Genomic DNA, 72,089 nt, shown 5'->3' on the forward strand with positions numbered 1-72,089 from the left:
AGTGGGCCTAGATCTTGGACTGGTTCCTTTTTCTGGGCTTTGGAGTGTAATGGATCTTAGCAATTATCCCTATTTACTCCTTTATTGCTCATACTTTTTGACCTGTCATGAATGAAGAACCAAAATTAAGCCCGAATCACAATAAATACAAAAATATCAAATAAACGTGGACTATGAATGCATTATGTTTAATTAGGGAAATTAACATAGAATTTTCCTTAAATTCTTTATAAATCGGGCATTAGAAACAACTTTCTAGTCCCTAATCAATAATCCAATGGTGTTTAATCACTCCATCATCAATGACTTACATGGCATCGCCCAATAGCATATGAAACATCAAATGGAGTCACTCAACACATGCTCAAACATGTCAACCCAATTAACTTGGGTATCACATTAACTAAAACTGATGCATGACGGGACAACCGGGCTTGGATGAAAGGAAATTTCAACAGTTCAAATGGATAATGACTAGGATGGGACTGGATTGGTTGGACAGCAATGTATGGTGGCTGGATTCTTACAAATAAGAAAATAAAACTAAATAGAAGGAGAAAGAGTAGAAGAAGATAGAGATAGATCCCTTACCTAGTGTAGATACATGTAGGTTTCACTTAAGAAGCATTCACACTACGTGGATTTAGGAGTCACCACCTTAAACATAGTTTTCTTAGGTTCATTTTTTTTTATGTTTTGCTTCTTTTTTTTTCATCTTGAAAGTGGCTCCAACTAGTCTTAAGTAAGAAGGTTCGGTTGAAGGATGGAGAAGGTGTTAGGAACCTCATCCTCCCCACCAAGGTATCAGTTACCTAGTCTTGGCTAGATATGAAGACTCTAGGTTATTTTTGAAAAGCAATTGGGATTAGTGATGTAATGATGAATGCATGAATGTAGGATGCATGAGACTTTAAGTATGTATATATGCGTAATGTAGATGGAATGTTCCCACTAATTAGGATTTTTTATGTTTGCTTAGAGTTGAGAACGACAATCCATAAGGATGAAACCATTTTGATTTTAATGATGCATGCAAGCTTGATGTTCCCAAAGTTTAGGTTTGTTTTTGTTGGTAATTAGATCTAGAAAATACTTCATGGATTCTTGCATGGCTTTACCATTTTTATGCTTAAATCTATGTGATGAATGACATGAGTTGTGTGTGTATCATGCCAAATATAATCAAATGATGTATAACATGAGTTGTGTGTGTATCATGCCAAATATAATCAAATGATGTATATGTCAATGCTCCAATGGAGCTTATTATGAACCTACAATGATGGGGATCACCTCATGAAGAGGGTATACTACCAATATTTGTCATGGTGAATGCTTATACTACATGATTTGTTTGTTCTAAAAATTTTCCTAGAGTGTCCTACTTACTCTTTCACTTGGGTTCTCATGTGGAAGTTTAATTCCAAGCAAATAGTCTCAAGCTACACAAGTAAATATAGGCTTTTAAACTAAGGCTCTAGTGCTAAAAAAAAAATATTTTGAAACGGGTAGAAGTCGGAGAGGAGGAATACAAATAAAAAGAAATATACTTAAATGTGGTTCTCACCTTTGTCGATCTTCTTCTTCTTCCTCCTCTTGAGCTTACAAGACTTGGCCTTGAAATGGGTAGAGAGTATACCTGGGCAGGATCTTGAGGTCTTAGAAGCTCTTGAGAAAAGAATTGAACAGAATTTTGGGAGGGAGTACACTTGATTCTCAAACCTTGGGAGGCTTGTCTATTTATAGGCAATTCTAGATCCTTGAGGATATAATAATCCACATATTACAACTTCAACTTAATTACAAAAATTCTTAGGTGTTCGACCTTGAAAACCCTTCAACAAAGAGGTTTTTTATGGTCGATTAGACTCCTATGAGTCTTACCAATCAAGATGATCAACTAAGAAGAATGTAATTCTCCTCAAGATTTCTAGAGAATTCTTTAGGATATTTTTTTTTTTTACACGTCTCAAGTTGGAATAATTTTCAATGAAAATGAAGTAAGATGATCAAAAATTATCCTCAAGTTTTAAGGCTCAATTACTCTCTCAAAGGATATCGACAACTAGGGTTAAGTTCTAGAGAATTCTCTTGATGGGCAAAGAGGTCAAAGTCCTTGAAGTGAGCTTGAATTTCAATAATTACCTTGAGGAGGGTAAAGAATTATCGTTAAACAAATGTTCAATTTGATTCAGAACAAAACGGTAATTGACCCTTAATATTTTCTCTAGAAAAATGTTAAGGCAAATGGGCTTCAAGCCCTTGAGAACTCAACTAATTACAACATTATCTTGGACAAGTTTAGGAGTTTATTTGCAAATAAATAAATAAAACCCTTAAGACAAAAAGATAAATGAGTTTGTTTGAGTGGTTAAGATGTAAAAACACCTTTAACAATGATTATTAGAGGATTCTTGGGCCTAAGAAGTTTGTAGGTTCCGTCCATGGGGCAAGGACTTGTGCAAACTTTGAACTGGTCCCTCTCTTTGAAGGACGACTCAGGTCAAAAAAACACTTCTAGAACAGATTAGGCTAAATCTAGGCCGAATGGATCCCACTTTGTTTTGTTATAAAGTTTCTCACTTTCTCTTTAAGGTCTTCCACTCTGCCTGGCAAGCTTTTGAAAATGCCTCTAGAACTGCCCAAGAAATTTCAAGTGGTTTACACCTAAAATCAAGTCCTAAGGAGTTATGGGATTCCCACCATGGAGAGTTCTCTTAGAAAAATTTATAAATTTTTATTCCAAAAACTCATAATAATTAAAATCTGAAATAATGTCTTTCAACTATTTATACTAAACTCAAAATTCTAATCTAATCTCACTCATCAATTAATATAAAAAATCTAATGGTTATGAATAAAACTTAAATATAATAAAATAAAATAAAATACCATCTCCCATAATTGTATCTCCCTTAAATTTTCATCTTATAAAAATTCATTTAAAAAAATTATAAAATTACCAACTTGCCCCCAAAACATTTATACTATGACCATGGACTAAGAAAATATAAAGATAAGTCATTACTAACCCTAATCACTAAAAAAATAAAACATAAATCTAACTAATGACCTAATGGAAAAGACCCATGATCTTAGATGTCCTCATTAGAAATCCATGACTAATAAAATTATTACTTTAAATCTGAAAACTTCAACTCATCACAAAATCTTGTATTTATTCAATGAAATTTGTAAACTTCACTAATTCATTAGTTCCAATGGAAACCTATACTAAATCATCAAAATATAAATTTTAGTCATTATTTTTCCAAAATACAACTAGTACAAAGTGTGCTCAAATAAAAATAAAGATCATTGCTTGTCAGTTGTAATAAGACCTGAAACCAAAAACATCAAGACATGTAAAGTACATTAAATGTAAAATTGCCCCAAAACTTGTGGTTCAATTCCATAGTTAAAACATCAATTTATAGGTTTGAGTACCAATTCTCAAAATTTCGTTGAAAATGGAGGTCAACTACCCAAATTTTGACAAGTTGTAGGGATGTTTTCGACTTTCAAATTCTGAGTTCAACCCTCAACAATCAGAAAAGAAAAAAAAATTTATGATTTTTAATACTCTAAAATTCTAATTTTCCTTCTAATTTTATTCATATATCTCTCGTGTACTTACAGATACAACAAAAAATATGCAAAAACAGCCATATAAAACTCATGCACTTACGCTAAAATAAGATTTTCATCTATGCCTTGGATATAAAAAAAATTCTGCATACCCTCCATGGAGATGTCTCAATGGTAAAACTAGCGATAAAGGTTTGCACCCTCTGAACTGTCTCCTAAGTATTAATCTATTGCACGTTGAAAAACTTTTGTATCCCAAAAGGGTGTGAAGAAACCTTACGTTATCAAAATAATTAAAAATTCTGCATACCTACTTTTTTTTTTATCATGTCCATTGCTTTCAGCACATTCTCCATTGTACTATGAATTTTTTTTTGTAGAAATCATAAAATTGAATGGTTAAAGCATTGCGAATATAATGTCAACGAGAATAGTCGTCCTCAAATCCTTTTCAAATTAAATCAAAATAAGGTTCGCTGTGTGATCAGCAGTAATTTGGTTTAGAACTCTTTATTTTGTTAGTTACCTCTAGAAATTGCTTCAAGCAAAATTGATCAAATTCTGCATCTTCTTTGTTCTTTAACGAAATTTCAATCAAAATGACCAAGCTTTATTTGGTTTCACTACCAGTTTCATATATGAACTATGAAATACAATCTTCAACTTTATGCATGCCTGGAACTAACAATAAACCCTCGACGAGTATTTGTGGTACCACTTATGTTTTCATAGCGATGACAAGACATTTTTCTACAAGTGTTTTTGCTAAAAGTTAAAGATGAATGCATTTAAGTCATTTTTCTTTAATCTATTAGAGAAGACTGACGTCAAAGGAGGCGTGTCGCCAGCTTGAAAACACAATTTATCTCAAATATTCAACAAAATGTGGAGGTATGTCTAAATCACCCTGTTTTATACAGATATGCAAAGGCAGGGTAGAGGTTGTGATCTTGGTTTTTTTTTTTTTTTTTGATAGGTATAGGATTAGTGGTTAGCAAAATGAAATTGGGTTCAAGGGGTTATGATCTTGGTATTACCACAGAATTTTTACAACCCCTTCAGTTGAAACCTTCAGTGTTGCCAAAAAAAACTACTATCTTTTTCTTGTTGTAAGAAAGGAAAGCTCCTGCAGTTAGGAAGATAATAGACCCCAGCCATCTATATTAAACTAGAGACAAATTATTTTACAATTTACAATACATATAGGACCTTCGGTGGCCTCATCAATAATAGAATCACAGAGCGAACGCTACGTAAACACCCCCCCCCCCCCCCCCCCCCCCAAAAAAAAAAAAAAGAAGGAATCATAATTTGGCACAATTAAGAGTTAGAAGATCAACTGCTCTATTTGCCTCCCTAAAATCAAAATTCAAGTGAGATTTCAAAGTTTAACTTCAAGGCCTTTACTAGGACTAGAGGATAAAACATTCCCAGCCACTTTCTGCTGCCATTGACGAGTTGGTAACAATATTAAACCCCCTTTGTGATCCCCTTCTCTACTGCCACTTCCAATGATAGCTCAGAACTAAGATGTTAAAGGGAGTGCAACCCCTCATTCCTGGTGAGTGTAAACCATATACAAAGAATTATCAGTCAAGGGTACAAGTAAGCATTTGTCTATACTAACAGATTATAAAAATCCAAGAACACTGAGAAAACACTGATGGAACGAGAGAAAAAAAATTGTATGTAAGGTAATCAACAAATAGAGAGAGAACGAGAGATGCAACCATCTAATTCTTTGCAAGGATATGTGATAATGTAGTATTTCCAAAAAAAAATTAGATGTGATAATGTCATAAAGGGTGAACGGTATTGTGGTTCTCCAACTCAAAATCAATGAAGACTAAAAGGTTCCAAAACAAAGACCACTGATGAGTAACACAAGTCATCGGAGCATCCTTCATGAAGCTTAGCTAAAGAACACAGCATCTACAACAACAAATGCTCAAAGGAAATATCATACTCCTGGCAATAATTTTTTCCAAAAGGTTCATTTGGTCTTTGAGGCACTATTTATAAAATGTTGCAGCACCCTAAAGTGAGACAGAAATTTAACAGGAGGAATCTATGTGGCAGAACTCTGAAGCAAACCCATGTTTTTGAACTCCCCGAAAACTAGGAATTCCCTCCTCATCTATCAAAATTAACTCAGCGTGTGGGACTCTTGAGAACTATGGCAGTCCAGCTGCCAGAGAAGAATCAAAGGGAATCCTGGATAGAGTCGTGTAGCCATTATCTTGGTTTGCAATACCAAAGAAATTTCCAGCTTAGGCTGGTTCTTGGTGGCAAGCCAAATATCAGAAACCATCGGTTGTTGGAATGGGGATGCTTTTCTTAAGAATGAAGCTGAAAACTGTTCAGGGCTTGGAGAGGAAATTAGGACATGATATTATTATAATATTTAAGGTTAGTTTGGTAAATTTAGTTTGTCTTTTATTTAAGTTTATAAGGATTGAAAATTTAGGAAAGAGAAAATTACAAAAATTAGGTTATTTATTTGGTATTTTAGTTTTATTAGGATTCTTAAATTTATTTTCTATATAAAATTGTAAAAAGAAAAAAAAAAACCTAATTAAATTAATATTTGTCAAAAAGGTAACAATATTTTCGAAATTATTAAAGAGGAACCCAAAACACCACTTGAAGTGGCATTTTTAAGAATTACAAAATTACCCCCAAAAAATGCTTGGAGTGGCATTTTTTAAAAATTACTAGATTACCCCCTAAAAAAACACCACTTGGAGGGGCGTATTTTAGTGTCTATCACCTTCCTCCCCTCCCCTTCCTCTTCCCCTTCTTCCTTCCTCCTCCTCGCTAGACCTCATTGAGAAAAGGTAATATCTTCCCCCTTTTTCTTCTCTAGTAAAGATCAAGATATTAAATTATTTGTCACATACCAATTAATAAATGAAATGTTAAATCAAGATCTAATCAAGATCTTGATCTTGATTAGATTAGTTCTTGATCGATCTTGATTAAATCTTGATCTTGACTAGAGAAGAAAAAGGAGGGAGAGATTACCTTTTCTTGGTGAGGCCTAGGAAGAAGGAGGAGGAAGAGGAAGAGGAAGAGGAAAAGGAAGGAGAAGGAAAGGAAGACGACATTAAAAAACGCCACTTGAGGTTCCTGTTGATAATTTCAAAAAAATTGTTACCTTCTTGACAAACATTAATTTAATTAGGTTTTTCTTATAATTTCCCCTTCTTTATATATAAATTGTATTAAGATTTTTTACAACGAAGAGAGCTTATGAATAAAGAATGTTTCTTTCAATGGAGTGAGTTCTCCATCATTCTTGTTGTGATTCAAAGAAACCCTTGGTATGATTACAAGATTCTATCCCTTCTCTTTTTCTTCTAATCTTTTTTACCTTCTTAACTTTCTTGATTCTTGAATTCTTGAAACCTACAAACCTCAACCCTTAATCATTTTCATATCCCCTTACCCTACAAATCTAAACCTTAACCCTTTCAAAATGTTGCAATTAAACCCCACAACAAAATCCTTGGGGTTTACCCTAGAACTTTTAAGGTAACCCTATTGTAGCCCAAAACCTTAACTCAATCCCAAATCTGATTCCCTAACCTCCCCCATATTTCTTCTTTTAACCTTATCTTCCTGCATCAATATGTATATGTTTCCCATCTCTTCAAAGGAATCTTCAATATCCCCATAAACTTTAACTTCTCTTCAGTACAAGAAACACCATCGATGAAGAGTCTACTTGATTATTTTCTCCATCTTCTAGTGGCTAGCAAATGAATATTTACTTTTTTACATGCATTTCGGAATATGAATACTTGATTGTTATAGTTTGATTAATATGACACACTTAAACTCGTAAAGCAAAGGTTCGAAATGTGAGTCTTTAGCACAATGAATGAATTGGTTTTTTTCCATATATTGATCTACTACATGTCCACTCACCTAAGCATTCATCTGAAGAAATTATTCTTGTTAACCAAGCACATTGCAACAACATCCCCCCCCTGAGGTTGATAGGCTTGCCGACACTTATCTCAATGCCTATGATAGAGTTAAGATGCATCAAAGAAAAAAATCGACAGTATTGATAGAGTCAACTCTGTTTGACAAAGTCAACTATGTTTAACGAAGTCAACTCGACCCAAGCTTTGACCAGTCCACAAAACCTAGTCCAACTTCTCTTAGGACTCAATGAAACTCTTCCTTTCATTGAGTTTCTATTTTTTAAGGTGCTTAAGTAGTCCTAGTTAGTTTCTATTTCAATTTCAATTTTAGAAAGTTTCTTTTCCTAGTTAGTTTCTAATTTGTTTTATATTTAAAATTTGTTTTTATTCTTTAGGTTATAAGTAGAAATCCTTTTAGATGTCCAAATTGAGTTCCAACAAGATTAGAAGGTTAGTAATATGTTATAAATGGATTAAGAAGTTACTTTTTAGTATTTTAGAAGGTTTCTAAGATGTTATGGAGTTATCTATATAAGGAGCTCCAATAAAAAAATTCAGTAAAGTAAGTTTTTTTTAAGATTGATTAATAAAAGAAAAGATTTTTCTTTCCTTTCTTTGTTTTTTTAGCATAAGAATCCAATATTGATTCTTAATTTTAATGTTTGCGATTAATTTTCATTAATTTCAAACCTAGATTGAAGTTTCTGGTCTGTTTTACTCAACATAGAGATTTTTAATTACTCTTAATTCTTGGGATTTCACCCTAGAACCAAATTTTCAACATAAACTCCAGGTTTGTGTGTTTTACCCTACATCACCCCACCTTCCCAATGCATTCACCGACCCATTAAAATTCAAAAGCAAAGAACATTTATTCAAATAAGGGCATGGCATGGCTAAAGTGGCTACAACAGAAATATAAACAAAAGCAGAAAAATAAAAAGCACAACAGACAAAGAAAATACAATGCAAAACTGCACCACTCTATTGCAAACTCGGTCTCATCTCCCAATAAAATCATCAAAAAGACCCCTTTCACTTCCTCCAAAACCTTGCTCCACAGGAGGGGGGGGGGGGGGGGGGGCGAGATAGAGATGATGATCTCCCCACTCTGACTATACTTATCTTCAAATGCCCGCTCATTCCTTTCATTCCAAATCCCCCAGCAAATAGCAAAAGGGATGATACTGCAAAGTTTTCTCTTGAAAGTAGGGAAATCAAGGCCAAGCTGGGACCAACCCCACATCACCGCTCAAATGGACTTAGGGAAGCAAAACAAGATGCCAAAAAGAACACGAAAGTAAGACCAAATTTCAAAAGCTAGGCCACAATGCAAAAGAGCACATGATCCACCAACTCCCTATTATTCTTCCATCTCTAACAAAAATTAGCAAAAACGATGCCCTTCCTAATCACGCCATCCATAGTTAAGATCTTGTTCAACGTAATATCCCAAATGAAAAAAAAAAAATCTTTGACAGGACTTTTGCGCCCCATACAGCCATGAAAGGAGATCTTATTGGTCAGCATCAGATAAAGCATGATAAAAGAACTGAACCGAGAATACTACTTTCCTCTCCAACCCCCAAACTCTCGTCCTCAATTGCAAAGTGAATCTTCGTCAATTCCAAGGTGTTAGCTAAGCTCGCCATGGTATCCGCTTCCCAATCATTGAACAGTCTCCTAAAACCAAACCCAATCCACACCATGCGCTTTAAATGAATGATAAAATCTAAAATAGGGCTTCTTTTTTCAAGGATAAAAGAAACAGAAACCAAGAATTGATCCTTGAGAGAGGAGGACCCACGCCAACAATCATCCCAAAATTTAATATTGGAGCCATTTCCATCCTTGAACCTCACCTTTTCCTGAAAGAAATGTCGCATTTTCTGAATACCTTTCCACACACCGCAACCATAGGAGGAAAGCACTCACCCACTTTCTCAACCAAATGATATCTCCCCAAGCTTTGCCACAATAACCCTCCACCATAAACTTAAACGATCACACCCAAACCTCCACAACCACTTCCCATCAGCCCTGATTTATCTGACTAAAATCACAAAAACCCCAACCACCACTCTTCTTCGGATGAAAAATACACTTCCAATTCACTAAGTGAACTTCTAGCTACCCTTCTTATCATGCCAAAGAAGTCTCCAAAGAGTTTCCTAGTCTCAACTCCACACTCCTAGGAATCGAGAACAACAATAGAAAATACATTGAAAGGCCAGCAAGAATGCCTTTGATTAAGGTCATCCTACCACCTTTCGATAGAGAGTTTCCTACCCACATTTTCCAACATTGGATCCCAAATAGTTTTAATATTATATTGCAGCCCCAAAGCATTTTATTCACGGATTCCCCTTTTTCTAGGGGAATACAACAACATATGGCTGAAGGACAAGCACTTAGTTGAGGTTTGCACCTACAAAGTTGGACCTCAAGCATGTTATCATTGAGGAAGAATCCCATCTTGTTTTAAGTGCTTTCTCAGCAAGTCATCATGCTCATGGACACTATGGAAATTTCTCTAGGCAAACATGGAGTTTCGACTTAGATTCGCACTGCAGACAAGAATCCAATTTTATGATGACTAACTGGCGAGGGACCCCGTTACTAGTAAGCATTTAGGATAGAACTGCATGGTGGACTTCAGATTTTCTCATCCAGCATTAAGGATGTGTTGACCTATGATACCTGGTCCGTTAGTCAGCTCGGCTCAAATTTTGGCTCGCAGCTTGCCACCAGAAAGAACCCAATTCATAAAGTAAGAAAATATAATTTGTCTCATTTCGCTTAGGTTCACTTTTTTTTACTATGCATGCAAGATTAGTGGCTAATAATTAGTAGTTTAAGGCGGGTTTTGAACTCAAGTCGGGGTATCAACAGTTTGCAAAGTTATATAGAAAGAAGGTACGCATAATTATCCAAATTCTAAACACAGAGAAATAAAAAAATGAAACTAAAATATATAAAGGTTTGGGGTTGGCTAAAAAAATTATGTTCCTCCATTCCACTAGGTTCAAATCCAACTTTTTTTTATTGAGAATAAAAAAATGAAACTAAAATATATAAAGGTTTGGGGTTGGCTAAAAAAATTATGTTCCTCCATTCCACTAGGTTCAAATCCAACTTTTTTTTATTGAGAATGAGTTCATATCTACTTTCATTATCTCCATCCTTGTTCTTTTGGGTCTTCAGCTCACTCTTTTAGGACATTCAACTTGAATATTTCTTCCGAATAGGGTTGTAATTAGCCTCGTTGAACATGTTCAACAAAGTATCACATCTAAAAACCATTGCATCATCATGTCAAGTCATACTAATCAAACTATAACCATCAAGTATCAAATTCCAAAAAGCATACAAAATGTAAATTTTCATTTAGTGGCGATAAGATGATGAAAATAAATAATCAGACCCTTCATCGATGAAGACTCTTGTACTGGACAAAACATACTAATAAGTTTCTTCACAGCATGAAAATAATATTTTTCTTGCCCAAGCCAATAGGTTTCTTCCATAATATAGAAATTCACACCACAAAATCCCTGCAATACATCTAGCTACAAGGACACTTGAAAACTACAAAAGTTGGTTATTTTTACAGTATCATGACAAGCGTTGGAATAGCATTTCCCTCAGTTGCAATTTTCAACAAATCATCCCCATTCAACAAGATCAAAAGTCTTCAATTCATTCAATCAACAAAATAAGATAAAATCCCATAGTTGATTTCAAGCATTCAAGTATTGTGCTCTTTTCCATTTGAAAGACTATTATCCCAAAGGTTTGGCCATACTCATTTAAGAATGGAACGTGCTGAAATTCTTTTTAAAGTCTAACAAGGTAATCCAGCTCACCAAAAAATTGATTAGCAAACAAACAAACAAAAACTCATCACCAACTACCTGAACTTCTATATAATCACAAGATAGTTGGTGTGTTTTATACCTCTAAACTAAACCATCAGCCTCAATTTGACTTTGAAAACACAATCAAAATTAATAGATTACCCCCACTATGATGTTCTAATGCATCTTAGGTTCATTTTTCAAGTGCACTAAATTCTTCCCTTCCTACCCCCCCCCCCCCCCCAAAAAAAAAAAGGTTGGCCAAGTAATATGTGACCTGGGATACCAAGTAGACTTGATTCAAGTTCTGAACAAATCTTTTCCCTCCATTTCAATCTATCCAGAGCCAAGTCTTTCGTTACTAAAAGTGAGTTTATATCTACTTCCACTATCTCCATCCACATACTTTTGGTCTTCATTTCACTCCTTTGGGACCTTCAACTTGAATATTTCTTCTAACTAGGGCTGTAATCAACCTTTGTTGAAGATGCTCAAACCATCTCAATTGACAATCTCTTAGTTTATTGCATATTGGAGCTAATCCTACATTTTCTCGAATGCGTAATTTTATCTTTCTAGTCTTTCCACTCATGTTTAAACATTCTCATCTCTACTACTCTCAATCTATTAACATGATGTTTCTCGATTGCCCACATTAAACTCCATAAAAGCATAGCTAGTCTTACTACCATATTATAAAATTCTTTTTAATTTGATCGGTATGCATCTATCACGTAGCACTCTAGAAGCAGAACTCCTCTTTAAATATCCAACTCTAATTCTATGGACAACAACTTCCTCAATATTTCCATCCTAATGTACAGTAGACGCAAGATATCAAAAGTGCTTGCTCTGACGTGTTTCTACACCAGCAATTTCTACTAGACATTCCTCATTTTGGTGTCGATACTAAATTTATGTTCTACATACCCGGTCTTGGTTCTACTTATTCTAAAGCCCTTGGACTCCAATCTCTCTCTTCATATTTCTAGTTTATGTTACTCCCTCTCTAATCTCATCAACTAATACAACACCATCAATGAATAACATACACCAAAATAATATGTGAATGATAAATATTAAGATGAAAATTACTCAAAAAAGGGGATAGAAACAAGGACTTACCAGGCAGGAAACAGCCATCTTGAACATATGTATTGACCCCAGATGATCAAAATGATAGAGATGGCCCATTTAGAAAACAACAATCCAAATCCGTCAAACGCCTCGAAGGGATATCTCCAATTCCTCCATCCTCTTAGCCAGGTCATGTTTTCCACAGTTCTTCAATCCATCAGTGACCATATCAAAGCTTTGTGCTCTAGGTGACAAATTCAACTCAGTCATCTCCACCAAATAATTGGCAGCCTCAATAAATCTCCCACCTCGACCACACATTTTTATCAACATTGTATACACGGGCCTGTTTGGTGGATGCCCCTGAACCTTTATATCACTAAAAAAGCTAAATGCATCATCAAATCGACCCATCCTACAAAGTGCTTTAAGAATCGGAGCATACAAACTTGGGAATGGCTTGTGCCCATCTTCAATTGAACAATGAAGAAGCCTAAATGCTTCGTCAATCCTACCCAACTTCGAAACATTAGGGATCATGATCTTGTAAGTGGAAATATCAGGAGTAAGTCCCAATTTGCAGACATCGTGGAGAAGATCGATGCAGAAATCGACCTCTTCAAGCTTACAAATAGCTTCCAATAGAGAATTAAAAGTTGATATATCAGGCAAAAACCCTTCTTTAGTCATCTTCCTTACCAATCCCTTGGCTGATTCAAAGTAACCCGCATTGAGCAAACCATCGATCAAAAGATCACGACCACGTACCGGAGGATTAAAACCCTTTTGACTCATCTCCTCCAGAAACTCCTGAGCTTCTCTAAGCTTCCCAGCCGAACACCATCCATTAACAAGAATCGAAAAAGTCCTCTTATCAGGAACACCTCCTTTTCGAATCATCCGCCGAATCAAAGCATAAGCCCCTTGGAAATTCTTGACCTCACAAAGTGCAAAAAGCAAAGAATTGTAAACGTGTGTAGTCTGTGGGCAATTGAAGTTCTTCATTCGATTGAAAACCTCAACAGCACGATCGACAAACCCGTTCTGTCCATAGGACTCGATAATCATTGAGAAGGTCTCTGGGGTTAGAGCGAAAACTTGTTTCTTCATCTGCTCTGCAACTTTCCACATTGTCTCCCAATTGCGAGTACGACCTAGGGTTTTGATAAGTTCTTCGAACTCCAATGTCGTAGGTTCGTATCGAGGTTGGTTTCGAGCCCAATTGAAGAATCTGAAGGACTCGATTCCAGATTTACCGCAACTTCGAAGAACTCTGTAGACAAGTTCAGATGTAACGTTGATTTGCATCTTTTGTAGGGTTCGCTCCAAGTAGAAATCTCGACGAACGATGTTAGAAATGTGGTGAATCGCAGCGAAGTAGTCGTCATTGGAGATTCCTCCTCGACTAGTGATGATTTCTTCATGGTTGTTAGATTTGTAGGGTTTGGATGTTAGGGTTTTGAGAGATCGAAGAGAGAGGATTGTTGAGTGAATCGGAGAGGAGTATATTGGGTTTTGCTGTGCTCTTCTTGAGGAGAGACGACGAAGAAGAAGAATGACCGAAGATGCAGAGAGGACCATTTGAGCTCTTAAGAGTAGGAAAATTTTCAGGATACAATCTATATTTTGAAAAAAAAAACCATCCGAACCGCTGATCCAACCGGGTTCGACCGGATTTGTAATAAAATCGATTTGGCTAGTGAACCACCGGTTTTTGTAAGTGTTGTTAATGAAAATACTTTACCGCCTAGGTCCAACTATGATCCAAACAGCTGCTTTTTTTTTTTTTTTTTTTTAAACATGTTTAAAACGTGTCTTGCATCTTTCTCAATTAAAAAACATTAATGAGAAGAAAAAAAACACCGTTTTTTCCTAATTTTTCCATTTGTTTTCACATGATTAAAAAAAAATATTAAACAATTTCTTACTTTTTCCACATGTAATGTAAGTACAGTTGTAATGTCCTATTTATATTTATATTTATATTTATATTTATATTTATAATTAGAAAATAGATGTTCCATAGTCATTCTCTGGAAGGCAACTGAAGGCCATATCAAATGAATAATGATTCTATGTGGACTTCCCATTTTAACTGGACTTAGATCCTCAAAATCTCTTTTGACTTCTCATTCAACTAACTTTACCTCAAATTGTATTGCAGTGTCATCATCCTGTGTTGTTGGTTTATGATTTGTTATTAGGATCGTGTATTAATATTAAAATAAAATAAAAAGGGATCTCATGAGGTAAGAGCTCTTGGCTTTATTCCCAACAAACCATTATCATCTCTAACCGTTGCACTTTATCTTACACAAGTTGAAACAAAACAAAAAATGAATTAAAATGGAAATTAAACTCATATTCATCTCAGTAGTAGTCTTTCAAGTTTTTTAGATGGAGCCAATCAAATTCTCCTCTATATATATATATATATATATATATATATATATATATATATATATATATATATAATAACTAAATAAGTTCCCAAAATCTTTTTGTAATGGTTTTCAAATCTTTTATAGATGGATTCATCGTCGTCGTCGTCGTCATCATCATATTCTCCTCTCCTTTGATAATAACATACCCTCCTCATCTCCAACCACCACCTCCTCCACATCATCGTCACCCACCATATTCTTTATACACCGTCTCTTTACCACCACCACCTCTCTTTATCTTCATTCCCACATCATACATAATTTTCTCCATCAAACCCAAGAATGAGATAAAAGAGTTGAGGGAGCAGATTGATTCCTGGATTCAATAATCTTCCTCATTATGGGTTTGATGATGAGACTAAAAGAGTGTGTGTTTGCTCCCGTGGAGTGGAGTTCGCAACATTATTGAGCTTGTTGCAATATAATTTGCTCCACTCACCTCATTGGATGAGGGATGAAATACCCACTAAAAAGGATGTTAAAAGAGTTGTCATTTCTTAGCAACTCCCATAGAGCTGCAAACTCTCACAGTGACCTACTCTCTCTTTTCAAACACTTCAAATCAAACCTCATAAAATGGATAGGGGATTCAGGGTGGTTAGTATATTGTTTTTTTTTTTTTGGAAGAAACCCAAAAACATCATCCATATAATCACCAAAAGTTTACCAGTACTAAAAACTGAGTTAAAAACACTACCCATGATTTTGAAAAGCATCCATAGTTCAAGAAGGGGGAAAGGGGGGCACAAACCATAATTCTCACATTTGACCAAGAAGGGCTCCAAGAGATGCATTATCATTAAGTAAATTGGGGAAAAGGGGGGCAATCCAGATAAAGTATCATCAATCCATCCATCCATCCACACTGCCTTACATGCAAATACGTCTCAGTTGCATCATTTGGACAAACCAACCAATCCCAAATTTCCCAGAATCATCTATTTATATTTCGCCCAATTGCTTAATTTACACAATCAATACTTTTTTACCTTTTTTTTTTTCTTTTTTCTCTATCTGTCGTATGGGAACTCAACATCATTCTCTATTACCTTGAAGGGCTGTGGATGTCTGCCTGAGCAATATATATTCCACATCTTGAAATATGATCTCTCCAGATTCCTAACCTGAAAAAATTTTGTACAAGAAAACAAAACCAATTAGACAAAATATGATGTGATGGGCCAGTGACTTTTCACCAGCATTGCTTTGAATCATGTTAACCAAGTTTGGATTCACCAATTAGTTTAATTTGGATAAATCCAAAAAAAATTTCGGATATTATTTTTTTTGACAAATTTTTCGGATATTATACAAATAATGTTTTTTTGGTTTCTTCCCAATGACCCAGAATCAACGTCCCTAAAAACTCAATCTTGTTCTCAAGATTTGTGGGGTGGGTGATCAGCTGTTCTCTAATTAGGAGAATTCATCAAGAGTATTTTTCTTCCTTTTTTTTTTTTATTTCAGAGAGAAATTTGTGACTGCAAATTAACTTACCCAACGTGAAGTATCAAACAATGGGCAGGTTAAACGAACTGCCTTGAGTTTATTAGTCAGAGCCTGGAGCTTTGGACGATTCTCTGCCAATGACACTGCCTTCTCCTCATATTCTTTCATACTTTTGGGCACACAAGGGGGCAAAGGCAAAGCAAACAGATGATGAATAATCAGATCTTTGTTGTGAGTGGAATAATCCAAGAACATGTGAATAATAGGTGAATTAAAAGGTGTACCTGGTGGGCACCACACACTCATGGTGTTTGATATAGGCTGTCAATGGATTGGATAGTGGCCGACTTGGTATTAATCCAATAAAGATCGGATCGGGCTAAAACCGATATTATATACAAAATCTAAATGAACTTTATATATCTCAACAAATATAAAATATAATTATGTACTTTCTAACATATTATTGGATGGGGATCTTGTCGGAATCCAAAACATTGATCCAGACCTGATGTTATCAGATCAGATTTCGGGTCTGATCCGATCCACTGACAATCCTAATTTGAGATTCTGTGCTGCCACACCTCGTGCCTGAGCACTAAGAAGTGTGGAGTGATTTCCACCAACCCATGATGAGCACAGAACGACCATCAAGAGAAATCACAAAACCACAAGATTCATTACCTGCTAACTATCATTTCCTCGCCAACTCCAGTAGCCAGACAAAGTGAACCTGCCACTCTGGTCGCCATCTTTTCGAGTGGCAGTGTTACCATTGGCAAACCAGCCCATAGCACATCTGTGCCAGTTGTGTGGGCATTGCATAATGGCCTACTCACAGAAAACAGGGAGAAAAAAAATAATCTAATTGCCTTTGTTAGATATGAAACAGAAATAAGGAAACCCTAATAAATGCTAACAGTAAACTTACGTGTCAAGGAATAGATCTGCTAAAGCACTACGTCTTATGTGTTCATTTTTCATGGCAACATCAGTGAAAATAATTTGGTCGGGCTGCACCCCATTCGCAGCAGCATCTGGACATGCCAGAACCAATTGGTGAGATGAAATGAATCATTGCATCCATTGTAAATATTGTTCGTGAATACTATAATATATAATTGGGGTCTACAACTAGCTTGATTATAACAGAAAATATTATTACAGATAATATACATACATGCACGAAGTCTCGTCTCGCCTGCAGCTGGGAACCTGAGAAGCCAAAGTGCGCTATTGGGGACACGCTTAAGAATATTGCACCTGAGAGGGATTGCACATTGACAACACTGGTGAGACATGTAAATGCCATGATCCTCATATAACAAGTTATATTTGAGTTGAGGTTGAGATTACCAAGTGTTGAAGATTTCAGGATCCATCTTGTATAGCTGATTGAAGCATGCAAATATGAATTTGTCTTCAGGTAATCCATAGTCTGAACGCTTGTGACGGCAAATTGGATCCAGTACATCACGATTTTTCTGAGAATAGAGTTTAGATGTTGAATCAAATTTGGATGTAAAATCACAATGGAGAAGGATTCATATAATTGGTAAGTGAGAATCAAATAGATTATTAATAACTGAGTTATTAAAATAAGAATTGCATCAACATAATTAAAATTTAAAAATATAAATAGCCCAGCAACTCCCTTCAACCTTGAAATTAAGTTTTAATTATCAATATACAAACACAATTACCAATCTTTAGAATTTGCTATCATGTGCATGCATATTTAGTCATTGACGTTAGATGGTGTCATGTTATTTAATAGAAAGAAAAAAAACCCCACTAGTTTTCTTTTTGTTTGCATTTAAAGTTTAGAGGGAAAAAATGCAGACACAAGAGTAATTGAATTAATTACCCAGAAAATATGCCCCATATTCTTTTTGGAGGGCTAAAAAAATAATGAGAGAAACCCCAACTCCCTATTATTCAAGTTTCTTATGAAACACATACTCCATGAGAGACCATGCTCGTCAAGCATGGCCCAGCAACACCAAAAAAGATGCCCCCTTACCATGGTATCAGAGCATGGCCCACTATGATACTATGTTGACTACCATTTACCCCAAAAGACCAATCTGATGGGGAAGACGCAAATATGAATCTAAGAGGGTCATGGGTCGAATTGGGGCACAATACGTGAGCACGTGACACCTGGGAGCGGAGGCGGATAACACAACACTCGGACTTCCACACCCATAAGGGTGGAAAATTCCCTCGAAGAGACTCGAACCTGTGACTTGTACGAACCTAGCACTCTAATACCATGTTAACAAATCATGACGCAACTATGAATATAAGAGGGTCACGGGTTGAACTAGGGCATGACACATGAGCATGTGACACCCGGGAGCGGAGGCGGATAATACAACACTCAACATTATCTAAAAATCAGAGCAAACACAAAGGGATCGATCACCAGCCTTCCAGGGCAATCTAACACACCACATCCTCCCTGAGACAAACTCTATCACCCTTTCCAACTGTAAACACATGGCACCTCTTGAACTCAGTAGTCACTTTTAGATAGTAAACTTGCACAGAATCCTCGGAATCTTTTCTAAACAGATTAAGTTTGAAGATTCTTAACACTATTTTAATGAATAATACGATTCAAATTATAGATCATAGGATTCTTACATAGATAAATAATGATATAATGATTAGTGACATTGTGGAAGGAATTCTAAGCAACATAGTACATTTCAATATTAAGAAACACTCACCTGTTTATAATCATTTACAAAGTAGCAATGAGGAAGATGGACAAGCTTCTCAGAGTAAATATGTGAGTAGCATGTAGGTGAAACAAACTGCAGCCAAAGAAGCCAAGTATTAGGCCAAACATAAAATCAGATGCTTTCCGAAAGATTGAGAAGGAAAAAGATGTTGCTACTCACCTCATCAGTGACCAAATAATCTATGTAAGTTGCTCCTGTTGTTCCAGGGAATCCCATGTACGAAACCTGAATGGGTGCTGGCTGCATTGCAAATATCTCATTCCGCGCACCCTGCAGAATTAGGGAAAAGGTCACAAACTCAGGTATAAACATTGCAAAATGAGTAACAGAATATACTTTTTGGATCAGAAAATTTATTTTTAACAGGTTTTAAATGTAAAGGGGTTGTTGATCCAAGATCTATGGAACTACCATGCAGCCTTTACTACCTCACCAAGGTGCCAGATTAATGGCTCAAAAGTTTTGCCAAAAAAAAAACAGCATTGATCATCATTTCAAAAACCGGGCAGAATAATAGGAAGAGCAATAAATCAAGAAGATACCTTGGTATATCCATTGAGATTGACTAAGATCTGTATATTATCCTCATTAATCAGTCTGGCGATCACATCAGATGACATAGCTGAGACATCCACAAAGTGCTCAGCTTCAGACAGGATACGCTGTCTCCATTCAGTGCCGTCATTCTGACTTAAGGCATAACAGAACACCTGCATACACAATTTGAAAATTACCCTTCGAAAAGAGAGTAAGATAAATATATTAATTAAAATGAAATAGGTGATTCTGGATTCACAAACCTCAACATTTTCTCTGTTGTGCATGCCAAATACTGATCCCATAAGATGTGATAGAGGGTGATTACCAAAGTCACTGCTCACATATCTGGACAGACCACATAAATTTTTCTATTGAGATAATGAAAAGATATGCCCCAGCAACCCCCTCCGCCCAAAATACAGAACCCATAAGAAGAAAGGAAAACTGTAAGGCAAGAATGGGTAGAATTTGGATGTCCATGCTTACCCGACTCTTAGTCGCCCATTTCTACCATCACTTTTTATAGGTATTGGAGAGGGGTGACTAAAGGAAGGAAGCCCATAACGGGATGCAATCAAAGAGCAGTGTGCGGCATATTTACAACTGCAAGAACAAGACAAATCATAAATAGAAAGCATCAGCTTAATCCTAGTAACATCCCACATTTCAATAACATATAAACATTACCTAATTTCCAATGCAAGCTTAGGATCAATGGGATATGCAATTGCATGAAAAGGTTGCACACTCGGGAGGACTGACATCTGGAAATGAAGATAATTAGCTGTCAACATCAATTCTACTAACAAAAATCAATTGGTAAACTAATACGAGAATCTAGAAAGAAGGCAAAATGCAGAATGGTTGGAAACCTTTATCTGCCTCCTTAGAATCCCCTCAACTTCAGCAAACTTGCTTTCCCGGTCATCCCAATTGCAGACACACTGAAGAACAATCAAGAAATAATATGAATCACCACCAAATGAATTCAAATCGGTATTTAAAAAACGTGCAAGTTGTGGCCTTCCTAGTTGACCTGGCATGACCTAATACTAGTGAAGTCTAGACAGGCTCCTTGAAACTTGAATGCCTTGATTTGGGCAGCATGAATTGCAAAAAAATCCATCTCAACGGTGACAGAAAATGTTTATCCAGAGCTAGTACATTGGATTTAGGATGGTTAATCATAATCTTTGTATACTGGATTGAGATCATTTCCCTACCATCTTATGACTATCTATATATATTGATCAATTATAACTACATATATTTCAAAATTAAAATCCTTCAACTATGGCATAGGAAACTTGGTCAACTTCACTCGGGTAAGAGTACAGTGTCCATGCCTACAGTGTCCATGCCATGCATAGCTCAGTCCTATATCTGAATATCTAATGTCTGAAACTCAAAAGCATTCAAAAGAGTGGATTCAAAAGGAAAAGCCTGACCCTGCTCAAACCAAGAACCGAACCAAACCGATTGCTTTGGGGTGGTTTGGTTCAGTTTGGAACAAGTTGTGGTTCAATTCTGGGCTGAGAAAATGGAATAAGTCAATTTGGTTCGGTACTCAGTTCAAGGCTTGTATAGAACCAAACCAAGCACAGAACCCTTAATGATTTACTACTTTTTAGGGATTAGGACAAAGATTAATGATTTTTTTATGGATAGATGGGTGATTGTTTTTCATGGATATATTAATGTTCATTTTCTTAAAAATATGTTGTTTCCAAGGAGGTCTACAATATATTGGCAACCCATAGAACCTAACTGAACCAAACCAACCTTAGTCTGGTTTGGTTCAGTTCAATGGGTCGTACATGGGTTGATATCCCTTGCCCCGAGCGGGATACAGGTCAGATACAGATCCATTTCTATATCCACCTAAAATCAAATTATATATTACTTTGTAAGTTATATTTTTCAAGATATCTTTCATCAACCAACAAGTGTTGGGCATAGTGGTTGAGACCTCTTTCCAAAAAGGAAGAGGTCATGAGTACAAGACACCTTTTGGCCACCTTCAACGATTTTCCTTGAAATAACCTTCAATGGATCGAAATTATCCAATCCAAATTAATTACTTCGGTCGGAACGGATCTGGATACGTGTTCAGTGAAAGCAAATGGATCGGATAAGATTTTAGCTAGTAGGGTCCGATCGGATCTGGATTCATATAAAAACTCCGATATGGATATACTCATATCCGACCCGTTTTAAGCCCTATCATTACCACCACCACCATCACCAAACCCATATTTCAAAGTTTGGGGGACAGCTATTCACATACACAATTTCTGAATGGAGAAAAAATTGGTTATATCCATGTAATGCCCTTGTCTGTGTGTGAATTATTGAATTCCTCATATCCTATTATATAATGGGGATGGTTCATGGGACAATAATTGTTATAAAATCTATGACAACGATTTTTTTCTTATATGGTTTAGAAGTTTCGGAATGAGCTGATTTTTGGTAAGGATGATCTCCTCACCATAGAGATCCTCATCACCAAAATCAGCTCATTGCAAAACTTCTAACCCCATCAAAGGTGGTTGACAAAAAAATTGACAGTCCACGATTCCTAAACTTGTAAATTGGGGTTAGAAATTTTGGAATGGGCTGATTTTTGGTGAAGATGATCTCTATACCAAAAATAAGCCCATTCCGAAACTTCTAACCCATACAAGACAAGAACCAGTGTCATAGATCTTGTCACAATTATTGTCCCATGAACTGCCCCCTTATATGAATCAATATATAACTTATTATTAATTGGAAAAGATTTATTTACTTCTATAATATTTAAATATACAACTTGAATCTACAAATCTTGTTTACAGGTTTGGCGAATCCGGCAACTTGTAGGACCAGGACGGCACAATGCAATGGCAAGCCAAACCTAGATGTCTTGACCTTGACATTTTGAGACACAATCGGACATTGAACCATAATTGTAATAAATCTAAGGAGATGCCTTCCAGTAGAGCCAAAGAAAATTTATCACAATTTTCTTTAAAATTAAAAACTGAACAATCACATTATGCATTTCACTATACCTGTAAGGTGTGAAGAAGGTTACAAGTTGCTTCTGGAAAATCAGGACGTAGAATCAATGCTTGCTTATAGCTTTTTATAGCCGCCTCCACATGCCCACTGCAAATCATCCAAATACATGACATTCATGCAACATAAATGACCATAAGAACACACTTTTGATTGTTCAATGACAGTAATCTTCCAAATTTTGTATAAGGCAGACAATACGATATACCTGTCCTTGTACGCTGAAGCCAGATTGGCATGAGCTTCAGCCATAGTTGGCCGAACAGTAACAGCTCGTATGTAGTCCTGAATTGCCTCACTAACTCTACCAATCTCCTTGAATGTGTTTCCCCTATTGACAAGCACGTCAGCAGCCAAAGGATCTATGCGCAGAACTTCGTTGTAGCAAGATATAGCATCAGCAAAATTTCCCTGTAGTCAAAAACAAAAAATGGCAAAAAAACAAAATTAGGTACGAATAGACCTTAGGAGCTTCCAGACACAATCAATTATTGTTGGAAAACGGAGCATTTCTTACTAATGATAAAAGAAAAGAGAAGCCGCGTGCCAATACCTGCTGTTTATATATAATAGCTAAATTACTGAAAGGAGCAGATAGTCCCGTTGTTACAGCCAATGTTGCCTTGTAACATGTAGCAGCAGCACTAAGCATGTTCCTGCACATTCAGAATCAAAGTGAAGCCTTACAAATCTATAAAACATCATCAAGATCATTCATAATAAATGTAGGGACATGTATAGAGAGTATACCATTCCATATATATATTTCCAAGGTTTGTAAGGGCCTGTGGGTGGTTAGGTTGGAACGCAAGGCATGACTTCATACAACAAGAGAAATAAGGTCAGAATAATCAAATGCAAACTTGCAGAAGGATCAATGGAATTATAATACAAGGGAAGGGAAATTACACGATAGCAATGGATCGCTTCTTCAACTCTACCAGAATCTTTCAGGGCGTTACCCTTTTCATTGCAAAACAAATCCCAAGTAAGTTTCAATGTTTCATCGTTAGGGAAAAGCTAGGGCTGTCAAATCAAATTAACATCACTACTAAAATAGAGGACCAACCAAATTGTTGTACGCCTCCAAGAATCCTGAATCACAAGCAATGGCTTGCTTGTAATGGAGAATTGCCAGATCCAGCTGATTTGTCTCATAATATATACTAGCCAGATTGCCTGCAACAGTATATTATTAAAATGTATCACTGAATACATAACTTTTTTTGGTAAGTAAAAAAATTTATTTATTTAAGAAAGGCAGTCAAAATCCTCAAAATACAAACAACACAGCACTTCGAACATAGTGACTCTCATCTAAAATCAAAATCCTCAAAATACACTCCCTTGAACTCTAGAGCTACTTTGCACTGAAAAAACAAACACCCTAAAATTTTCACAACCATCACACTCCACCCCTTGGAATACTCTCCTGTTCATCTCCCTACAAGATTCCCAGCAGATGGCAAAAGGAAGAATGGCCGAAAGATATCCCTTTCTACCCAAGAACAAATTCTGAAGCCAAGCTTGGAAAAGAGACTTGGTTGACTTCGGAAAAAAAAATTGGTTGACTTGGGAAAAAAAAAAAAAACCCAACAGATTTGAAATAGAGAGAAAATGGGACCAGAGCCTGCGCTAGTGAAAGGGCAATGAACCAAAATATGATCCACTGATTTTTCATTTGCCTTGCACAATAAACAGATAATTGGCATAAAAAACCCTCTGTTTATCAAGTGGTCTAAGGTGAGAAATTTATCAGACACAACTAACCAGATGAAAAAAGGCTCTTTTGAAGGAACCTTAGACCACGCAAATTGAAGCAACTGGGAAGGACCGGGGTGATTGAGGCACGAGCTGACCAGACACTGAAAACATAACTTAAAACTAAGATATGAAACTCTTTCTAGTCTCTAAGAAACCATCCACCGTAAGGTTCAACAACAATTTTTTTATTAAAAAAAAAAAGAAGCCTCGTTGCAAAAAATTTGGGGCCACCAAAAAAGCCATCCACAATAAGGTTCCCAAAAATTAAAAAGCAAGTTATGCTGCAAATCTTATTGTCTAAGAAAACCATCTTCACTAAGTAGGGTTACAAACAGGTTTGATCAGTCCACTAATAACCTGCTCGTGTCAGCTCTAATTATAATTCAACCCTTCTAATTGAATCCCAGACCAAAATATACATTTTTAACATAGGTAAAGGTTAGATTCAGGACATCCCAAAACTCAACATGTTTGAACCTCTATTTGTCCAGGGACGTAATTGAATCATGTAGACCCACAACCCATTTTGATTGTATCTAACTCGAAGTAGGTCCACATGAGTTTTAGGGGTTGTTTGGGAATGTAAATCAATGGAAGTCATCGGCAGACGTGACATAACCCATTAGGACTACGTTTAGTTAACGTGGAACTCACTTTTTCAGCTACCCATCAATTAGACTCTCCTCTAGTGCATGCGAAATGTGTAGCCTTTTTTTTATTAGATAGGAAGCGAGCAATGGCAAAGCCCTAGTTCAGTACCTCTCTAGCATTGATGATTAAAATAAAATATTCAAACAGTCCTTCGAGGTTCACAATTTGAGTTATGTATAGACACCATTTTCTGCCTCTTTATCATCCATTTATAGCCTCCGAATTTTGCACAAACAATAATTCTCACTAGTGTTGTTATCGATCTTTGCACATGCAAACCATCTAAATTGTGTTTCCTTTATAATAACTCCTATTGAAGTTATTCCTATATCCATTTGAATGTACTCATTTCTGATTCTAGCTTCTTAACCTTAACACGTTCATCTTAGCATATGCATTTCCACTATGCTTATTATATGAAAATATTGCTCCTTGTTACTCAATAGTCATCTCCGTAAAGCCAAGCTGAACTCAAACTTAACTGTAAAAAAATTCCAAGCACAACCAGTCTAGAGTTACCATGATTAAAAAAGAAACTCTTTCAAGCACAACGAAACACGTCAAAAAGAAACGCAACTCAACCAGTTCTGGAAGTCTGTTAGCTATAATGCATGAATAAACATGAACTCATAATAGTACTTACCAAAAGCCACTGCATAGTCTGGTCGTGCCTGAAGAGCGCGCTGATAACACAAAATAGCCTCTTGAGACATTCCCAAAGCCTGGAAAACACAAAAGAAATATCTGTCTCTACAGATACCAGTCTTGGCATTTGTTCCTACTGAAACTTACTGGCAGAATACATGATAGCATACCTTATAAACATTTCCCAAGTTTAGATAGGCATCAGCAAATGTTGGTTTAAGCTTAACTGCTTCCTGAAAATAAATGCAATTCATCAGAACTAAAAGAAATCGCAATTGATATAGATAGAGGACCACTCCAACAAAAGTTCATCAAAGGTGTAAACAAGTAAAAGAAAATAATAGTTCATACAAAAACTGCAACTTAACAGGCACAAAAACCAAACAATTATAGCCAAAAGTGCGGGAAATGACCGCACAAAGAAATAGGATCAAGAATCATATACCTTGTAATACTGAAGTGCTCTATTAAGATCACCCGCCTCCATGAATAGACCAGCAAGATTTGACCATGCAATAGCAAATGTTGGTTGAATACGAATAGCTTCAAGATAGCAATTGTATGCCTGCAAAAAGCAAAAACATTAAGACAGGCTGGGATGTAGGAGCCACAACAAGAATAACAAATCAAAACATATATGTGGCAGCACCCCAGCGTGAACCTGAATAAGGAGTATTCAACTGCAAATCTGGGAGAAGTCAATATTACTGCTATTTCAAGTCACTAAATTCACCAACAAAAGAGAAAAACAAAGTGCACAAAGATCCAAGTATAAAAGAAATCCTTTTTTTTTTTTTTGGGATAAATGACAGAAGAAGAAATCCTTTAAGTGAATATATCAAACAATTTGGGGGATAAAGTTAGCCCATAGGTACTCGGTGGAAAGAACCGCACAGAGGTCCTTCAAAAACCAATGAGGTACTATGCCGACACATCATGAATCGTGTGTATGGAATGGATGTCAGATATAACTCAAATACCAAAATGTTAAACATGCATGGAATTACATTAAAAATTAGAAGAAAATAAAATTATTGTTTTAGAAAATATCATTTTCAAGTACACATCTGCGTTTCATAATTCTTATATTTGGGATTCGAGCAAAAGTCTGCACCTGCACCCATACCCATTAGCTTACCCACAATAGATATGGGAGATGCAAACCAACTCTAGAGATGAAAGAAGACAACCCCAGGATAGCTGTAACAGTGATATTTGATATGAGGTGATTAGTGATTACTATAATAATAAATAAATGAAAACATGAACAATACACTTCATGAGAATGAATAGTCATATCACATTAACATGCAAGCTGTGAATGTATGAAATAGCATACAGACAACATCTAGGCTCTCGACTAAGACTAGTGAGCACAAGATACTCGAAAAACAATTGATTGCACTACGTGTTTTGAGTTGTAACTTACTTCTTGCACCAAACCTTGTGCTTTCATCAGATTTCCAAGGTTGCTATGAGCATCAACCTATGCCAATTATGGATAATACCATGTCAATATCATCTCAGAAATATAGATGCCAATAAGAAAAAGATAAAAGGAAAGAAGGATTCACCAGGCGGGGATTCAAAGCTAGAGCCTGCCGACAACATTGAGCTGCCTCGTTACGTCTTCCTTTCCGCATGTAAGCACTAGCTAAGTTTGACCATGCATCACAAAAATTGGGGCGAAGCTGCAAAAAAGTACAAAATAAAAAGATCATGTAAATATGATATGGCTTGCAGAGAAATAGAGTGGAAAGAAAAAGGGTTCTCCCCATCTTCTTAGATTTATTTTAGCAGGCACATGGCATCCCTCACATTTTCGGTTTTGATGACTAGTTTGTCAAGAAAAAAAAATTATGAAATCAAAGCAATAGAAAACAAAACAAAAAACATAATGTGTCCAAGGATATCAAGAACTACAAAGGTGAAAACATCCACATCCAATACAACCATCCCTCCTGAATGGGACATCAGAACAACACCCCTTAGGTATTATTATCAGAGGAGAAGGAAACCATCAGTTTCCTTGTGGATCGGTAATGGCTACAGAGATGACTTGAAGACCCTGTGTGCAAATCAATTGAAGACTACAGTTTAACGGGTCGGACCGCCCAACGGGCATACATTCAAAACCCAAACCCGTCCCTATAATAAAATGGGCTTAGCTTGGCCCGATAACTAAATGAACTAAATTACAAAACTCAGTCTGTGACGGGCCGGATCGGGTCGAAACCAGGCCCATTGACAGCCCTACCTAGGAAACTGTCTGGTGTCTACAGCCCACCAAGGGATTGGTGCAAACATTGGAGGGACTGGCTAATGGAGTAAGTCGCAGTGCATGTATCATAACATTAACATAGAGGTAAATATAATGTGCCTAATTATGACCAACCAATGATATACTTCACATGTAATCTTGTACAATTGAAAGATCACAAACAGAAATTTTGGAAAGAACCAGGTAAGCCGGTCTCTAAGACTAAGTTAATTCATAAATGCCAGTCATGAGCTGTTAGCCTAGAGTAAACCATGAACATAGAACAATCAAACCAAAACAGATGAACCAGATGCACTGATGAATACGTAGAACAATTACTAAGAAAATTGAAAAACTAGAATGCTTGTTATGTATCTTGGCACCACGTGCTTATTCAGGTACTCTTCCAAATAATTCTGACTTCCCATTCCAATTATCTTTAGGCTTTGGCATAATCCCGCAAGCAGCCAACTCCCAAAAATATTACATATCCTGAATTCAAAATTGTCTAATACTCTAATTTGGCGTTACATATGCAACAAGAAAAAAATTACTAGAAGAACATTCCAAGTTCCAAAAGACTTTCCCTTAAAATATTTAATAGTAAGAGTGATTACATATTGACCAATCAACAAATAAATAAATAAATCGATTTCCTTCTCATATAAACATACTAACCTCAATAGCAACCAAATAATAGCGGATTGCAAGATCAATATTGCCTTTCTCCTGTATCGGGAAAAACAACAAGTGAACCCCATTAGAACCTAGAAAGGTTAACCGCTTCAGGGACTACATCGTTCATAGATCCTAATATAACAACTGCAGTAGTTTTTACCTTCCAAGCATTTGCCATGTTTCCATAACACTCAGCGAAATGAGGTTCAATTCGAAGAGCTTCTTCATTCTTTGCAATGCACATATCAAAATCGTGCAACTGGAGAAGCATTGCAAGTAGGTAGCATATTAAATGTTAGACCAACTTAAATCAGAATGGAAAAACTAAAAATCAGCCAGTCGCCAATGTAGTGGAATAAGCAAAATAGGAGAAGATAACACAAAAATGTATCATAGAGATCTACGAGAGAGCTGATCAGCAAAAAAGGACGATAAAAGAAATTTATAATGATCAAATCGGAAGAACTAACATAGTTCTAACTTCTAAGAGTACAACAAAACCACTAAAAAATCAACCTGATAGTGAATTGCACCCAGAAGGAGAAGATTATCAGTGCGCCGTGGGTTTCTCTCATATACAGCACTGCTGTGCTCTAGTGCCTGTTTATAGTTTCCAGCCTTGTATTTCTGATGTGCAAGGGCCAATAGCATATCTTCATTAACTACAGCATAGAAAAGAACTGCCTTTCAGCTAAGGAGTTTTAGAAGTTGGTATTTATTAAATCAACCTTACTTAAGAAACCATCAAAAGCACTAAGAACTCTGAAAAGCCTAAAGTTACATGTTGACCAATCTATTTGCCCAAGAAGACAGCAGTACTTTGCCCACAGCCATTCAACAAATCTGATCCATCTAATTGTAAGCATCATTTATGTCATACAAAGAAGTCTAATTGATGCTAAAAGGATGCATCATCTCACAAACTATTACAAGGTAATGGGTGGTGGAACCAAACATGATGACCCATCCACCACAAAATGAAATATATATATATAAACATAGCATTATCTGGACTTAGATTTTTGTTTTCTGTCATACCATGACTACAGATACAAAGACACCAGTCACAACATGATTAATGAAGAACCAGGGTGACATTTCCCCCTGTTTGATAAGTACAGTGGCAGATCATATAACTTTGCTAAGCATTGACATGATAAATGAACTGAAAATCCTTTAAAAAGTTATCATCCTTTTCACCGTTTTGAAAAGAAAAGTTTGCACACTTAAACCTCACATTTGTGTCCTGCTCTGTTTTTTTTTATAGGTAAAGATGATTTGATCAAAAAGAATGGAGGTCGAGGATACCAACCGAAAGCCACAAGGAAAACAAACCTACCAAAAAGCGGATACCACCGCAAACAACATCACAAAAGACTACCCCGTATCTAGATTACAAACCCTCTCCCACCTTACAAGGAAATCCTCAAAAAAAATACCCCTAAACTATTTAAACCTTTTACACCAAAAGAACAACAAGGCTAGAATCACCACGACCACATCTTGCAAGACCTTTTCTTTATCATCAAACACACGGCGGTTCCTTTGCTTCCAAATGCTCCAACTTATCGCGCAAGGTAATAATTCCCAAGTGTGTCCCGCTCTTAAATCGAGGTATATTGAAAAACATCCTTAATTTCTCTCCAAGGCATGCCCCCCAACCCTATCTTCCACCTTGAGTCACTCTAGGAACTTTTAATTTTATTTATTGTAGGGACGACACCTATATATCAAAGAATGTTGGTCTTAGTGTTTTTATAAGGCAGCATTAAGACTAGCTACTCAATGACACTGAATTTTTGGGCAATCAAGAAGTAATATGGCAATAGATTGAGCTCATAGTCACCAAAGTCACCAACTTTTTCAAAAAAAACGTGTTTTAAGTCGCGGTTTTAAAGACTAGCGATTAAATCACGACTTTTTGAAAAATTTGTGATCTAAAGACAAAAAAATGTGATTTTTTTTTTGCAGCGCAAGCTATTTTAAAAGGGTATTTTCAAAGATGATTTATTCTTAACTTTAAAATAGGATTTGATGATATAAATGATAACATCATTTAGTAGAAAAAATATATATTATCTTAACCCTATTTCGATTTTTTCGCTTTTTCGACTTTTTCCCTTGGCGACTTATTCCTGAACCCCGACTTGGTGACTATGATTGAGCTAAGCAAAGGTGAGGATGCTAAGATGAATGAGTGCAAAAAAACTAAAAAAGATAAAATTAGAAATGAACGGATTCGTAAAAATGTAGCAGCCCCAATAAATGATCCAAAATTGGTCACATGCAACAAATGCCTATAATTGCCCTACTGGGAAGCAACAACAAGTTGAAGGTTCTAAAATACATAAGTGAAATCCCAAAAGAGGATAAATTGAGGCAGTGAAAGCAGAAATGATTACACTTGCAGCAACAGAAAACACAGCTCTAGAAAAAATTGAAGAGAGTGATAGGATTTGTTTCCGACCTCGAATTGTTGGGATATTCTTATTGATTTGTCTAGAGCTTTCTCCATTGTTTCCATACAGGAGGCAATCATTAACTTCATCATAGCATGAAGTTAATTTACTTAACCATCTCCAAAATGATTACTGATAATGTTCATTTTGTATCTAACAGATTGCTCATATGGCCTATGGCCTTCTGACTGGATATAAATTATAAAAAACAACGATGGGTCCCACACTCTTTGTCTCAAGATTTATACCCCATAAACAATGTATCTTGAGGAAATGTTTTACCTTTTCTCTTCTTCCTCTTCCCTAAAAACCCCTAACTTTATTCTCTCTTCTTCTACCATTTTTCCAATACACTAACCCTCCAAATTTATTGCCTTTCCTCTTCTCCCCCCTTTCTTAATAATACCTCTCTAACTTTATTACTTTTACCCCCTTAACCCCAAAGATTTTTTTTGAATACCCCTCCAACTTTATTATTTTTTACTCTTTTACCCGCTCCTTAACCCCAAAGAGGCTGCCCACAAGGGCAAGCTCTAGTATATTCATCAACTATATAGGTCATTTTTTTCATATTTATGAGGTTTTATTTTACAATGAGCTATGTTAATTGTAATAAATTACAATGATGTTTAAACTTTTGGAACTACAATGCAGTAATCTAAAGGGTACGTAGGGAGTAGGTACCTCTGCCTCTAGACCAAGTAGGTCAAACTACAGTAAGTGAGAGGTAATCCAAAGAAGAAGGGATATATTTCTGTATTTATCAAGTGGAAAAAAATGTCTATCACAATGTATTTTATGAAGTGAAAAGTAGCATCACATATCATGATCTTCATTTACTATTCCTTGGCAATGGGAAAAAGTTTTCTACATTGAAAACTTTGATTAACACAAAAGCAATAAATAAGAATTTTTAAAATGGGCTTTAGGAGAAATCAACTATTCAAAAAAGTACAAACCCCTCCTTGAGAAGCTAGGATACCAATACCAAACAAAATCATTAACCTAATGTTACAACCTAAAATTGTTGGCAGAAGATCGATCACTGATTTTGATTAAGGTGTGGTTTCTATGGTGTTCAAGACTCCAATCCAACTGCACCAATGGATTGTAATAAACATCTAAGCAAGCAAGTTGTCTGACATCATATTATAGTAAAAGAAAAGACTTTTGAGAGCTGAACTCTGATCTAAGAGGAGGTCACAATGCCACTTATAATGCAGTTCTCATGAAAAAAATTGCGACTCTGAGATCAAGTTCCCATGTTTTCATATACTATTCTCTCCCTATGCTTGGAAAATTAGATCCGACACCAACACACAGATGTCCCAATAGGCATGTCTATGTTAACTTTCAAATATGCAAGAATTGATACGAAAACCCAATTTAAAAATACATAAATAAATTGAAATTCGTTTTCAACAGAGACAATTTTTGAATTTGATTATAAGATTCACAACTGTCCAAACTCCAAACAAACAAATTCCAAACCCTAAACGAAACATTGATCGAAATCGTAAAACAATAAAATAAAAACCTTCATGAGACTCCGACGCCTGCGATGGTCTGAGACTCAATGAAGAATCCGATTGTAAAACAAACGAATCTTCACGATCCGCATCGAACGTAACCCTAGAAAATCCAGAAGATCCCGACAGTTGGAGCTGCTGTTGTTGATGTTGAAGCTGTTGCTGCTGCTGCTGTTGCTGAAGCAGGCGCGCATCGTTCTGCAGTGAAAGAATCATCTTGCAAAAACCCTAGAAAATCAACGAAGGGAGATTGAAGAAGAACACCAATCTGATCAGATCGAAGAGAACAACAACAATTAAACCCTAGATTCTGATTCTCTCTCATAACAAGTAAATCTCGAGGACAACTCCCCGAGAAACCCTAGCTTTCACTATTCCCCTTTTTCTTCGATCGCAAGGTAAATTCCTTCCTTTATTCGGAGTTTTCTGAACCTCTAACGCAACTAAAAATGGAGTAATCGGACTTCCCAATTCCCATGCCTTTAAAGGTCGAACAATTTTAAGACTTGGAGAAATCGAAACCATTGCTCTCGGAAAAATAAACGGCTGTAGATATGGGAACCCAGCTGTACTGGACACGTGTAAAGTTCTTGAGTAATATTACCGTGCATCGAGACGTTTGTCGGATGGACAATTATAACCCCATTTTTTTAGATACCCTTTATGTTTTCAAATTGATGAGATGCCCCTTGACTATGGTCTAGTATGAGTAACTAATGAATAACGACTCAAATGCTCTTGCCTTCAATTTGTAGCCAAAGATTGAAGATGGGTTTACTTAGGTCATCTTCATTAATTAATTTATAAGAGAAGACCCGAAGCAAAATAGGATTTTCGGAGTAGAATTATACACATTTTGGGTAGAAACATCAAGAATCTTCATGATACATGAGGTAAAAAGATCTATGATTTTGTGTAAATGAGTACAGACTGAGGTGATCAATTTGAACATGACAGATTTTTTTGAAAGAAAATCTAAGTTATTTTTTTTTTTTCCTGATGATTGAAAATGAAGAAAAAAATATCAAGTTAGATGAAATGTTCAAATCACAAGAACATATAGGATTTTTCAAGAAGAAATTGGAATTTTGAGTAAAAAAATAATTTATGATTTAGTGTGAAATTGAAAAAGATGTTGAATACATTTTTTTTTTTTTTTTTTTTTTAATGGCTAGAGGTTGAAGATACAAGGTATTTAGGTCATATTCCATTAGTCTATAAGAGAAGACCAAAATCAAGGAATATGTCAACAGTTCAAAAACATGGAGAGGAATATCTAAAATATTATTCAGTGAACATGGACGGTACGTCAAAGTCATCCTACAGCACAAGAATCACACAACGCAACAAGTGGTGCAAAAATATGGAGTGTTAGATGTTGTTTCCTTTGACTATCTTGGAATTTTCTTCGAGAAGTACCTATGGACAGGAAAGTCAAAGAAAAATAATTAGCGTTGGTAGGTAGTGTGTTTCGCTTTCCTACAAAACGAGGATGAGTAAGTAAAAAAAACATATTAAAATTCATAAAATCCTCTTAAATCACCACGTATGATACATTGGGCGAAAGTCTAAAAATAATTATCAAAAGTGCTGTTAGGTGGCATATGAAAATAGTAATGGAGCGCGTTTGTCTACCAAATCAAGAATCAAACTAAATCGATAACTCTGGGTTAATTCGATTCAATTCTCTTTTACACTAATTTGATTCGATTTAAAATAAGTTGTGATTGATTTTGAATTAAAAAAATTGAGAATCAATCAATTCGATTCGATTTTAGGTCAAGACTTGTATAAAATGGAACTCTAATTGAGAACCAAACTAAATCGATAACTTTGAGTTAATTCGTTTCAATTCTCTTCAGATTGATCCGGTTCGATTTAAAATAAGTTGTGGTTGATTTTGGATTAAAAAATTAGAGAATCAATCAATTTGATTCGATTTTAGGTTAAGACTTGTGTAAAATGGAATTGTCGTGTAATAAATAAATAAACATTAATTTATTATAAATTATTCTAAAAGTTAAGCATAGATTAATGACTCTTTTTCTAAGAATAAATTAAGATAGTTACTATTGGCATCCCATCTTTTACTTATTACACCCCAATTTCACAATTTATTTCTCACACCCAATTAAAGGATAAAACACACTCTTCAAATATTATCAAGCTTAGGTTCAAATTATAATCGCAACCTTATAGCACCCGTCCAAACAATTATGATTAGGTTCCTATAAAATCCTAAATTAATAATATAAAAGAATCTAGCAAAAAAAACGAGAGAGCTTCTATTGGCATCCCAACTTTTACTTATTTCCATTCATTCACTTACTTTCTTTATTTTTAATTGGACTCTACTAAGTAAAAATTGGGGTGTCAATAGCAACTCTCTAAATTAATGACCTTTTTTATGGATATGCTAATAATTTATCATATGAAAATTTATGTTCATTACATATTAGTTTTTTTTTTTCAATTAAAAATATATTACTTCAAAAAAAAAATTTATAGAATATTGCCAATCTATAGGATCGAATCCAACCAAACCGACTTTAGTTTGATTTGAGATGGTTCTTATTTAGTAGAACCGACCTATGTTGGTTTGATTCCAATTTGGCCACATATCGAACCAAACCAAAACAAGTTGCACTCCCACTGCGAAGTCTAACGATGGTAGTTTTGTAAATTTGGGGTGCCCTCAATACACTTGGATTCATGTGATTGGTTAATCCAGGATTATTTGAAATCTTGGATTGAATTTTTCGTAAGCAAATATTTTTTGTCCTTTCAACAAGATTGACATTTTAAATTTCCACGGAAAAACATTTATGGAGCTTTTTAAATAACGAAACAATAAAATCATTGAAGCGAATCGAAAAGACTTTCTTGTTTCATGCAAATACTTTCTCAAAAAGCAAAGTTTCGTTAAAATAATGTGAATGGCTTTTTAAAATACTCTTGATAAATTGGTGTAACTATAGTTTGTGCCCAAATTATTCTTCTTCTTTTTTTCTTTTTCTTTTTAACTCTATTATTCTATTGATTTTTGATATCGTTTGATTGTTTTCAAACTTCTGCACCGTCCCTCAAAATTAGATTCATCATTGCCAATAGACCTACTTCATCAAGTGAGAATGAAAAAAGACTACACATTAATGCTACCTATGAGTCCTTCTCACTATGGTTTCTTTAATGAATTTTGGTTTGCAATGATTTTTAGGCTACAATTGCCATTAAAATCATGTATGACTTTGATTCTTGAAAGATTTCTGTCAAAGTGAATAAAGCAAGTGTGATTCTCTAATTATGTTCTCTCGGTCTCGATCTTTGTCTTTTTATTTTTATTTTTCTTCTCCTTTTCATTAAAAAAGATCTATGTTTTTTTTATTTTATTGCTGCACCTAGACCTTAGATTTATCCTCATCTGAATTCTTCAATTAAAATCACTCATTTATTGCAGAATAGGCGTTTTTTGACGCTCATCATTCCTTTCCCATGAAAAATCTCACAATGTTGATGATGCTTTATCATATCTGTATAATCTTTGTTAGATTATCCATCCATGAATTATTTAGACATGTTTTGATTTTCTATAAGGACGTGCATTTTCATCTTCTTTATGTTATTAATATTATTAGGAGACATGCTCTTTGACATTTTGTCATGGACAAATTTCATTAAGAAAATAAAAGAAAAATGGAAGGAGAGAACATGTTTCCTCCTTTGCCTATTAACTAATTGACTTTCTAAAGATGAAGAAGAAGAGATGTCAATCTCGCGTCGCAGTAGTTTGTTCGCTTGGCTATTAATGTCAATTCGAACGTAGCTGAAATTACATTAAAATTTATATATATATATATATATATATATATATATATAGATATATAAGGTAGCGTTCTTTTGACAAAATCCTAGACAACATTCTAGAAAAAGCATTTTGTCTTATATGGGTTAAAAATTTGGAATGGGCTGATTTTTTTATAAGGATGATCTCTAGGATGAGAAAATCATCCTTACAAAAAATTAGAAAATTTTGAAATTTCTAACCCTAGTTTATAAGATGTAGAGTCGTGAACAATCAATTTTTACCGTTAGTTAGTAACCACTTTTCATAGGGTTAGAAGTTTTAGAATTTGTTGATTTTTTGTGAGGATGATCTACGAACTATACAGATCATCCTCACAAAAAGTCATTCCATTTCAAAACTTTTTAGCCATATAAGACAAAACTTTGTCTAGAATGTTGGCTAGGATTTTGGATGTTGATCCCTTCCCATATATATATATATATAAAGTAAATCTGTATTGGTTTCAAGGGTGGTTTTTCTAAACGCCAATAAAAAGTCCCTATTTTCTTCTTGCCTACCTACTATCATTCAAGAGCGAGAAGAGTCCTTGCTTCTCCAGCAAACGTAGGCTGAAAAGAACGCACCGTAGTGCGCTAGCGCGCACTTCCCTTGCCTACTCATTTATATTCCGTTCCGTCAGGGCCGAAACAAGTCAAGTTAATCTTTCTGCGAAGGGCCAAAGTTTGTATAGTATCTTGTTAGGAAGTTGATTATTAAAAAGCAAGTAACGCTCAATTTTTTGTTTTTGGAACAAAATTGCTCAAATTTCTGATGTACATGATTTTTACTTGTACAAATACTAAGTTTCTACAAAAATATATTATATATTTTATGTTTAATAAAATATTTACTAATATCTTAACAAAGTGTTTTCTGTTATTGTGTGTGAATGAAATTTCTTCTTTTGGGTGAAAAATCATTTAAAGAGTTATTGTAAATGTTTGATTGTTGAATCTACTTTTTTACCTTTTCCTCTTTTTGACCTTATTTTTTAAAGAAGGTAAAAGTGTTTTTCTTTTGAATAGTCCCATATCAGATAAAATTAAGGTTAGGAACCTTCTAACATACTCTAATGTACTCTAACTTAGTTAGAAGCACTTAAAAATATCCTCAAATTGCCACACACACGCCACACCAAGCCGAGTTGGTCACAAACCTCATCATGGGGCCAATTGGGCTCTTTGAGACCAAGGTTGTGGGCTTCTCAAAATTTTCTTTTTATACAAAATTTATTTGAGCTTCATTTTCCTATTTTACCCTTGTTGATTCGTTCAAAGAGATAGTAGTTTGCTATGTAACTACTTGGGCACAAGTTCTTATCTTAGGGAAGTTTGTAACGTGCTTTACATGTGTCGCCCTTGTTCAATCCCTTATTTTAGTGCGACTCATCTGTAAGTAGAGTTTTTTTGGTTCAACTAGAACACACACAATAAAGTCTCTACTGCTATTTTTCACTTAATTTTCTATTTTTCTTTACATATCTGGAGTATTTCCTGAAAGTTTTAGATCTTTGTTATTGTGTAAGTAACTGAGGTAACCTATTGAACCATGGGCGGAAAATCACAATCAACCTAATAGCATTAGGAAAGGGCAGTATTTTTCTTTAGTTCAATGTGTATATCACGTGCCTCGGGTACGCAACATTCTATTTCTATTTCGACCTCTTCATTGTCGTGGTTTCTGGATCTAAAATCGACAACTCAAAGCTTCAACAAAGTTACATTCAAGTTCCCGCTACATATAATACTTCAGTTACGTATCACCTTTACTCTCCAAATCAGTTATTTCCAGATTTATTTTATTTGTTAATTTGGGTTCGCTTGGTATTGATTAATATGAATTAATTAATACTAAACACTTAGTTATTTTTCTAACAATATAAAGATTAAAAAAATTAATATATTTAATTCGACTTAACCAAAAATGGCTCGCATTAACCACTCAGAAAAACCTGAACTATTTGACGACTTAAACTTAAAGAGGTTGTAGTCAAAACTATTTTTTTTTCACATGACTACTATAAAATTGCCCAAAATGTTTTTTGAACCCACTCCTAATAATGATTTGGAGCATGAACTTGTTAAAACAAAAGCAAAAAATATGTGGAATCATTCCATTATTTCTGTCAAAATTATATCTTGAATGATTTAATTCCCTCTCTATATGACGTGCATGTTCATTGTAAAACTACTAAAAAACTATGGGAGATGCTAGAAAAGAAATATATTACAAAAGATGTTGGATCAAAGAAATTCGTCATAGGAAAATTTTTAGAATTTAAAATGGAGGATGAAAAAAAATCAATTGTGGCACAAGTTGAGCAACTACAACTAACAAACCATGAGATCTTGGTAGAAAGGTACAAAATTTGTGATGATTTTCAAGTTACTTCTATTATAGATAAACTTTCACCTACGTGGAAAGACTTCGGAACAAGCCTGAAACCAAAAAAAAAAAAAGGAAAAGGCCCTAGAAAATTTGATTGTTTGACTTTATATAGAAGAAGACAATAGGATCAATGAATTGAATATACATCCAAGGCCAATCTTATTGATGGAAAGCTTAACAAATTTCAAAAACCCAAATTTGATTTAAAAAATAAGTTAGTTAATAAAAAATAAAAAAATCAAAGGTGACCTTCAAAAACCTAAAAGATATTGTTTTGTTTGTGGGAAACCTAGGCATCTGACCCATTTCTGTTGTGAGAAAAAAGGGCAATATAAAACAAAGGGTTAACAAACTTTTAAAATTTCAAAAACTCTAGTCTAATTTTAAAAGGAAGTCAGTTGATAAAAATAAAAATTCAAAGGTGACCTTTAAAAACCTAAAAGAAATTATTTTATTTGTGAGAAACCTAGGCATCTAGCTCGTTTCTGTCATGAGAAGATAGAGCAAGACAAAACAAAGAGTTGTACGTGATTAGGATGAAAACCTTTTTGTCATTATGTTTGTGGTGAACTTTGTTAGTGACATGAGAGATTTGTGGATAGATACTAGAACTATCAGGCATATCTGTGCCAATAGAAATAGATTTGCCTCCTACATTCCCATGGGGGAAAGTGAACATTTGTTCATGGACAACTCATCGGCATCTAAAGTGGCAGAAAATGAGACCATAGCATTGAAGTTCACATCTGGGAATCACCTCATGTTTAAGGACATTCTATATGTTTTGGACATTCAAAAGAACATAATCTCAAGATCTCTCTTCAGTAAGAAATGATTCAAATTAGTTTTTGAAGTAGACAAGTTTGTGTTATTCACAGTGGATCTTTTGTAGGGAAAAGGTATCTAAATGATGGGCTTTTTAAGTTAAAAGTAATAGTTGAAAACATGAATAAAGCTTCTACTTCTTTTGTTTTATATTGTTGATTCTTATAATATTTAGCATGGTAGATTATGTCATGTTTGCAAATATTCCATAAATAAATTGATGAACTTAGGATTAATTTATAGAATTATCAAATTAGCAAATGAAAAATGCAGAGTTTGTCTAGAATTCAAATACGCTAAGAAACATTTAAAAAGAGTAGATAGATGTATTGAACTTCTATGATTGATCCATTTTGATTTGGGAGACTTAAAATATTTTGAAATTATAAGTGGAAATAAATATATTGTGAATTTTATTGATGATTTTTCTAGGTATTGTTTAGTTTTTCTACTAAAAAATAAATATGAGGCCTTAAAAATTTCATAATCTACGAATAAGAATCGGAAAACCAATTAGATAAGAGAATCAAGATTTTAATATCAGATAGATGAGGAGAATACGATTGTAGACCTTTTGAAATATTATGTTAAGAAAATATAATCATTCATCAGGGAACAACACCGTGTTCACCTCAATCTAATAGAATAACATAGATGGAGAATAAAACATTAAAGAATACGGTCATTGTGTTATTAGTAAGTTATGGACTTCCCATGAGTTTTTGGGGGAGGCATTGCTTTCAACATTTTACATCGTAAAAATAATTACTTTTAAGGATTTAGATAAAATACCTTATGAGTTGTGGAAAGTGAGAATACTCTTTTATAAATATCCAAAAGTATGTGGGTGCCTAGCTAAGGTATTAATACCTGCACCAAAAAAGACTAAACTAGGCCCTAAAATAATAGATTGTGTGTTTATAGGCTATGTTCAAAATAATAATGCCTACATGTCCTCAATAATTAAATATGAAAATAACTTGATCGAGAGAAACACAATATTTGAATAAAGAAATGTGAAATGTTTCAAAGACTTTTTTCCTCTTAAAAATAAAGTGAAGGAAAATCAAATTAGATTTTTATCTGAAAAGGAAATCGAATATTTTGAAGAAGATGTTTTTTAACCTAAAAAAAGGAAAGGACATAAAATAGCTACTAGCTTTGGTCTAGACTTTCTTAGTATAAAATGACCCTCAACCTTTTAATGACGTGATAACCTCTTCGGATGGCCTTTTTTGGAGTGAGGTAATTATTAGTGGATACGATTCCATGATGAGTAATAAAACATGGGAAGTAGTGGACTTTCATTCTACGTGTAAGTCTATTGGTTGTAAATGACTCTTTAAGAAGAAGTTAAAGTCTGATGGGTTAATAAATAAATTTTAGGCCAAATTACTAGTAGTTATAGATGTAATCTTTAACCTTGAGATATATCAAATAGATGTAAAAACTGCATTTTTCCAAATAGTGAATTGGAAGAAGAAACTTATATGGACGGGTTCAAGGGTTAAAAATAAAGTGTGCACACCAAAAAAATATTTATTTGGCCTAAAATATGCTCTAAACAATGTCATGAAAATTTTGATAAAACATTATTTTCAAGTGGTTACAACATTAATGAAGTAGATAAATGCATTTATTGCAAATTTAATAATGAATCTGGAGTTGTTATTTGTTTATATGTTGATGGCATGCTAATTTTTGAGACAAATGTGGATGAAATAAATCGTAACAAAAGATTTTTAGAGAATTTTTTTGAAATAAACGACCTGGGTAATGTAGATATTATCCTAGGAATAAAAATCATAAGAAATCCGTTTGATTGTGTTCCACTTAGAATTCCTAATGACCCTAGTGGTTACTTAAGGAAGAATGTAGGAGCTAGAGTATCTCAATTAGAGTATTAAAAAATAATTGGAAGTCTCATGTATCTTATGGATTATAGTAGATCAGATATTGCTTATGCAATGGGTAGGCTAAGTAGATATACTAGTAGTTTTAATCAAGGATATTGGAAGGCTCTAATTAGAATACTGAGGTATTTAAAATACACCCTAAGTTATGGGATTAATTTTGGTAGTTATCTCTCTGTATTAAAAGGATACAATGATGCAAACTAAATTCTAATGAATTTAAATCCACTAAATCGAAAACATAACACTGTGCAATAGTTATTTCGAGATGGGATTATGACTATTGACTTTGTGAGGTAAAAAAAAAAAAAAATAGTAAATCCCTTTACTAAAAGACTAGCTAGAGAGCTAGTTTATAAAATGTCGAGAGAGATGGGCCTAAAGCCTATTAAAAAAATTAAATCATCGATAATAGGAACCCAAGAGCTAGGTTCAATGGGGAAAACAAGTTATTTGAGTGATTTGTAAGGGTACCACATTACACATCCCTATGACACAATACACATGTATCGGTGAGATGGTGAGTTTTTTTGTTAATTCTTAATGCTTTATATAGCTGGATGTCCAGTTGGGTGTTTAAATACATAACACTTCCGATATAAGCAACTATAGAAGTTTGTGTTACCGATTTCAATGTGCACTAGGGCTTAAAACAGATTTGGTTTGAGCCGAATATGAGTATATCCATATCCGAACACTTTTATTTGTATTAAACCCACATCCGGGGTCCAACCCGACCATATTAATTGGTTTGGGTCGAATAATTTTGAATTGTTCAAGGTTATTTCAATAATAAATCATTAAAGGTGTGACTTAACACAAGATCTCTTCCTTTATGGATGGAGGTTTTAGCCACTGTGCCCAACACTTGTTGGTTGTAAAAAGATAGTCTGAAAAATATAAAATATAATTTATAAAATAATATATCATTCAAATATAGGCAGATATATGGATGGATCCACACCCGACCCGGATCCGACTCGGGTCAAGGGACATTAACCCATATCCAACCCATTTTTTAGTTTGCGTATACTTGAAGAAAAAAAAACTCATTAAATTCTAATTTGAATAAAATTTGACCCATTTTAAATCCTTATGCGCACACTTCAATATTCAAAGAAACACATGAATGCACTTTTCAAGATATACATATATAATGCAACATAGAAAAGATCCTAACCATTAGTAACAAAGTGAGACGTGTATACTAGGACTAGTGATGTAGCAAGTTATATCCTAGATTGAACACAAAGATTGGATTTAATGCTAAGAATTTAGATTACCACAACATGGATGGTTAGAAAGGATGACAAAAAGACTAAGTGACATGTAAGTGATAAAATATATGTGCCAGAGAAAATGTAAGTGAAGTGTAAAGAAAATGCAAAGGAAATAACAAAAGATGGAGCGTTAGGGCATTAAGATTTGGCCCACCCTTCATATTGGTTCCTTATGGGTGCAAATCATAAAAAAGGAAAGATTCACTAACAAGTTGTTTTCTCCACCAAAAATATAAAATTGTAACTCAATAAACACTTGAAGTTGGGCTTTTCCACATGAGATATTCTTAAACATTAAAATTTAATTTATAACTAATTTAAGAACGAAAAGTGTGTGAGAAATAATTGTGAGCACTAAATATTAACCATGCATGACATATGGAATAACAAAGCTCTACACTTGGTCTCACAAAATGATAAAATTAAATATCTCAATTTCTCATTAAAATCAAAAAATTCAACTATATGATATGCATGATATAACATATGAAGAAGATACAAGAAGACAATAAGTCTTCCTCAGTCTTAGCAAGAAGTTTAACCAAGCGTGCTTGAGGTAGTCATGAAAAATAAGAAAAATGAAGATGGTGAAGGTGGAGGAGATGGAGAAATAAAAGCTTTAAAGATTTCTGAAATGTGTGATCCTCCTCCCTAAGTCCTTGAGTTAGTCATGAAAAAATAAGAAAAATGAAGATGGTAAATGTGAAGGAGATGGAGAAATGAAAGCTTTAAAGATTTCTAAAATGTGTTCTACAGTCCCCTTCTAAATATGAAATAAAATAACTAAATAGCAAAAATAAAAAATTCAAAATAAAAGTCAAAAAGGGAATTTTCAAAAAGGGGCAAAGTAGAGAGGACGACAAAAAGAAGGGTAAGTGGAAGATAGAAATGGCTAATAGCTGGGAAAATATGACCAATGTGAATAGAGGAGAAATAAATAGGTAAAATGGTGGACTCTCATTAGAGTAATTTGAAATGGTTTTGGGGAGTATGATGACTTCCCAAGGTCATGTTACCCTCACCTATGTGAGGGTACCTCAAGTAAAGAAAAAAATATTTCATAACTCAAATAATTTGATTAATGGAGGGTTGTGATGCTTTCATTAAGTGTTATGGTTGTTCCAATGAGTAAAATGAATCTAAGAAGAAGAGATGGTGGGATGATATGGTCACTAACAAAGTATTGTTATCTTCTACCTCCTATATGCGACATATGTTTCCAAAAATACCTAGAATTGTGATAGTTTCTAAGGAAAGGGAGCCCATAGTCAAAAGTAGATATCTAAGTTGGGCTAGGAATGCCTATCTAACACTCATGACTATCTTTATCAGGTGGTGGCAAGGTACTAGAAGGCATCCACATGCATGCTTGGGGTGGATTTTTGACTTGGGTCTAATTAAGGTTTATTAACCCTCGTCCTTAACCCTATTGGTTGGCATCTTTGGAGCAGTCTATAGGGAATCGACTCGTTTACTGCCTATGTACTCTTAGTTGCCTCCAATTGTGGTTCATGTCTTTTAATCGATATTTAACTCCCAAAATTATTTGAAAATATGCATAATGCGACTTTTAACCATTATGACCAAATCATTGGGTTTTCATTTAAATAAAAAAAATTAAGTAATCAAAATATGATAATGTGCTAAAAAGATATGAGAAAAATATTAAATATGTGCATTATCAATGTGAAAATGGGATTTTCCTATGAGAATTGTTGGTTAATTATCTAGATCACATATGAAAACATGAAATTATTTACGGCCAAAATAAACACAATCGAAGAACTCTATGATGCTTAGAAGAGTTGTATGTAGTTCATTGACTTTATTTATGATATAAAGTTAAACAATTTAAGACATAAGTTTATTGGGCAACTAGTAAACCCAATGGATATACACTAAGCAAAGGATAAAGTCTTAAAAGATATTGTTGCCTTGTTCACAACTTTTTTGTTGTACTTTAGATGTAGTCTTTCTTTTTATTTCATTCATGTGGGGATTGTTATTGTGTATGAATGGAATTCCTTCTTTTGGGTGAAAATTCATTTAAAATGTTGTTGTAAAGGTTTGATTATTGAATTTACCTTTGTCTTTTCCTCTTTTTGAACTTGCTTTTTTAAGATGGTAAAAGTGCTTTCATTTTGAATAGTCCCACATTAGATAAAAGTAAGGTTGGGAACCCTCTAATATACTCTAACTTAGATAACATCAATTAAATGTATCCCCAAATTGTCACATGCATGCCACATCGAGTCGAGTCATGGGCTTAATTGGACTCTTCGAGCCAAGGGCTGTGATCTTCTCAAAACTTTATTTTATACAAAATTTTGTTGAGCTTTCTTTTTTATTTTACCCTTGTTAATCCTTTCAAAGGGAAAGTGGCTCATTATCTAACTACTTAGCGCAAGTTCTTAGGGAAGTTTCTAACGTGTCCTCGTTAGATCCCTTCTATTTGTCGAACTCCTTTATAAGTAGAGGTCTTCTAGTTGAATTAAAATACACGCAAAAAAGTCTACTGTTATCTTTTACTTAATTGTTTATTTCTCTTTGCATATGTGGAATATTTCTTGAGAGTTCTAGATTGCTACTATTGTGATAGTTGTCGAGGTTCAATTTGGGGAGGAGGAGATTGCAATCAACCTGATAGCATAAGGTCATGATTGTCTCAAGTTCACAACATTTTATTTCTATTTCGACCTCTTCATTGTTGTCGATTTTTGGATCTAGAATCAACAACTCAAAGCTTTAATAAAGTTACATTTGACTTTCTGGTACATATAATATTTTAGTTACACATCATCTTTACTCTCCAGACCAGTTTTTTCTAGATTTATTTTATTAGTTAATTAGTGCTTCCCTGATATTGATTAATTTGAATTAATTAATACCAAACACTTTGTCATTTTCAATTATAATAATTTCACAACAAATCAATTAATTAGTAGAAGTAGTGGCATTTAAGAAAATCAAACAATTAAAAAGATTATATTTTTCACGCAATTTTCCATGTAGATTCAAACACAAGAAAATGATATGATAGGAAAACACACCCTTGGGCAATTGGGTTTAGTTAACTCAAGTTTTGCTTAGACTTAGGCTTCAAACAAAACACCAGAAAATCAAAATACTATGAGTTCGTTCGGAACATTCTGAGAAATATAAATTTTTTACTTTTAAAGTTGAAAAATTAGAAAATGTTATTTTGGTTAATTTTAAAAATAAAAAACCTAAACTTTTTTAAAAAGTAAAAAACAGAATTCTAAAAAGTACCTTCCCTCATAATTACATCATACATTGTATTAAACAAGACCTAAAAGAAAATTTCATAAATTCTATGTCCCTTAAAAAAAAACCTCTCCATCTCGCATATTTAAAACTCTTATAGCTAAGCTATCAAAAAAAGAGCTACAAATCTCCACTAAGACCTTTAAGGTGATATCCTTTGTACTAAAGGCATGAATAGGAAACTATGAGGGTTACAAGTTCCACATTACAAAAACAAGGGCATTATTGATCAATTCATTATTCTCAAACGATGTTTGAAGCATATCAAACGTACGATTGAGATTGAAACATATACCTTAGGGATTTCCAATTTAAAGGATCCATATTAAATGTATTATAATTGTAGATATGTCTTTGAGAATTTAGAGATATTAAACCTCATCAATAATGGGGTTTAGGAGGCGCCACCAACCAAAATTTAAGGTTTGAATAGACACCATAAAAAAGGATTTTGAAGTTTGATTTTTGACTTTTATATGATTCTCATCAATAGAAAAAGGGTATGATCACCTAAGAAATAGGTAAGAAGATTCAATGTAAAACAAGGAAGGTGTTAGGCACCTTGTCTCATCTACCAAGGTGGAAGTTACCAAAAGATGGCCCAATATGAATAAAAAACTAATTTTTTTAATCCTTTTTTTATAGTTTAGAAAGCAAAGTAATAAGTCAAGAAACAAATGAAGTATAGTTTGACCTCTAAATATAGCAAATGGACTCAATAAACAAGGAAAACATATGCTTGTAAGAATATTTTGTGGGCTTGAGGCTTGGGTGATAATCATCATAGATTTAACATTTTTAGTCTCCAAGCACTTGTCCTACACTTATATACTCGCCAATGAGTGTTCTTTTTGTTAGGTCCTAAAAATATGCTCAAAGGTTGAGCATACATTAGAGAGAACCCCTACGTTATGCCTGAAGTGTATATCCATTTGTGATTGTTTTTGTTGGCTTATAGTGCTAAGTATAGATCTAAAGAGATTTACACTTTTGACTCATAACTTTATAAAATAATAGCAAAGTGATGTGTGTTCTAGGGTGTATGCATGTCATTGTTCCAATAGGAACTTATTCCATGGACTTAGAAAAAAGAGATTGTTTCATATATTGAAAACTCACTATCCCCTCTTTAAGACATCTACAAGAGACAAACTAGGAAATAAAGTATGATTGAAATTTAAATATCTCGAAATAAAGTGTTATTACATGCTCTTAAAGAGCTTAGTGTGGTCTTAGAAAGGGGTGATTATCTCACCTAGGTGATGGTTTTCTATCTACCTCCTTATGTCATTAGAAGTCAAAGATAACTAAATAACTACATAGCTACTAAAACTTAAAAAAACACACTTGAAACTAAAGAAAATGGGAGTTATAAGCGAGATTCAAGAGGGGATTATCATATAAAAACATAAAATAAAGGTCCATTCCCCACCTTAGAGTTCTCTTCTTCCTCCACTAATTCTTATATTCCAAAGTGGTGTGGAGAAAGTCAGACAGAATTTTGGGGCTTAAGGAAGTTCTTCAGAGAGAATTTTGACAAAAAAAAAACTTCACTCCAAAAACTTCCTCCCCATTTGTCTTGAATAGGCCTCTATTTATAGAGACCTTTAGGGGCAAAAAAATCTCAATCTTTTCAAGTGCATAATATTCCCAAGAATACCTTTATAGGTGAGCTTCATTTCTTTCCATACCTTGTCCTCAATAATCATTTTCAAGGCCTTGAGTCTCACCAACAAAGATCTTCAAAGGGTAAATGGGTAAATGTGCAAGAGGTTCTGGAGGATAAAATGGTCAGGTCTATTTGGTTTTGATCAATTTATTCTAAACTTTGTTAGAAAGAGCTATGGAATGTGAGATGGGAGATGGGCTTATTGGTTATTGACCATAAAATAGTCTCAACAAAGTAAGAGTAGGGATATCATTATTTACTTGTGGGACAAAATGGCCAAGGTCAATGGTGAGGGAATATGCCAAATTACTTCAAGATCTTGGTGTATGGTGCTGGGATATAATAAAATAAGGTTAAACTGATAAATAGATTGTGGTCCCCAAAAAAGAGAGAGGTTAGTGGAGTGTGAGATGAGATGAAAAATGGTCAAAATTGAGGGATTAGGCCAAATTACCTTGGACCCAAAAGTGAGGTGCTAGGTTGGGTAAAAATGAGGTCAAAATAGTAAACATGTTTGTGGTTCCAAAAAGATGGATTTTAGTAAAGAGGAAAGTGGAGTGGTCCCAAAATAATGAGGTTTTGTAGAGAGTAAGTGGAATAGCCCCTTCCAAAGGTTCTCTATACTACATGTAGGTGAGGTAGGGAAATAAGGAAATTTGTACTATCCTAGGCATGGTGCCGTCAAACCACAAATAAACTTATCCACACCTTAAGTATAAACAAGCCAAATTTGGCCTATCCATACATAAAGTACGGATAAGCTGGGCTTTACGGCATTTTGGAAAGCTTATGGGGTGTTTACACTAGTCATTGTGAACCCCATGTTTTCCACTCATCTTAGCTTTTGTTGGATGTAGTGCATTAAATGTAGTTGTGAAAGCACTTCTAACCTTTTTATTATAAAAAAAATATTTGATGGATTATGAAGGATTTTGAGAATAAGGAGTCGCCACCTAGTTTAGGTTTAGGAACCAAAATAATTCTAAAACAAATCCGGATCAGTCTATGGGTAAAAGAAATTGACAAGGGGTCAAGTTACAGATTTCAAAAGGTATTCGACATCGAACCCACTCGATCGAGGTGATCGATCTCTACCACAATCTAAGAACATCCTAAGCTCAAATGAAGAAGACTATGGTCAAAGTTATGGTCAAATCATCATCATTAATTTATGTCGGGTTATTCAAATAAATCGTATGACTATAGTCTCCTCAAACACTATATAATTCCTCAGATTCGACATATTGATCTACAAAATAAAAATGGGTCTGAAGATCACATTACGAGATTGGAAAGTGTTAGGCACCAATCCTGCTCGATGAGCACCGATCTTTATTTTTTCCAAAAAAATTACATCACAAGAAAAATGGTTTAAAAATTAAAAATAAAAAGATTACATTCTTTACCTGGGTGATTGTGACGGTTGATTCCTCAGAACTGATGGAGAACGTCGCTTTTGTCTCTATCATTAGATCTGCTTTCAATCTTCGAGATGAAATATTCTATTCTTAGATCTGAATATTTTTTAACTTTTGGGGGGTATTTTTGAGAATTTCTAGGTATTTTTTAAGTAAAAAATAGGATTCGGGTGTTAGGTATAGACTTGGGGCTTCAAATTTAAGATTTTAGGAAGTCTTAGGAGAGCTTTTGGTCTATTTTTCCTAGGGCTTTTTCTTGACCTACAAATTTAAGTGGTGCAGGGTCCTTTTTAAAGAGTTTTTTGGGAGATTAGGATTTTGATTAGGTCTCTTAAAGATAATGTTAAATTATTTCAATTAGGATTTTGAATTTTTGAATTTTGACTTACGTAGAATGATATTTTTTTTTAGTTTTTAGAGAACCCCCTAATGGAGGATTCTTTATTACATTATATTCTTCGGGACCCCTAGTGGAGGGTTCTTTATTGAATATCATGTGGGCCCCACTTAAATAAATGACCACCACTTAAAATTTGACCAGTGGACTTAATTAATTGATTTTAGTTGTTAAAAAATTTTAATTTAATTTATTAAGATTTCACTTTACGCTAATTAATGTTTTAATTATTAATTTCAAAATTTTGAATTTTAGGGTTGAAAAATTACTGTTTTGCCCTTAAAGAGGACTTTTACGTTGAGAGGTTGCTTTTCGATATTTTAGAATGTTGAAATCAGATTTTCGAAAAGAATTCAATGAGAATATCGATTTGTATCACTTATGGGTTTTTGGCATAAAATAATCATGAATCTTATGAGGGTATTTTCATAATTTTAACAAATTTTGTGAAAATTGGCGAAATAATTTACTTGGTCTTCATTTGTTGTTTTATGTATTCGAAAGAATTTTCCTAAGTGTAATGTAGGTTCTAGGGATATTTTGATGTTAGGGGTATTTTGGTCATTTTTAATGATTTTTCTTGTAAAACTTCTTTTTGTCGGAAGAATGATGATTTCTATGTTTTAAGTCATATTTTCCTATTGTAGCGTGATTTCTAAAGTTACTTGTTTGAAATATCTCATCCGGACTTTGAAAACATATCTAGTAACAACAAAAATATTAAAATATTCATTTATCATTGGGAATCGTCGCAATCGGGTTGACGAGTTGATTAAGTGGGCGAGTGCGAAAATGGGGTGCCACTTAACCTATTTCATTCTAAGTTAACTCAAAGCCAAAGACGTAGGACTCTATTGACCTTCCTTCAAGAAATCTCTAGAACTTGTAGTCTTTTACAATCTTGTTCCTTTGATCATCATGATTGTTAGGACACATAGGAGTGTAAAAGACAATCAATAACTCTTTGATGAGGTTATTTGAGGTTATCATGTGTGATTTTATTGTAAATATTGGGAACTCTAGGATTTATGAAGAACTTATCCCTAAGGGTTTCCCAAAATCCTATAAATAAGACTCTCATTTAAGGAAAAATATGAGAAGAATTAAAACTTTCGAAATCTGTCAAAATCCTTTTCAAAGCTTCCAAACCTTTCCAAAATTTTGTTCAAATAATCATTCACTCTCCCAAGAACCAAACTCAAAAAGAAGAAAGAAGAAGAAGAAGAAGACCAAGGTGGGAGAAGTTTTTGTATAACCTCCTTTAAATCCTCCTATTCTCACCTCCCCATTCTTTACTTTTATGTTATTGTATTTCAAACTTTCAATTCTAATTAAAGCAATGTAGATTTACATTTACTAATCTAAATGCTTGGTGGTCGAGAGTAATCCCTCTTTAAGGTAATCTCCCCCTATAAGTTCTTAATAAACTTCATGAGAGCATTTCAATTCCATAGTGTAGATATTTTATTTTTATTTACATTTCCCAGTATAAATGCTTTTACATTTCTTGCAATTTAAATACTTAGATTAGTTTTCTTTCTTTTTTCCTTGATGGCAATAGAATTAGAGAGTAAACCTTCCTTAGAGGAAATCTTCTCCTGCTAAGTCCATCACATGCATACACTTTCATATATACTCACATCCAAAATGGATATTGAACCAAGATGTATACTCTTATGGACCTATATCTAACGTTAGAGCCAACAAAAATTATCTTCATTATCTTCAAATGGATAACATCTGATGCATAAGGTCTTGCTCCGTTCATGGTCTTGTTCAACTCATGAACATTGCCTATAGGTCAAACCAATAGAGATAAAGGCTTCCAAGGGAATACATATGTTAGATTTGAAGCTTGAAGACCTCAAATGATGAAATTTAAGTAGATTTCTATCAAAGTTCTAAGTTGACAATAAATTCCAGCAAGCACCTACTTTTAGTAGGGGTTTACTTATAGTCTATTTTTCTTCAATTTGCAAACTAGACTATAACTCTTTTTACTCTTAACTTCTATAAGTCACTCTACCTAAAAAAAAATCAAAAAAAAAAAAAGAGTTTTTAAGTTTCAACTTATGGTCATTTTCATAATCATTAATGGATGGGATGGACAAGGTGCATAATACCTTCGTTGTCCTTCAACAAAACTTCCTTATGTAGATCTCTAAGTAGACTTATACCCTTACCATTGAAAATGAGTCACTACATACCTAAAATGAATTTCACAAAATATTTTAGTGGTGTCCATTCACACCCAAACTCTTTGAATGGTGATAATATCAAAACCTAAGTAAATGAGCTCAAACTCCAAAAGATTTTGAATCCTCACATAGCTACACCAGTTACAATGAATTATGATCCAAAATGATCTCGTTTCTATATATAAATTAAGAATAGTGCTAAGTGGCAAGATTTTGTTGGAGATTAAAAAACTTTGACTCCTTAAAAAATTGTGCATGCAGCCCTATATGTTTTACATCCAACCAAAGCATACTACGTAGGCACCTATGTTGCTATAGGAACGGGACACGATTTTGAATTGCGACTCTTTACAATTGATGAGAAATTAAGAGGTGTCAAGAAACACCCCCACGCGCATTTTACTAAAAAAGTTATTCTCTCTATGCAAGCAAGATCAGTTGTTGATCATTAGTGGGTGAAGGTGGGTATTAACCAACTTTTCAAGCTAGCACCATCATGAACCAACACACATAATGGCGTCATTGGTACCATTAATATAAGTTGAGCGATCAGGGTGCGAAGCTGTTAAATCAACAAGTTGCCACAAATAAGTTAAAAAGTATACTTTAATACACTTAGTTGTTTCACCCATGACATTCCACTTTCCTCTACTATTCAAAAATGTTTCATGTTAGCCTACCAGAGGAAAGTTCAAAGTAAAAGTAAGAGTGATTGTTCAAAAATGTTTTATGTTGGCCTATGAGAGGGTGAGTTTAAAGTAAAAGTAAGATTGGTTGTTCAAATATGTTTCATGTTGGCCTATGAGAGGGGGAGTTTAAAGTAAAAGTAAGGGTGGTTGTTCAAAAATGTTTCATGTTGGCCCACGAGAGGGGGAGTTTAAAGTAAAAGTAAGAGTGATTTAGAGATATCCCTCTAGATTTTGATAAATAACATAGATACCCTTTCATGTTCAAACTGATGACATACTCCCATTAAAAATGATCTTCTTAGAAAGGCCAAAGCAACTACTTGAAACACCCTCTTCATTAACCTTTTGCCAAAAATCCTTGATTTTCCCCCCACATATATAGGCCAATTCAAGAAATCGACTCAATAAATAATACATAATCCCAACCATGAATGATATGTCGGTGACCATTGAAGGATGTTGTGACACATGGATGTAGTGAAACCTAATCTAAACCATGAACCCTAAGAAAAATTTAAATAGAGCAATGTTATTAAGAGAACAATGAATCGTAATGTATCTTTATCCTAATTCTTATCTTCACAAAATATGATTTGGCCTAAATGCATCTCATGCAATACTTTGCTACCCTTCTTCAAACTTACGGTGATCGATGATTATCACGAATTTACTAAAAAATCAATAACCTCTGAGAATATGATCAAATTGAAAAGAACTAGACAGCTTTGAATAATGGTATCATGGATTCTCCTATTTAAAATATTACAAACAAAGAGAGCCCATGTAACAATTTTATTTCCTAGCTTACAAATTCCTACTGACCTACCATATCACAAATAAACACATGTGAAGGAATCATGAAATCCAACTCCAAAGCTGGTACGTAGTACACACATTAGACTGCAATCACTTCGAAAGATAGTGGTGTGGCTGAAGGGTTCTTCTCTTTCTCTGCTTTCTGCACCAATGAACAAAAGGGATTATCATTAGCTTAATCCCAATTTTTATTTTTTATATTTTATTTATAGATTTAATTAACAAGACGTGGGGTTTGAACTTTGATCTAGATATCTGCATTGTTTAGTAGACAATATTATGTTATCTCACCATGTTGGTTTCTGTGTTTTTCCAAGCCTTATCCATCTCTGCGAAAACGACATCGACGGTAGGACGCCCTTTACTTGATTTAGCGACACACAACACTGCAATATGTAAGATGGATTCGAAATCTTCAGCGTTAAGTTGTCCCTTCAATCGTGAGTCTTCAAAATCCGTTAAGGGTCGCTTCCCCATGATAACATCCTTTGCCTGCATGAATCACAAATTTCATATTAAAACCACAAAGGCAATAAGAAAATAACACACACACATACACAAGAACGATGAGATCATAGCGATTCAGTAACTTTGAGAAAGAAATTACGGTATACGTATATCTCTCTCAAACCCACCCATTCATAGACACTCAGTTTCTTGAAGGTGCCAATTTGCTAAGTTGGTTTAAGTCGCTGGGTGTTGAGACCACTACTTAGGTTCAAAACCCGTCTTCACCTACTAATTACTATCCACCAATCTCGTTTTCGTGTTAGGTTTCCCTCACTTGTAACCCTAAACAAGTTACATTACTTACATACCCAATGCCCAAAATAACGACTAGAAATGTTGATCAGGGGTTCTATCCATTCTCAATTTTGGTTATAAATGCACAATACATCCCTATTTGTCAATCACATCAATTAGATTAAATAAATACCTTCATCATAGTTTACGCAAAGATGACCCAGAATTGGCAATCTTAGTAAACACACAACGCATACACACACACACACACACACACACACACACACACACACAAACTCACCTTCCTAGTCAGTTGATCACGAGCATCAATGTCCAACTCGATGACTTTCCTACCCGATAGAAATTGAAGGATGACGATACCAAAACTGTAGACATCACTTCCACAAGTAAGCTTAGCATTGCTCATGTACTCGGGGTCCATGTAGCCTAATGTCCCCCTAACATCTGTGAACACTTTACTCTCCTCCATCCCAAGCATTTTTGCCAACCCAAAATCAGAAAGTTTTGGTTCCATATTTTCTCCCAGTAATATATTTGTTAGCTGCAAGGGAAAAAAAAATAATCGATGAAACAATCGTTTTTTACCTGATCATGGCCTAAGGTCAAATTACTAAGACAGTATAATTATAAAAGAAAAGATGAGAGTGATTCACTATCTTTTAGAAAGAAATTAAAAATCAAATTAACATTGCTTATCTGGGCATGTTTTACTATCTAACTGTGTGCAATTCTTCGGTGATTTACATAAGAATTGGTGTGGCATTAATAAAAGTTGGTGTGGCAATAGCATATCTCTTAAAATATAATTAATAGTTTTTGGGGTTATAGTTGCATTTGATTAGAATTATAAAAGATCTAATTAGAAGAGTTGGCCATAAATAAGGGTCTAAACAATGTGAAAATAGCCCAAATTTGATTACCCAGGCCGTCAAATTTCATAAAACTTGATGGACAAAAGGACCGAATTGGCATCAAATTTTTCATTGTCAAAATTTTATTTTCGACTAGCCGAAACTATCAAATTAATAAAGGATGGGAGAAATTCGATAACTCTAAACCGTCAAATTTAGGAACATCAAGAATTTTGACAGTGCTATCATCAAAATTCAATTTCTAAAATATGTGGGTCTTGGCCTATCAATTTTTTTGTCGAATACTCCAATTTCCATGTAGTGCTAAAGATTTAGGCTTAAAGAAAAGAAAAGAAAAAGTATTTGAAAGAAATCTTTTAGAAAGAAATTATAGCTTGGGAATTCTCTCCAAGCCCTATTTCCAACCTCCAAATCCTAAAAACCTAATTTCCTAATAATCAATCACCAATCAGATTTAAGACAAGTGCTAGATTTCTGATTGAGTCAAACATTCCTTCTTCTTTTTTCTCACCTTGATATCTCTATGAACAATGCAACCATCTGGATGAGTGTGGAGAAACCTCAGTGCAAGAGCACAATCTCTCAAAATCTTGACTCTTCTATCCCAAGTAAGAGCAGTATCTCTCTCTGTAATTAATTAAGGACCCATGCATGTATGAGTTAGTAGTAAACAATTCAAACCATATTTTCAAAACTCGAGAACTCGAGTCGACTTTCCATTGAACCTAGTCAATTATTTGAGTCAAATAAATATGTACTAATTATATTAAGATTTACATCTATGTTTTAATTTTTGAAAATAAATATAATCCATAACTTGGAGGATTTCTTACCCGATTATTCAATGCACTTGCAAGTCAACTCGTCCGAATTCTGAGTTTGAGTCATAAAGACTTTTAGAGACTAGTCAACTCCAAAAACTCAAACCAATCGAATTGATTTAGCCGGGTTTCAAAAACTCAACTTGACTCAAATCAAAAAATTTCGACCATCAATTTGGACAAGTCAAATAAAAATATATTAAATTTAAAATGATTTTTTTTTTTTGTTGTTGTTCTGCACTAAATATTGCATTTAGGCAAATTACTCCATTCCATTCCTGACCCGACTCGGTGCATTTTAGATCTGACTCAGTTGAGTTAACTGATATTTTCCAAGCTGACTCAGTGAGTTGGTTCCATTGAGTTTTGGCACTGAGTCACCTTGAAATCCAATCGAATTAAGTTAACTCGGCCAAGTTTCAAGTCGACTCAACGAGTTTTAAAATTATGATTAAGAAAATATTACTCTATAAGAAGAAACATGGAAGATTAGTGAGGATGAGTATTATACTTAGGAGATGTTGGGCAAGATTCCCATTAGAACAGAACTCGTATACGAGGTATTGCTCTCCATTGTCTATGCAACAGCCGAAGAGGCAAACCAGATTGGGGTGTCTTATTCTTGAGAGACCTTCAACTTCTCTTGTGAAAGAATCAGACATATTGCTCTTGTAAATGTGCTTTATTGCAACAACTTGTCCACTTGGAAGAACACCTTTGTAGACTCGGCCAGCGCTTCCGGCCCCTAAGCATACTTTGTGGTTGCTGAAGTTCATAGCGTTCTCGATCTCAGCCTTGGAGAATCTATAGAGACCCGACCATTCGAGGATCTCTTTCCCTTGTAGAGAGTAAACTAAATGTGTTACAACAACAACAACAACACAACCTTATCCCAAAGATTTGAAAATAAAGTGCAATACGAGACTTCCCAGGAGGGTATTCATCCTAGTACTATTATGAGTCAGACACATTTAATTGTGGAGTTATATTGGGTACATTGTCACATATAAAAAAATAAATACAATAAAGGTAATTTATTAATATCTATAGATACTTGGCCATATATCGATCTCTTTTCCTAATGGAGTGCCAATGCGTTAAATCACAAATTAACAAAATCTATATTATCTTTGAGTGAGATTTTGGAGACCCCACATTTTATTGGTCCATGTGTATTAAAGGCATTAAAATGAGAATATTTTTGCAAATTCGGGATGTCTTTTAATACACGTGGACTAATAGGATTGTGAGGTCTCCAAATTAAATACGAACTTTGGTTGATTCCTTAGTAGTGTATATGGTTCGATTTTGTGTTCAGTACCATAAGAATAGAACAAAACATAGGGCTTGGAGAATTTATAGAGTTATAACCATTTAGAGGCCCCTTTCCTTTATGGAGAGAAATTATTAACAAAATCAACACTACTATTTTGGTTGGTTAGTATGGGGGAGTATCAGATGGGAGAGTTAGAAAATCACGACTCATTTTAAAAATGTTTAGACAAAACATTCTGATTTCGATCGAGATTGGAACAAAATGTCAACTACAAATAAAATGTCACAACGTGAAAAAAGTCCTATATTTGACGGCTCAAGATCGTCGAATTTCATAAAATTTGACAGACTAAGGAGTCAAAATTTTCACTGTCAAAATTTTTTATTTTTTGACAGACCGAAACCGTTAAATTAATGGAGGATGGGAGAAATTTGATGGCTTAAGCCGTTGAATTGGGGATCATAAACGATTTCAACGGTTATAGGCCATCAAATTTTCTTGTCAAAATTTGTGGTTTTCACATAGTTCGTTAGACATTTTGTTTGATTTTTTTTTTTCTCCTAATTAACCAAAACAATACCTTGAGACGATATTTTAGCTCTTGGTTAGTAATATGTACCTTCAAACGGTTTTGGCAACCTCTTCCTTGTCACAAATTTAATGAGCGCAATGATCAGAATCATTAATATTATTGCTACAAAAATCCCTAACAGTGCTTTCGCAGCCGAATCTGAGAAACAAAGAACTGCCATTAGTCTTCCATCAAACGATCATTGAGATGGGATGAAAAGCACAGGTTTCCGAGGGATTAATATAGGTTACGTAAGGTTTTTGTACCAAGGTCAAAATATGAAAACAAATAAAACATTAGATACATACGATATTTTGAAATATTTACATTCCTAGATAAATTAATCAATTTCTCTAAAAGATTTTATAGTGAACTTACCTTTATACCTCTTTGATTTAATATATTCAATAATGTAATTTTTGAAAAATCAAAGACATATAAAAATATATTCACTACAAAAGATTTTTTATTTTTATTTTATTACATTAATTGATAAATTTATCCGAGTATCCTCTCATCTTAATTAACCATCGTTTACGATTAAAAAATGAAGTATTCTTTATTAATTACTAGGGTTGTCAATGGGTATGATCATACTCGAGATCCAATCCATTATGAACCAATAACTTTGGACCTCTGATTGACGATTTCAGTTTGGATAAGGTTATGATCTGATATCTTATCGGATCGGTTTGGGATCAACCACGTCTTGACTCATGCTTGAATAGGTCAACCATGCTATGAGCTTGTTTGAGTCAACTCGTTTAGTCCCACTACTCTATTAGTTCCATCAAGGTTATTTGCTATGCTTTAAAACTATGTCTGAAATCTCAACGAGTCGACTAGAAATTTGTCGAGTCTATTAACGAGTCAACTCAAAAACCGAGTTCACCGATAAAAAAGAATAGAAATTCCAAATGAGGAGCTGCACTTACATGTGAGTTTGATGTAGCCCTGCTCTGCACATACACAAAGACAATAAAGTTTCAGAAGAAGGGGGCAGAGAGGAAAACAAAACTATTTTACTGTTTTAGTTGAGATATATCGATTATAGTTCTAAAATTTGATTAATCGCCAAGAAACTCAGCCGAGTCTATTCGAGTTGATAGAATCCTAGGTGACTAGGTATAGAAACTCAAAAGGATATTAAATGCAACAGCAACAAAACTCAGTTAAAGTTTCTAACCACCTGACATGACTATCTTGATGAATTGACTTGGCATAAGGGTCCGAGTCACATATCAAACTGAGTCGAGTCAAGTTGAATTGTCCAAGTTTGGGTTGACTTGATGAGTTCTAAAAATTATGATTAAGATCTGGTTCCTTGCAACCTGACTTAGTCGATTTTTAAGTTGGCTAGGAAAATTGGTTTCATCATGGTTTTGGGCTGAGCCCCCTTGAAATCCAATCAAGTCAACTCTATTTGAACCATTTCAATTTTGAGTCGACACAATGACTTTAATATATATACATATATGGGGGGCATTGGGATGGGGTTAAAAGTTTCATATTGGGCTGATTTTTTAGAGGATGATTTCCTCATCATAGAGATCATCCTCACAAAAAATCAGCCCAATTCAAATCTTTTAAGTTATATAGGACAAATTTTGTTAACCAACATTGTTGTCGTCAAAGATTGTCAGCTATATATATATATATGGGGACGGTTCATGGGACATATGTAAAAACATTGGTTTTTCAAAATATGGGTTAGAGGTTTTGGATTGAGCTGACTTTTTGCGAGGATGGTCACTATGACGAGAAGATCATCCTTACAAAAATCAGCTCAATCTGAAACTTCTAAATCCATCAAAAGTGATTTACAAATTATTGGCAAAAAATCGACGGTCCACATTCTAAATCACTTTTAATGGGGTTAGAAGTTTCAGATTGGACTGATTTTTTTTTCCGGATGATCTTCCCATCATAGAGATCATCCTCACAAAAAATCAGCTCAATCCAAAACTTCTAACCCATATTTTGAAAATTTATTAATATTACATCGTTTTTACATATGTCCCTTGATCCATTCCCTATATATATATGGGGGCAGTTCAAGGGACGTATGTAAAAACAATGATTTTTCAAAATATGGGTTAGAGGTTTTGGATTGAGCTGATTTTTTGCGAAGATAGTCACTATGATGAAAGATCATTCTCACAAAAAATCAGTTCAATCTGAAATTTCTAAATCCATCAAAAATGACTTACAAATTATTGACAAAAATTGGTAAAAAATCGATGGTTCACATTCTAAATCACTTTTAATGGGGTTAGAAGTTTCAGATTGGGCTGATTTTTTTTTTCGGATGATCTTCCCATCATAGAGATCATCCTCACAAAAAATCAGCTTAATCCAAAACTTCTAACCCATATTTTAAAAATTTATTAATATTACATTGTTTTTACATATGTTTTTTCATGTCCCTTGATCTCTTCCATATATATATATATATATGTGTGTGTGTGTGTGTATTTATATGATTAATATTTAGTTTCCCAAACCTTTTGAATCCAAAGCACCCAAACACCTATAGAAATCTCCAACCCATTGAGGATCATCCCTAACATGATCAGTAGCAGCAATTGTAACAACAGCAACACCACAAATACCTTCGGAGGTTTTATTACCCTTTGATTGAAACTGCAATATTAAATTATTTCTAATGTCTTCAATGGAGTCGGTGCATTTCTTGCATGCCACGTTGAAATCCAATGCATAATCACTCAAAAGAGAACAGTTTTGAGCGACGATTTCATATTGAGGTCGAAACCTAGATTTATAACTTGACAAGGAGAAGTTAGAGCATGGAGAACTCCCATGATATAGTTTTTCGAAACCACATGATTCAATGGAGACATCTCGTTGGCGGTGAAAGGAACCGTTACATTCCTTCCATTGGTCTTCGTGTAGAAAGAGCGATGGGGGGTAGGGATCGAGGGTGAGGTTATCAGTGGCATGGAGTGCTAGGGCTTCTGATAAGGCATTTAGTGCATTTCTACAACATCGCGTGGTAGGGAAGCTGTTCCATTCATTGATACCTTCTGTCACTCCAAGGCATTCTCCCATTGGCAAGTACGGGTATGTTGTAAAATTTAATTTGCATACTGCATGCAAATCACAAATACATAAGAGGGTTAGCTAATTTCTCATGCATAGTGTTTAAACATGGCTTTGTCGAATTGACCTAAATTTGGCCTTTTAATTTTTTATTTTTATGGATAATAAGACAAGTTGACTAGTAAAATATGCTAAAGTGAGCAGCTTTATTAAATCTAATGCTTCGTGGGCAGGGGTGGAGCCAGGATTTCTCTCATGTGGGGGCAATGTAAGAGTGGAAGTTTTTTTGTGAGGGCAACGAAGATTGTAAATTTTTTTGTGGGGGTAACATAACAATGGAAACTATTTTGTGGGGCAACTAAGAGTGTAAAACAAATTGGGAGAGCAATAGTTCATTAATCCAAAGAAGCTTTGAAAATTCTTATGGGGGCAAGTGCCCCCATTGCTCCCACTCTAAATCCGCCCCTGTTCGTGGGGATGTTGGCATCAGGCGTGAATCGGATCCTCTATAGCATATTTTTACATTTAGCAAATTTTCCACAATTGAGAGAGCGACATGTTGAAAAAAATACCAACTCAGTCATCTAGAGTTCATGGCCTAGATGAGATTTACAAAAAAAAAAAAAGGACTTTTTTATTTGATCATAGACTTTTAAAATGAAACATGCCTACTGAACTCTCACAATGTGAAAAAAAGCCTAAATTTGATGGTCTTGGGCCGTCAAATTTCATAAAATTCGACGGACAAAGGGGTCGAATTTTTCATTGTCAAAATTTTTTTTTTCGACGAGCCGAAACTGTCAAATTAATGAAGAATGAGAGAAATTCGACCGCTCTAAGCAGTCAAACTTGGGAATATTTAGAATTTTGACGGTCCTGAACCGTCAAAATTTAGTATCAAAAATTCGTAGGCCTTGGCCCGTCAATTTTTTATGTCGAATTTTTCAGTTTTCACGTAGTGTCTCAAGTTTAAATTAATTGATTTTTTTGTCTTGTCAACTTGATGTTCTCTTAACCGTCCAAAAGTGCTTCAAGACCATATAAAAATAAAATAATGGCTTAAAATCGAATTTGATGAAGGACGATAAATAGGATTAAAAAATGTAGAAAATAGAAGAATAAATATTAAAACAAGACCTGATGGATCTTCTGGTGAAGCTTCCAAGCTGATTTCCATGAAGAAAATCATCATCACAACTAGAAAGAACATAAGCTCTAGTGTTATATTTCTCATCTTCTCTCCTCAGTTGGGTTTGCTTAGGTACATGGTGCGTGTTTAGAAAAGTTTCAAACGCTAAAGAAAAAGTGATGGTGATGGAGAAAATATATATGACAGCTAGCTTATCCATTCCTCGTAGAGATCGAGGATAAGATGGATATCCACATTAATTTTGTTTAAAATATGGTTGTTTGCTTGGTGATTACAACCACATTTCTTAGAGATTGACGACTATATATATATATATATATATATATATATATATATATATATATATATATGTTATCTTTAATAATAAAGAAATAAAAGGTTAAAGAGAAATAAATTATGAAAGAAGTGAAACCCTTACAAATCGATCCGTTTTGCGGGTGGGTCGGATTGAATTCGGCCCATGAAGTTCTAAATCTTATCCAATAAAGTACGACATGTTTCCGAATCCAATCCTATAATTAAAATAGGGATGATCCAATTAGTTCAATTAATTGAATTTTAATTTGAACCATGATAAAATGACTCCCCCATGTGACAGACTCAAAATACTCACCTAGCGTGAGGTGTGTCAAAACCATAGATTTTCTTTCATTGGGATATACAACTGCACGGATTTATGGTGATGTGCGGTTGTGTATCCTGAGGCATAAAGTCTATGGTTCTGGCACACCCCCATGTCAAGGAGCATTTTGAGTATACAATGTGGGGGAGTCATTTTATCACGACTCTTTTAATTTTTATCTATAAAAAAAAAATGGATTTAAATCTATTGACAGACCTATTTGGAGGGTTGTTGATGGGTTAGATTGGATCAAATTCAATTTGATATAAAAATATAGGTAAATAATTAACAAAATATATAACACAATTTAGAAGCTTTCTCACCTCTAAAATAAGATTACCATTATATTGGCAATTTCACTGTATTATATTACTATATTACCAGTTTAAAACTACAATTAAAAATTACAATCATGCATGATAAACAAGTACTAGAACTGTCTAGAAAGAAAAATCTATGAGGATGAGGGCATCATTGGATCCATTACCGATCCTCGAGATGTGGATATAGATTTTTGTTCCAACGGATACGACAATACAGTGGAAATTAATGGATTTATTTGTCTTAGTTACATAAAATACAAGTGTTTGTGACGATTGGGTCATGGTGATGGTTTCATTTTTTATGGGGGTCTGGATCTAATGGTGCATCATGTTGGGGTGATAATTAGGAGCAAATTCATTAAGATTTCCTCTCCTTGTGACTAAATAACACAATAGGGTGGAGTATCCAAGTCCTCCAACTTACAGCCAAAGAGAAAAGAGGCAGAGATGCTGAGATCGGCATGCATGTCATCCTATTTTAATTTTTTATTTTTTAAAGTTTGTAAAAGAGTTGTAATTATAACTGTGGATCCCACAATGAAACATATAGAACAAATGTTATTATCCGAATATTAATTAAGGAAATAGACAAATGGGATATTTTTAATTAGTTATCTCCAAGAATTCAATTGGGGGATGTTTCTTTCATGAATACTATGGGGTCTATTTTCGGCCTCACACCTTGAGATGCGCACTACTAGATGATGGGTCAAGTTTCCTCCCATTGAATTGGATGGTGTGCAATTCCATTTCAACAATCAAATCAGTTGATAATTGAATTCGAGTAGATGTCCCATCCACCATGCTTGCCAATCAGGCCTTGGCGTTAGGGTGGTTGCCTCACCTATTTCCATTTCATCCCTTTTGTTTCGGGGCCTTGTTTGCCTTGATAAGGTAAGGCTTGTCCTATCATGGTCGAGTGGTTCTCGAGGATTACACTAGAATGTTTTATGCACTCCTAGTACTTATTCTCAAGTGTTTTGTGGTATCTCCCTTAAGAGCAACTTCAATGCACTTCCATCCCCTCTCAATTGCTACTTTGGAGAGTTAAATCCAAAATATGTGTCTCCAAAACACTATCCATCCCATTCTCCAAAATGTAGAGTAAGATTTTCAATATCCATTTTGGCTAGCAAATTTGGATTCTCCATTCCTCCTCAACTGCTATTTTGAAAAGTCATTTTGGATTTTATGGGTCTCCAACGCACTATCCATCTCCATCTCTATTTTGGGTTGAATTAAAAAAATATTAAAATATTTATGGATAGTCATTTTGGATAATTCCTTTGGATTTGCTTTTGAAACAACTCTAATGCATTCTTTATCTCACTCTCTATCCCTTCTCAACTGTCATTTTGGAGAGTTAAATCCAAAATAAGGGATTTCCAATGCACTACCCATCCTATTCTCCATTTTGGATAGCAAGTTTGGAGTCTCTATTTTTTGGATCAAAAAAATTTCATGACCTCGACTGCCATTTAGAGGAGTCATTTTGGATTTTAGGGTTTCCAATGCCCTATCCATCTCCATCTCTATTTTGGGATAAATAAAAAAATATTATAATATTTATGGATAATCATTTTGGATAGCATGGTTGGAGTGAATACCCCTTGAATATCCAAAATGGCTATCAATAAGCTTATGACAATCCATTATGGATAGTCATTTTAGATAACATGGTTGAAGTGCATACCCTTGAATATATAAAATGGCTTTCCACAAGTACATGGCTATCCATTATGGATACTCTCCTTGGGGTTGTGATGTAGTACCCCCCAAATTCTAACATGAATCCCCATGATTCCATGCTAAAATCCAAGGCATTAAAATCACTATAAAAAATGATAATATCATAAATAGGTTAATCCATTGATAAAATAATAATATTGCGGCAAATAAAGAATAATTTATAACCAAAAAATATTGGAGTGTGAAAACTAAACATCAATTTTTAACCTATAATCCACTTATAATACACCAAATACATAATCTCAATAAATAATGTGAATAACTAAAACTCTAAAAACATCTTCAAATAGATGGAGGCAACTCTTCCGTATAATGAATTCCATGTACATCTTCTAAATTTAACTGTTCGAAGATTAACTCCATAATAGCTAACATATTTGAAATGGTGAAGGATAGGGTGAGTAACAAGGGAGTTGCCCAACATGAAACAAATATCTCAAACTAACAGTCTCTTAAATATGATGGTAAAAATCATTTTAAAATATTTGAAAATACATACAAATTTTTCTGTATAAGTAAAATAATCAATATCATGCTAGACATTTAAATAAGAATAAGTTTGATCATAACGTAGCTTCTCGTAATAAAGAATAACTACAAAATAATAAAATATTTGCAAAAGTTACCAATCTACCAGTGCTAATATCAAAATATAATATCATCCTTCAACTATTATGAAACATTTCTTAACATAATGTAAAACAAACTAGAAACATAAATACAATATTATTTAAAACAGTTTACAAGATAAATTTCAGTTCAATAAAATAAAGCATGTTCAATAATTTAAGTACAAACAAGGGTATTTTGTTTCCTAAGAGCAATGGAATTACGACTAGATACTTCCTAGTTAGGATATGAATTGTTCCAAATTTCACCAATGTGGAACCTTATTATTAATTTCTGATTCTGTGGCTAGTTGTTGCACTCATAATGCACAAAAAATGATGGTCCAAGACAGTCATTTTTGAAAAAAAAAAAAAATGACTACTCTAACCATTGGCAAAGCTGTCGTTTCATAAGGAGTCGTCTTTGATTTACGACAGACCAAAAATGTTGGGAACAATGACTATTTTTCATAGTTGAAAAAATGATTGTCTTCAACAACCTTTTATTAATGACAATTGTTATTTGTGACAATTTAGGGCTGTCGTTTTTTAGATTTATGAGTAAAAAAAATTCTTTTTAATAGGTTATGACTACTCTCTCTCTCTCTCTCTTTCTCTCATACACAAATACAAAAGAAAACAAAGTTTGCAAATACTATAACCCATTTTCCCATCTTACATACATGTATTGCTTTTAAATAAAGAAAAAAATAATCCAAAAACATACAGTTCCCTCCATGGATATAGAGAGGAAGTGAATTAAACAGATAATGACTTTGAAACATAGGTAGAATGGAGAAGACTCGTAAGTTTTTTTTTTTTTTGGCCATTAAAGAAAGAATTAATTGAGTAACAATGGATATATATGGATGTGAATGACGTGACATAATGACGTGTGAAAAATGTACACTTGTCAAATATATATATATATATATATATATATATATATATATATATATATATATATATATATATATAAAACAAAGGGGAAAGAGAGAAAAATGGGTTTTGGGGTCTTTTGATCAAAATTTTCAAGGAGAATGATAACTAGCATTGGGAGCTCTTGCAACAAGAGAGAACACCAGCACTAAAAGTAATGGTGCCAACCATGGGATGAAATATGTTCCATTCAACAATAGGTCCCACTTTGACCTCCAATTCCAGTTCTTCCATGTACCCTGATCTGTTTCTACTCTCTTTGTCTCTTGCCCACATCACATTATCATATGGGGATGTGATGCATTCCGATTAGACTAAAAAGAAAATTTTTATAAGATGAATAATATATTTTTATAAATATGAATATAGAATGATCAAGAAGGAACACGTTAATAGATTGAATGAGACTCAAGAATGACCCTAATGAATGATATACTAAGTTGTTTGAGAGGATAAAAAAGAACATAGACATAATTCGTTCAGCCTAACACACACTAAATTCTCAAGATAAGTTGTTAATGATGATGACGATAAGAAAAATACATGTAGTATACCCACCCATCTAATGTGTTTGATATCAACTCCATAAGTTAGATCATTGAGTCCATGAAAAAAATCTCCTGAATAGAAGGAAAATAAACAAATAAAAAAACAATATCGCATATTCTCATACATTGTTGCAGGAAAATAACCTTGGATGTTGTTTGTGGTGCGTTGCTTTTTTTACGCAACGATGTGAATCCTTCAATGCAATTGCATAACAACATCATGTAGCAGGAATCCGAAAAAACCCCAACATCAATTAATATATAAGTAATGAAAGTGAAGCCCCAATCAGGTAGAAATTCAACATATGAAGGGGTCAACTTACTTACCACATTTATCATAGTGGAAGAAGTTCTCTTCACCTTTGGTTTTGGTATTCAACCTGCAAATTCCATATCCATCACAGGAACAAAAGCATTGTAAACAAAACTATCGGTCTAAAATTATGTTGTGTGTAACTTATTTGTCGACATAGAGTAACAACAAAAGACTTGACTTTGGATAAAATGGAATGAAGATGATTAGTTTACCTGACCCCAAATCTTTGGGATAAACTTTGTTGTTGAAAGTATACCACATTTTTAAATCAGATAAGCACATCATACCGATTATTTGGTCGAAGAATTGCGTTGTAATGAAGCAATCCAACTATTTGAAGGATTGATTTTTCTGTCCATTCTATGACCGAGTTTTGCACCTTCAACTGGCACTATGAGTTTTGTAGCATCTCTCTTAGAGGCACCAATTAGAGAAACTGAAGTATATGGCATGTATCATTCTCTCAAGAAATCCACTTATAGTCTGTAAAAGTAAAAAATCAAACACTTATAAACTATATGTACAGAAGAAAAGCCAAGCTATAGTGTGAAACAACAGGGAAAGAAAATGTTTTGGGGAGGGACAATAAATACAAAGATTGTTTTTAAGATTAAACATCCATATTCAATTAGCCTAAATATATTATTGAGTATGATAACCACAATAGGAACTCAAAAGGCTTTTTTAATCAAGATGCTAGACCAAATTGCCGACAAAATACTTCAAGTTCAGGCAACAGAGTCTCACTATTATCCAAACATAAATAGCGGTAAACTAACAGTGAATTTCTTTTCATGGAGAAGTTAAAAGGACCAAAGAAAATTTATTTCAGATGCTACATCATATATAACTTATAGTTTGGTCAACAAGATTCTCAACACCCAAATTCTTGTTTTCTCTTGATTAAAATTGCACGTGAACACCTGAATGAGCAAACTTACTTGATCCTATATGTTCGCTAACCATTAATGAAAGAAACATCATTTCCTCCTAAAGCTTAAGTATCAAACCAGCATCATATGGTTACTGCTAAAATGGTCACTCAAATCGAAGAATATAAGATTGACCAATTTATTACCTTGACGTCTATCCGCATCTATTGGCATTGCTCGAGTGCTGGCCACTCCAGAAACTGGCTCTAAAATCAAATAACACCTTTTGTTAGAGCATATAAAGAAGTCAAGTGATATTATCTATATTTTAATATAGGTAACTACGTGACTATTTTGTATAAGTTATAAAAGCAATATTTGTCATTGCAATAAAATAGTAATAAAAATAAGTCTGAAGGAAGCATGCCATTCAGGATAAACATTGGACTCTAATTCCATACATAGAAGTTCCTAGTAATGAGAATGCTAACAAGAACACTCCACAATCCACGTATTTGTGGTTTTTGATACCATTATGTATTTACATGTTGTTCATTTAGCGTTGTAAAAAAAAACTATTTAAATAATGGATGGCATCTCGATGGTGGTGTAATAAATACTTGTTCCCTGACCGTGATATATAGTTGTTCCCAAAAAAGTCGAGTTTTTGTCTTTTGTGTTTGCTAGTACTTTAGGATGGTCTGATCAAATTTGTAATCAGATGTATACCCAATCATACATGAATAAAATAACCTAAGGCCCAAACATTCAATGAAGCAAAAAAAAAAAAGAAAAAACAATTAGGTATTTGTTTTTTCATAAGCATAAACACGAAGAACTAGAATGACAATCAATTTGTACCACATATAATTATCACTATGCAACAAAGATTCTCTGTACCACCACAGAGAGAAGTTGATTTGTGCAAAACAACTTAAGAAAAATTCTGAAAATATATCAAACATACCAAACCTATAAAATTGTCAACTCCACCTTATTTTTACTTTGCTTGATAAATAAATAGGAAAACTAAAATGAGAAAAATAAAAAGAAACACTAGACACTCAGGCCATTGAGTACTACATGGATCTGCAACAGAATATGGTTTAAAAGCTTCACTTATAAAAGCTGGATTGGTAAAAATTAACAGATCATTAAGCTATAAAACAATGGCATTAGTTACTAATTTGACTCGCAAGTTCCTTTACAAGCAAAATTTCCCCATTTTGACCTTTACTTTGATTCAAGATCCACCCTCCCAGTTTTCATGATGTATATTCATATTTGTGTATAACAAAAATAACTCAAAACTCATCCATTTGGATGAAATCCAATCGGATGCAAATATTTCATATCAATCCCTCTCAAAAAATGAACAATTTGAGTGGAAGGTCTATATTTTTTTAGAACAAATTTGTTTCTATGCTATTTCATATTGTACCATTCTTGAGAAACAATTTAGCATTTTTATAATGAAGAAAATTGTACTTTTTAAGATTAATATATTTTCTACATTTGTAAAGGAAAAGAATGCTTTTATACAAACCATTGAATGTACATGGACAATATGGAAGTAACCCATACATGCATGTGTAAACAAGTCATGAATAGAACAATGAAAATTCAAAGTCAATATCCAAACAATTGAAACTAAAGAATTAGTGTCGAACCTGAATAGATTCGAACATTAAATGAACTAGACTATCTTTATACACAATGACCACATTTGGAAACAATACACATGTCAAATGGGTTGCACAACAAAGGAAAAAAAGTTTGATATTGTTAAGGACAGGACATCTCCATGCACATGTTAACTCTAGCTAGACATTAGTACTCAATCCCCATGGCCAACCCAATATAGACTTCAATACTTTCCACGCTAAAACACCTACAAATGAGAGAGACAATTGCCACTTGCAGTTTTAGAGTCTATGAATTTTGTTGCCACACCAGGAAGCCTCTGTCAATTTCTGTCCAACCCACTAACCTGTAAATGGCATTTGAAATTTCTTTTTGATAAGCATACAGGTCCAATGAGTTCTCCGTTGCTAAAAATAAATAATTTCAATGTATAACCCACCAGGCTCTCTACAAAGCATTGACTTTGCTGAAAGATTATAATCTTGTAAAATCAGCACCAAGCCCCGTGATTACAACACTGACTAAAGCAACCGTTAATCGAATCTTAAATTTGAAAATCAATTATTAAATAGAAAAAACAATCAGAAAGAAAGAAAAAAACCAAATAATGTCATTAGAATTAGGGGTGCAACTTGGTTCGGTTCGGTTTGGTTTGAGGTCAAATTGGAATCGAATCGACATAGGTCGGTTCTATTAAATAAGAACCAGAACCGAACCAAATTTCATTGGAACCAAACCAACCTTAACCGAATTAAAGTCGGTTTGGTTCGGTTCGGTTCCACGTATTGCAAATATTTTATAAATTATAAGTAATATTTTTTAGTGAAAATATAAACATAAAATTTCATATAATAAATCACAAATCTATCTATAAAAAGTCATTAGGTTATCCATAAAAGATCACTAATCTATGTACTAACTCTTAAAATAATTCTTAATAATTATTATATGCATATATATTTATTTATTGCATAGGGGTTCAGTTCTCGGTTTGGTTCGGTTCTATACAAGCTTGATCCGAGAACCGAACCAAATTGATCGGTTCTCCATTTTCGTAACCTGGAACCGAACCTCAACTTGTTCCAAACCGAACCAAACCACCCCAAAGCTATCGGTTTGGTTCGGTTCTCGGTTTGAACGGGACCAAGTTGCACCCCTAATTAGAATTAGAAGTATCTTGTGGGTAAAATCCAATTACTGATTTGATTCCATTAGTCTGTCCAACACCTACTTGCCAATATGTAAGGCCACTTTTACCCATTAATGCTAGAATGTTTCAAAAGTAGTACTAGCATGGTTTAAAATATCATATCTATTGAACGAATAATAAGAGAAAACCTCTCAAGTATATGAATTGGGTACTAGTAAACCAATTGATTGAACTTCCTTGCAGTATGTACAACATCACATTGCTAATCAGGAACACTATAAAAGCACAGATATATCCCATAAAAGACACGTATAAAAGAAATAGGAAGAATCAGATGAGCAATGCAAAATATAAATGACAAAGGTTGACTATCAAAGGAATAGGACTTTTTAAAGGTTGAAAACAAAATTTGAATATGGATAGTCATAAGCACATAAAGAGTTCAAGTATGAAGATATTTACAAGATAAAATATAAAGACTAAATATATTTAGTCCACTTTTTCTGTTATAATACATGTAAAAATCAACAACTCATAAGGGAGTTTCAAGGTGAAGCTAACTATAAAATGCCTTTAATCATGTTTTTTCTTAACTCGTGTCAGCAATCTCTACAACAAGTAGCTAAATTGAATTGGATACATATGAATACATTCATCTTCACACATCAAAGAAAATCAAGTGGCATGTACTTCTTGGTTATCCCAAAGTCAAACTCTTAAAACAGGTCGGACACAAGGGAGTGAATTTCTTGGTCAGATTCAAAGAGATTGTGTGGTGGTGAGGTCATATGGTAGTTAGCTACCATGTAACAAACAACCACAGAACAGACTTAATCGACCAATCAACCCCTAAAAATAGCAAATATGCAATAAAACTGTTGATGCTCTATTGTTATTGATTGTCGACCCCTTTACAAAAGATCTTGAAGACTTTATTTGCAAAAAATCGATAATAAGAGAAGAATGAAATAACAATAGAAAAAATAAATAAATACAAGAAAAAATGGGGAAAAACCCAGGGTTTCACAGTTCAAGTTACATAAGAAAAAATAGAGGGCCTAGTTACTCCTTTTACCTATCCTGGTCATTACTAATATCTATTATTAATTGTTCTCTAAGATTCCAACTATTTCCCACACTCAATGCCCAAGTTGTTGGATCTTCTTGCCCCTATTATTATGAGGAAATAGGGAACACTCGAACACACAAAATTAAATCATAACAGCCTAACTATCTGTGAGGTAAGGGCCAAGCCAAAAATGTACATGGTCATGGCTTACTAAAGATCCAGGCCAAACTCTGCCTAGGCCTTGGTTAACCCACGACCTACAAGGAAAAATAACTTGGGCCATGGGTAACTCACAACTTAGCTTAGTTTAGGGTTTCAAAAACATG

The 72,089-nt window shown here is 34.2% G+C and overlaps 3 protein-coding genes across 3 annotated transcripts; all 3 read right to left on the bottom strand.

Annotated features, from left to right (window-relative positions):
* Positions 1–4,869: 4,869 nt before the first annotated feature.
* LOC147396730 (Pentatricopeptide repeat (PPR) superfamily protein) lies at positions 4,870–14,153 on the bottom strand. Its single transcript, XM_086451811.1, has 2 exons — positions 12,503–14,153; positions 4,870–5,146 (listed from the first exon to the last, which is right to left on the bottom strand). Exon 1 carries the CDS (start codon positions 14,033–14,035, stop codon positions 12,596–12,598), a length of 1,440 nt encoding a protein of 479 aa, XP_086307937.1. The 5' UTR covers positions 14,036–14,153; the 3' UTR covers positions 4,870–5,146; positions 12,503–12,595.
* A 1,509-nt stretch (positions 14,154–15,662) lies between these two features.
* On the bottom strand, positions 15,663–33,166 carry SEC (Tetratricopeptide repeat (TPR)-like superfamily protein). Its single transcript, XM_086451812.1, has 28 exons — positions 32,695–33,166; positions 29,215–29,360; positions 28,859–28,957; positions 28,699–28,749; positions 27,335–27,451; positions 27,190–27,246; positions 26,206–26,325; positions 25,931–25,993; positions 25,759–25,837; positions 23,770–23,879; positions 23,610–23,663; positions 23,451–23,518; positions 23,254–23,356; positions 22,909–23,111; positions 22,694–22,790; positions 20,510–20,581; positions 20,325–20,401; positions 20,124–20,240; positions 19,898–19,982; positions 19,640–19,807; positions 19,257–19,367; positions 19,083–19,169; positions 17,704–17,831; positions 17,528–17,610; positions 17,279–17,384; positions 17,032–17,178; positions 16,396–16,516; positions 15,663–16,022 (listed from the first exon to the last, which is right to left on the bottom strand). The coding sequence occupies exons 1-28, from the start codon at positions 32,900–32,902 to the stop codon at positions 15,909–15,911; spliced, it is 2,991 nt and encodes a 996-aa protein (XP_086307938.1). The 5' UTR covers positions 32,903–33,166; the 3' UTR covers positions 15,663–15,908.
* Positions 33,167–53,353: 20,187 nt separating this feature from the next.
* LOC147396732 (putative serine/threonine-protein kinase PBL28) lies at positions 53,354–57,894 on the bottom strand. The gene is made up of 6 exons (XM_086450161.1): positions 57,762–57,894; positions 56,378–56,704; positions 55,557–55,672; positions 54,454–54,714; positions 53,700–53,900; positions 53,354–53,550 (listed from the first exon to the last, which is right to left on the bottom strand). The coding sequence occupies exons 1-6, from the start codon at positions 57,892–57,894 to the stop codon at positions 53,488–53,490; spliced, it is 1,101 nt and encodes a 366-aa protein (XP_086306287.1). The 3' UTR covers positions 53,354–53,487.
* Positions 57,895–72,089: the final 14,195 nt, after the last annotated feature.

This window comes from Akebia trifoliata, chromosome 8 (genome assembly GCF_017979445.1).
Source record: "Akebia trifoliata isolate Shusen 1 chromosome 8, ASM1797944v1, whole genome shotgun sequence".
Classification (NCBI taxonomy): domain Eukaryota; kingdom Viridiplantae; phylum Streptophyta; class Magnoliopsida; order Ranunculales; family Lardizabalaceae; genus Akebia; species Akebia trifoliata.

Bases quoted from the DNA above. Each gene is read 5' to 3' on its own strand.
- SEC (XM_086451812.1), bottom strand. From the start codon at position 32,902: ATGATTCTTTCACTGCAGAACGATGCGCGCCTGCTTCAGCAACAGCAG. The intron at 23,664-23,769 runs GTTGGTCCTCTA...TGCAATGAAAAG, and splicing joins TGGAGGCGTACAACAATTTG to GGTAACGCCCTGAAAGATTC. The intron at 19,983-20,123 runs GTAAGCATGGAC...TGGTCTGTCCAG, and splicing joins AATGGGCGACTAAGAGTCGG to ATATGTGAGCAGTGACTTTG.
- LOC147396730 (XM_086451811.1), bottom strand. From the start codon at position 14,035: ATGGTCCTCTCTGCATCTTCGGTCATTCTTCTTCTTCGTCGTCTCTCC.
- LOC147396732 (XM_086450161.1), bottom strand. From the start codon at position 57,894: ATGGCAGTTCTTTGTTTCTCAGATTCGGCTGCGAAAGCACTGTTAGGG. The intron at 56,705-57,761 runs GTACATATTACT...ACTCTCTACAAG, and splicing joins GTTGCCAAAACCGTTTGAAG to GGAAAGAGATCCTCGAATGG. The intron at 54,715-55,556 runs GTGAGAAAAAAG...TTTCCCTTGCAG, and splicing joins TTGTTCATAGAGATATCAAG to CTAACAAATATATTACTGGG.